Consider the following 69,482-nt stretch of genomic DNA (forward strand, 5'->3'; position numbering starts at 1 on the left):
CCCACCTCCTGCCCAAAGCTCCCTCCCGGCAGGGCCAGGCTGTGGCACGCTGATGGATCCCCCAGCCAGGCTGTGCCTCTGCCTCCAGGCTTGTGTGAAGCACAGGAAGGTCAATCAGTGACCACCAGCTGAATGAATGATGGGGCCAGGCCTGCCTCAGGGCTGTGCAGACCTCCTCAGGACCACATCAGGGAGTCCCAGGCCAAGGAGAACAATGTGATACCTTCTTTTTTAATCATTGTGGTAAAATATACACAACATAAAATTTGCCATTTTAAACATTTCCAAGTGTACCATTCACTGTCATTGAGGCCCTTCATACACACACACACACACACTCACTCACACACACACACACTCACACACATGGCTTGAATACAACTGGAGAAGGCCCCTCACACTTCCATCCTGAGTGATGCTCCCGAAAAAGTCCTCATTCCCAAGGCCTCTGCATGATGGGAACCCTATAAACTGTCAGTGCTGGAGGAGACCTTAAGATTGTCTAGACTAACCCTTCCACTGTCCAAGGAGGAAACTGAGGTTTGGAACGGGGAAGTGACTTGGCCAAGTCACAGTGAGTGGCATGAGGATTAGATTTGTTGCTGTTGTTAGGTCTCACGGAGTCAATTCCAATTCCTAGCGACCCTACAGGACAGAGCTGAACTGCCCCATAGGGTTTCCAGGGAGTGGCTGGTGGATTTGAACTGCTGACCTTTTGGTTAGCAGACAAGCTCTTAACCACTACGTGACCAGGGCTTCTAGGATTAGATAGAACCCAGGATTCCAGGGATCAAATCCTTTACAACATGCTGCTTCTCATAGGCCTGCTGGGTCCAAGACCCAGAGGACAGCGGCTTCTCCCCACCCCCTAGCATGCCCTCTAAGCCCCTCCTACTGATCACAAGACCCACAGAGCAATGCCTTGGCGGCAATACCATCTGCACATCTCAAGTCCTCTCAGGTGCCCAGATGAAGAGCACATGCCCGGCTCAGCCAGAGCCTGAAGAAGGGAAGGAAGCCAGGAGCCAAGGGAGCGCGGCTGTGCCAGAGAACTTCTGCCGATCCCTGGGGGTGCAGGGGCACCAAGAGTGACTTTCATTTCTGTTAGACATTTCTGGGAACTTTCTTCTCCCCATTGCCCTGCATTCTTTTTTTTTTTAATTGTGGTAAAATACACACGACTTGAAATCTGCCATTTTAACCATTTTCAAGTGTACCATCCAGTATCACTGAGGCACTGCCTGCAGGCCGTGAGCTCCTAGCCAAGCCACTTCACTGTCGCCCCTTCTCCACCCTGCTCCCTCCGTGAGCCCCCAAAGGATATGGAGGGGGACAGTGGAGACCAGCCTAGCACCCAGGGATGTGGCCTGACCAGCCCTCACCACTGCAGCTAGGCCCAGCTGAGGTCCTGGCTGGTTGCCATGACAAGATGGGCGTTGCTTCCCTGTCTTTTGGCTGAGATCATGAGCTGGGGAGAGTTCTGGGGAAAGGCAAATATCCAATAAATCCCAACCTCCTCCCCTGCTCCTAACCTCTGGCCCCACCAACTTCCCAGCAGGTCTCCTTTGTTCTCCCAAAGGGAGTAAAATAGGAACAGGGAGGCGGGGAAGGACTGCGCTAAGAGGGGAAAGTCCTTAGGATAAATGGGAGGGACTGGAAAACGGCTGGAGAGCCAGGGACTGGGAGTCCAGTAGTGACTTCATACACCCATTTGCTGCGGCCAAAGGTGGACCACCAGAGGGAGTTCTCAGGGCCTCCAGCATGTCCCCCTTCTCCTGTGGGGCCACATGGAAGCCTCTCCCTCCACCCTCTAGGCTTCCTGCAGGGTCCTTCTTCTCAGCTCTCCACCCTTACACTCCACCCCACCCTAGTCTGGGAGCGCCAGCTGGGTGGGTCCTCAAGTGTTGACTGAAAACATATCAGGTGCCGGGCACTGGTGACAGTACACAAAGGCTACCGGGCCTCCTGAGGTTGGGGAGCTCGCAGAGGAATTCATATTCCTGGTTCCGGGACTGATTCACTCCCATCAATCAGTATTTATTGAGGTTTAGTTTAGTGAAGGTGGAGATGGTTGGGGGAATGAATTGTGGGCAACCCCTTCTAAGCAGCAAGAGGGACATTCCAATAAGGATGCAGAGGCCGGGGCCTTCTTGCCACCCTGGGGCTCAATGAACAGACAGCCCATCACTGCCCACCCCACCTCCTCTCCTGCTGCCCTCCTTACTCTTGGGGATGGGTTGTGAAACGCCAAGGTAGCCTGAAAGCTGCAGGGGTGTTGAAAATGGAAGCACTCCCTGAGCTGCTGTTTTCTATCAGCCGATTCACTCTTCCCAATCGCCCCGTGAGGCAGGCATCATTAAGCCCATTTAACAGACAAGAAACAGAGGCTCAAAGACGATCAGACTCAAGCACTTCTCTGGTATTCCCTCTGCAGCTCCTGAGTCCCTTTCAGGCTCAGTGGCCTCCCTCCATCAAACCACAATTGGAGGCAGAAAAGAGGACGTGAGTTTAACACAATGAATCCTTTGCTTTCGGGGCACTATTCCCTTTAGAAAGAGAATGAAATCTTTCTATCCCATGTTGAAGGAGCTCCTGAGCTTGAAGGGGCAGTTTTGAGAGGAAGCAGCTGGCAAGTCCGGCCCTAGCTAAATAGGACTCAAAGACGAAAGCACATGTATGTGCATGTGTGAACGTGTGTGTGTGCACGTCATTGTGTGCGTGTGGTGTTTGAGGAGGGAGGGACAGATGGCTTCAGACCTCACCTTCCTTCGGAGATAACATGAGAGAATAATTGCCCAGTTTGTGATCCTGGGCAAATTGCTTGATTTCCCGTTTCCTTATGTATTTGGTTTCCTGTAAGGATTAACATAAATTTCTGGCAGTCAAAGAAATTATATTTGACTCAGCGAATGTGTCAACTTTGAAAATCCCAGATCCTTCCTTCTATGAAATGGGTCACCCAAGTCTGTTCCTCCCAACAGAGGCGGCAGTAGTCACAGGGACCACAGACAGAATTTATTATCTGAGGCAGTTTGAGAAATTCCAGACTGCCCCATAGAGTTTCTGGGGAGCGGCTGGTGGATTCAAACTGCCGACCTTTTGGTTAGCAGCTGTAGCTCTTAAAACTATGCCGCCAGGGTTTCCAAAGGTGAAGTGAGAGCATAAAGGCTGCAGACCAAGTTATGTCACTACCATATATATCCTCATTCCTGATTAACAATCTCAAAGTCACAGATGAGCGCAACGCGATTTAGATCCAAAGCTTGTACAGAAAACCCCGCAATTAAAATAAGATTTATTCAAATACTGGGCACAGGATTTAGAGATTTCATTCAGACAGACAGAAAGATACCAAGAGTCTTTACCAGTTATGAGAAAGAGAAAGGTCTTCTGTTTAAAGTAATCAGAATTAAGTGGAATTGTCCAATAACCACCAGTGAGTTTGAGAGTGGGCCCAGAAGCGAAGCGAATCCTGTGGGGTGGGAACGCCAGCAGCACTGACCAAGCCCTGCTGCGTTAGTCAGTGTCCTGATGTAGGTAAGGTCTCCCAGCCACTGCCCTCGGGGAGGACTCTACTGGTTGCCTAGCAACAAGGGAGCCTGGTGTGGCTGCCCTTGAGTCTGCCTAGGGGTGAGGGTAGGGAGTGGGGGGAAGGGGGTTCTCCATCGTGCAAATTAAATTACGCAGAATTCTCAGGAGCCGAAGAAGAGGTTCAAGCAGGGATGAGAAGGCTCCTGACAGTTTCTCCATTTGGGGGATGTAAGTTGGTCTGATTTCACGTGGAATTTGCTTTTATTTGATCAGTTTTAAAATTATTTTAGAGCCAGAAAGGCTAGTCCCTATTCTTATTCTCCTTTTATCATGAAATCAAATAGCCCTTATTTCCAGAAACACTGTGCTGGCCACCCCTATCCCAGACCCTGAGTTGCAGATTTTTATGAAAAGCAGCTTCTGGGACAGGCAAGTCTTGATGAAGCTATGCCCTCACCCCTCACCTGGCCACTGCCATGGTGGAACCAGAAACCTAGCGGGCAAATTTCCGTCCTTGCTCAACTAGGGCACTACAGGAAGCAGCAGGGTTCTGACACCTGCCCGCCAAACTCTGCTCCACTTGCTGAACTTTGCTCAGCATGAACAGGGTGCTAGGCTACACGTTCCCCAAAACTATTCCTACTTGTGTTTTTAAGGCACACCTCTTCCTCTGTGTAAGACTGTTTATAATAAAGTATTTCAATTATTCTTATCATTCAAAAGACACTTCTGTATCGAACCCCACCCCTGCCTAGCCATTCAGCTCCCACAAGGCTGAGAGGGCGGGGATAAGGGCAGAGCCCAGTTAACATCAGGGATTTTGGTCGTTGGGGTCACACTTGAGCATGACTTTCAACCCCAACCCCTTTCTGGATGTTTCAAAGGCTTCCAGAGCTTTCTCCAGAGGAAACCTATGGGTGACTAAGGGCTTAACATTCACAGACTTGGATGCAAGCATTGAAATCGCCATTGGCCACCTGTAAAAGATGATAAGGAATTATATTTAACCTTCAGAAGGGAAATAGCCAGGTCCCCAAAACTACCAAGCACAAGACCAGCTTGGCTATACTTACTAATAGCACTGTGGTTCTGCAAGGCCAATTTTACAGACCAACAATGGAAGAAATGACCTCATGACTTGTATTTGGAGGTGCAGACCCTGTTCCCAAATGCCCCAACTCTGCAATGTCTTCCGTGAAGCTTAGAATTCTTTCGGCATTAAGGCATAAGGCACATGGAGGCCAACGTGAAAAGGCAGATAAGCCTCAGAAAGGCAGCCCAGGACAATCCAGTCCCACACATTAGCAGCTTGGCTTGGCAGAGTTTACTGTGCTGAGGGAATGGAGTCACAGGCTACAGCTGGAAGTAAGGGACATTGCTGGGGAGGGATGTTCCAGGCAGAGGGTCCTAGCTGGGGGGAGGATGGGGCTGCAGAACATGGGGCAGGGTGAATGGAGACCCTTTCATGCCCCAAGATGGGCCCTGAGGCTCAAGAGTGGAAGGCAATGGACTTGAGTTCTTACTTTTGTCCCGCTTGTTCCCTTGAAGGGGGAAAATGGAGATCTGGCCAGTTAAGAAAATGAAAGAGAGAGGGTCTGGGTGGTGAGTGGTAGGCATCCAATGACAGCACGCTTCAATCACACTTCCCTCCCTCTGCCATCTTGGCCCTTCTACTCTCCAGCTGGGAGGGAATATTTTCTTTCTGGATTCCCACCATCTCTCATGGCTGTTACTGTAGTCAGGGAGTGCCCCTCATGAATAAACAGGCAGAGGCTCTTGATCCCAGAGGCTGTGTGGAGCCTGACCTGGTCTTGCTGGCAGCTCACCACCCCGACTCACCCACAACACACTCACGTGTTGCAGTATCGAAACACGCCCTTGATGTCCACTTCCCGGGTGGCTGCGTGCACCAAGGGCACAGTGGTCATCTCGGGGCCCATCCCCACGAGCACCAGGGTCCCACCAGAACGTGTTGCCTGAAGAGGGGGTAAAAACAAGAAAACTCAGAAGATCAGAGAATGCAGACTCTGCACTCCAAGTAACATGCTCTAGTCAACAAACACCTCCTGACTCCATCAGATGAGTATCCCAAAATTCAGTACCAAAAGTGGTTCTTTCTACACTGCTGAACTCTTCAACATTTTGAGCAAACTCAATAGCACAACAGAGTAAACATTATTTTCTTTAAAGATGCTGAAATGATACACCTTGCCAACGGAGAAACAGGTGCAGTGGGAGATCTTCCACTGGCCACAGCACCCCTGGGAAGAGCCAAAGGTCTTCAGGCCCCCATGAAAATCTTTGTTAAAACAAGATTCATCTTCAGCAGCCCCTAACACCTGTCAAAGCTTGACTAATTCAGTACCAGCTATTGGCTTCAGCCACTTCCACGTTTCAGAACTTGTTCCTCCTCCAGGGCGCCCTCCACAAGGGAACACTTTAGTCAGACCTCTAAGGGACCACCTCCTCAGCTCACCGATGGTGAGATACACAAGAAAACTCTACAGCTCTGTTCAAACAGGGAGGGCTATTAGAGCGCTGTGGTTTCAAAAGCTGTTTTAAATCTGCAGGCTGCTGTTAACCCAGAACTAAAACCATTCCCAAAGCCCACTCTTCAGACCAAGATTAGACTTTTATAAAACATAAAACAATACTCATGAAGAGTGTGCTTCTTAGTTCAAATAGATACACAAGATTAGATGGGTGGCTCCTGTCCAGAGGTGGGATAAGAAGGCAGAAAGGGATAGGAGCTGGTTGAATGGACACCGGAAATCCGGAGTGGCAAGTGAGAGTGTGCTGTCATGTTATAGGGATAGCAACTAGGGTCACGTAACAATATGTGTATAAGTTTTTGTATGAAAAATTAACTTGAGTTGTAAACTTTCACCTAAAGCACAGTAAATAAATAAATATGCAGGCTGGCATTTAGAAATATTTCTGTTTCGGAGGCTTTCATCCCAGTGGTATTAGCCATAATGGATTTTGTCTTCCTTGAACGTCCATCTGTTTTATCAATTTCCTCCTTGGAGAGGGTCGGGATAGCAGGGAAATTTCTCCTGACAATTCCCACATAATTCTACACGGGTGTTACGCCTGCTCTGGAGATTTTGGGGGATCACGGTGCTGGACGTTGTGAGAGACTGGAAAGTGAGCAGTCCATTCTCATTGCAGTCATCACGGTGGCAAGCGCTAACTGGGGTCCCTCTGAATGCTACCCAGTGGAGCTAGAAAAGGCAGCCGGCAGTCTCTCTCTTTGAGGTGAAGGATACACCATGGAGAGAGGCCTGTGATGCAGGGGCCAAGAGGCAGAACTCAAGGTCTGAGCAGTGTGGGGTGACCCCTGACTGCCGCTTCTGAGCTGTGGGGCCCTGGGCATTTCCCTGCAGCCAGGTTCCTCACTGGTAAGAAGAGGATGGTGCCTCCTGTAGGGTTGCTGGAGGACAACAATCAGAGCGCTCAGCACCAACACAGCATTTATGTTTTTATTGACGTGACTAACTACCTGTGAGCATACACTGTTGGTAAGGGAACACTATCTTACAACCGGAAAATGTTGCTGTCCCCACTGGAAAAATTGGGAGGGGGTTAAAGCTGGAGTGAGTCACAGAAAACTGTTGATTGAGAGTTTCTAAGAAAACCATTTTCTCATCAGCAGTCCTTCCCTGCCTGGTGATGAGGAGGAATAACGTGGAACTAGTTATCCCAACCTGCCAGGAGGCCAGCAGTTTGCTGACCAGAGGCAAGGGGAGGCCCAGGCTACCTGATCATTGCCCTGTGGGTATGACCCCTGCACCAAGGAGGTGACATCAATTCTGCCCCAAGGCACCTGTCACGGCTCCTCAGGAGCACTAGTTAGTCACAATCTGATAGGGAAGTGACTCTCAGATATGTGCTGATAGGGCGCCTCCGTCCAGCCCGCTCATTGGTAGAGAGTAGTCACCTGCCCTGCACGATGGCTCAACTCCCCACATCAGGAGGGGCACTGGCTTCAGGGCTGGTGAGCCCTGGGGTCACATTCATCTCCACGCCTACCTCCCATAACCTGGCAACTAGGCCCCCACCATCAACAGCTGGAGATGCCACCTGTTCCCAAATGGCCTCGGGGAAGGACAGGGGAGGAAGGAAAGCCTTGCATCGAAAGTCATGTCTTTCAGGTCCCTTGGCTCATACTACTGCTCTGTGGAGTAAGGGTTATTGACCTGTGAGCAGCTTGATGACAGTGGACACGCCTTACTCGTTGTCACAGCCCTCACAGTGCCCAGCAAGAGCCTGGCTCATGGCAGGTGCCGAAGACATGCCATAGGCAGATGGACCATATGCAGATCCATCGGCCCTCTGAGATTTGGTTTCTCTTCACTCCTTCCCACATGGTGACCACCACCTCTGGCAATGGAGCAGAGGGCTGGCTGACTGCAGCCGATGCTCAGGACGGGTGAAGGCGGCACCTCCTCCTCCCTCCCTCCCGTCCTCATTCCCTCCCATCACTTCCTCAGCCCTTGATGACCAGAGGGGTCAGCTTTCGCTAGTATGCCTTGCGTGATGCAGAGCGCCCTTGTGTAAACCAGCTGTGACTCAGAAAGAAGGAGGAAGCCTGTGTCACTGTGGGGAACAAGTACAGAGGACAGGGGTAGAGGTCCCAGTGGTGGCTGCTGTCAGCTGCTCTGCCTGGCCTGAACCCTCCCCCAGCACAGTTAACCATTGACTCCTTGTGCCCTCCTTCCCCTCCTCTCCTGGGCAGCAGGATGGAGCAGGGAAACCTCAGGCACCAGGGCCAGGCAGGCTGGGCTTGAGCCAGACTCAGCCACACACCAGTGATGCATCATACAATGTGGACAGTGGTAACTATTTTCAGCTGTTGTGCAGGATGAAGCATCATGCTTATAAAGCACCCCACAGATGACCTGGAACACAGTAGGGTTCGGAACCTGGGAGTTAACTCTTTCTCTTTTCCTCATGTCTGATCTGCCGATGCCACTTCCCCAACTCCCAGTCAACTTCTCAGAAATCACTGGTGGGTCACTAAGGGGTAAATCAGGTACTGGCAGCTTATCTGTTCCTAGCTCTGGAAGAGGACAGGAGTTGTCAACTATGACCCTAAAAAATGACCTCACTTTTGTGACTACTGAATTAACAGCTGTGACGTTGTACTAACAACTCAAAGACTGTAGTTTTCCTCAATAAAACCAGAAAGGGATTTTCCACACTCCACCAAGGCCTGGTTCCCTGTTCCTCCGGTTGGTTCTATTGCTAGAAGTACTACTTTTATGATCATAAATATGACCATAAAAGCTGTCCGATCCTAAAGACGTTTTTTTCAAGGCCCCTGCAATGTATCTGTTATCTCATAGTTATCCAATGAGGACACAAGGCAAGTATCACTATCTCTACAAGACAGAAAAGAAAAACAGAGATAGCAAGAGATTAATTTTGTTTGGGCTCACAGGGGAAGTCGGTGGGGAAGCTTGGTGTCAGGACTCCTTACTTCTACTCCGTTCACTACCCTACACGGATTCCCCAAAGCTGCCCATTAGCCCCAGGGCCCTTGTCCCACTCACATAGATGCCCGCCTGGATGGCGGCCTCCGCCCCTGTGCACTCGATGGTGACTTCAGGCTTGCACCCTAGCAGACTTTCCACTTTACTGGCAATTTCCCGAGGGCTCTCTTTGGAGACTTGGAGGGTGTGATCTGCCCCGACTTCCTTGGCTTTGGACAACCGAGAGGCAGACAGATCTAAAGTTGAATAAAAGTTTCTTTCAAACTGAGAAACTGGATGGGTGATCAGGGAAAAAATAAAATGAAGCTCTGAGGCAGTGGCTGGTGTTGCTGACCCCAACACAGATAACCTCCACATCCCCATGCTCCCATACACACCGCATACCTCCACATACACATATTGTCACAGATGTCCTCTACACACACACACTCCCTTTCTCACAGATACTGCTCCTCACACACACTCTTTCTCACAGATACCTGCTACACACACACACACTCCTTCTCACAGATACCTTTCCTCACACACATATTCTTTCTCACAGATACCTCTCCTCACACACACTCTTTCTCAGATACCTCTCCTCACACACACTCTCTCACAGATACCTGTCCTCACACACAGTCTTTCTCACAGATACTTCTCCCTACGCTTTTTCTTACAGATACCTCTCCTCACACACGCTTTTTCTCACAGATACCTCTCCTCACACACACAGGCACATATCCTTCTCACATCTCCCACATGTACCATATACCTGAATCTCCTCTTAAGGCCAAGGGGGCAGTATGGGCATCTCAGGTCCATATATAAAGAGCCAGGTCCCTTTCTCCATAGCATCTACCCTCTCTTAGCAACTTCAAATAAGACCCTCGTCATGAGGCCTGATTTAGTCACCCCCTGGGTGAGCTTTTGAATCCTGGAACCCACAAGAAAGGTGGAGGAGCCCTTTAAAAACCCCAAACCTCAGGAAGGAAATGGGTCTCATGCCCCTGCCCCAAACTGTAGTCCCAGCTATTCCCCCCTCAAGGAGATTTAAAAAGAAGAAAACTTTCTTACCAGTCACCACCACTTGAGCTGCTCCCATTGCCTTGGCTACAAGCAAAGTGACCAGTCCAATTGGCCCTAAGCAAAGCAGAAAACAGGAAACTTTCGTAAAATACTTAATATCAGCTCTTCCCCATGCCTAGACCATAAACAGGAACCACGTCTTTTGTGTATCCCTAGCAGTTATCCCAATGCCTGGCACACAGTAAGACTTTACCAAATACTTGTAGAATGCATGAGGAATTGATTCTCTATATGAAATATTTGAACCTTGTATGCCTTAGAACTAGAAATTTTCCACTTACTTTTAGACACACTTGGGGATAATCTCAAAGAACCAGAGAAGTCAAGGAAATATATATTTGTTCAGGGAACAAAAAGTCTCATAGGGTCTGGATATATTTTCCTGTTCTCTCTTTGGCCCCCCACCTTCTTGAGAACCCATTACACACACACCCCCACCTCCAGGATATTCTTTTTAGGTGCCCTCTGAGGATCATGCTGGAAGGTGTCCTTAGGTGAGCTGGCTCCCTGGGCTGACCCAACTTCTCCAGGATGCTCACGTGTCCAAGAATTAGCCTGGAAACTACCCTGCCTCCTCACAGTATCTGCATGCTAGATGACACTATGGTTTTACTGTAAACACTCGATCCATAAAATGAGATTATACAGAACACCTTTGGTGATTTGCTTTTTTGGATACTCCTCTTGAAAACAATTTTGTGGATTTCCCAAGAAATAAAGAATTAGAAAAAAAAAAAAAAAACCCTGAAAAACAGCTGAAATATCCAACAAAGGAGTGATTAGTTACATAAACTACAGTGGAATACTATGTAGCTATTAAAAACTACGTCAGAACTCTTTATAAATTGACGTGAAAAAAATGTTCACGATATATTGATTGAAAAAAAAGAGTAGGTAAAATGAAGCATATTCAGCAAGGTTTCATTAAGGAAAAGAAAAAAAAAAAAAAAAACCAGACTAAAAGATTCTACTCCAAGATGTTAACAATGGTTCTGTCAGGTTGGTGGGTGATGGGGCTATGGGTGAATTTCTGCGTGTGTGTGTGTGTGTGTGTGTGTGTGTGTGTGTGTGACTTACTTTCCTTGTCTATGGCAAGAGGTATTACTTATGCAGATTAAAAAAAAAAAAACATCTGTCAACTGAGCCCGCAGTCTGCTGGCTCACCGGGGCAAGCTTATTCTACACCCTCAGCCCTCTTAGGAAGCCCTGTGGTCACTTATTTGGGCCTGCCAAAGAAAACCAGTCACAAATGCCTATGAGCAACTCCAGATCAGACCTTATTCTTCTCTTTACTCACCCTCCTTATTCTTCTCCTCCCCTACCCGGCATTCTGCCTGGGTTACCAGCTGTTAGAAGCTTAGAACGATTTGGTCTGAGGCTGCTGGGGCTTGTTCTGGGTGGCTGGAAGCAAGGGAGGAGAGAAGGCAGCTAGCTGTAACCCATACGCAGGCAGAGAGCTGGTTTATGGCAGTCTGGACTCCACTCCTGTAGGCTGTGAGCATGGTCTGCCTCATTTGTGGATGGACTGGGTGGCCACTTCTCTGGCACGACTCGTAAGATCCCAAAGTTACCCTTTCCTTCACTACCAAAAATGTTTCTCTATCATTCCCAAAGCCAACTCTTCAGACAGGGTTTAGACCGGACTATAAAATAGATAATGATACTGGTGAGGAGTGAGCTTCTTGGCTCAGGTAGACTCACAAGACTATGTGGGCAACTTCTGTCTGGAGGCAAAGATGAAAAGGCAGAGGGGGACAGGAGCTGACTGGATGGACATGGGGAATACAGGGTAGAGAAGAGGAGTGTGCTGTCACATTAGGGGGAGAGCAGCTAGGGGTACATAGCGAGGAGTGTATAAGTTTTTGTATGAGAGACTGACTTGATTTATAAACTTTCACTCAAACAACAATAAATTAAAAAAAAAAGTTTCTCTAGTTTCCTGTCAACAGTTCAAAATAATCCCAAGATTCATTCTTTAAATAAACAAATAGGTTGTGTTGTTCAGGATATATGATCTTAGTTATCATCATGTCTGTAGATGTTATCTTATTTAGAAAAGTGCTGGTCACTGGCGGAATGGGATATTGTTATCTTTCCCTACCCAGAAAGATTCTACAACCAATCCCAGCCCCTGGGGGGAGAATGAGATAGCAGAGGGTTTCCCGCACTTCCAGCTGATGCACTCATAACCAGGGTGTCGTCTGTGTCTTACCAGCTCCACACACAAAGACCTTGTCGCCCAGGGTGACTCCAGCTCGCCGGCAGGCATGGATCCCCACAGATAGCGGCTCAATCAGGGCCCCTTCCTCAAAGGTGACATTGTCAGGAAGCCTGAGGAGTCATTTGACATACACCCTTAGCCCCTCTGGGTTAGCAGTAATAACAATAGCTAACTTATTAAGCCTTTATTTATGTGCCGGGCAGTGTGCTAGGCAACTTACATACATTGGCTAATGTAAATCCTATTTTACAGATGAGGAAACTGAGGCTCAGAGGGTTAAGTGACTTGCTCCAAAGGTTCAGAGCTAGTGAAGGGTTCAAACAGTTCAAATTAGAAGCCAGATATGTCTGATTCCAGAACTCAGACCAGAGTGCTCCCCTCTGGAAATGGTTTTCTTTGGAGAAATCACTTCAGTGGATGTGAACACATTTTTTTTTTTTTATCTTTAAAGAGCTACCGAAGACAAGGTGTGGTATCATTGTCATTAATAAACGAAAAGTTCCTTTAACAAGCAGTTAACGTAGTCATATTGCAGCAGCTCATCTGGTTCTCAAACTTACAGCCTTTCTGGCTATGAGCACCCCAACCTATGAGTACCCCAACTACCAGCAGCAAAACAGTGATCTAGAAGCAGGTATCTTCTCCCTAGAATCACTCTATTCACTATCTCTCATATTCCATGTTTCAGAAGAACCACGTGTGATGACAGCAGCTGCCTGGCTGTCCCAGGACTGGTTGGGATGGGAGAAGCATCTGCCCAGCACACGGCTAATGAAATGCTGTGTCACGCTCACCACTGAGTTCCTGGTTTTCACTTCCTAGTCCACTGACATCTCAACTCTAACATTTGCATAAGCTTTACAGATTAGAGGGCTTTTCCATCCATTATCTCATTTAATCCTCCCGATAACCCTGTTAGGCAGAAAGGGCAAGCTCTATTTTTACTTTTATTTCAGAGAAGAGGAAACTGAAGCTTGCTGACATTAAGAGACTTGCCCAAGGTTAAAAGGCTAGTGAGTGGAGAGGCAAGACTTGAACCCAGGTCTCCTGATTCCAGGTCTCCGTTGTCTGCCCCACACCAGCTGCCTTTCGGCACGAGTATTTCTGTAACTGACATCCAATTTCTGCACGTTCTTCACTGACCCATATTTACTCAGTGCCCCAAAGCCTCCACACGCAACAATATGAAAACCTTCAAGTTTCAAAAGGAAATGAAGATGGCAGCCAAACCACTCCCATGGTTCTCCTGTAGCTGTTCGTGATCCTCGAAAAAATGAATAACAAGGCCTGTGGCCAACCTGGCTGCGCCCACCCGGTTACCCTTCTTGTTCTCCTCTCCCTCCTTACTCTTCTCCTCCCCTGTCCTTCTACTTCTCTCATGTCACCCCCCCTCCACTCCGATCCACACTCCTGCTCACCCTCCAGGCATCGATTCTACCTGAGGGGAGAAGCTTTACCATGAGGTAACCAAGGCTCACACACTTTCTCAATGACCCCCTCAGCCACACTCTTGGACCCCCGGCCCCTTCACACTTGGGCCTTCCCTCTAAGCTGAGGGTGGCCTTTGGTCAGCAACCACATGCTCCTCTGACCGCCGTCCTGGCCTCTCCTTGGAATAAGAACATGAAGGGGAGATGGGGCTGGGGGTGGTGATGAGAGAGGACCGTTATCCAGGAAATAATTCTACTGATGAAGCAAATGCTGCCTTATTACTCCTGCACCAACACAGCCAGCTTCGCAGGGAAGCGGCCTGGCACAGGGGTGGAAGCACTGGACGAGAAGCCCTGGGTTCCAGCCCCCTCTGCCACTGACCGTGGGAGAGTCGCCGAGTCCTCCTTTCCCCACTCTTGTTCCATGCGGACTGAGGGGGAAGAAGGGTGAGAGGACTCCAAGTTTCTCCTCAGCCCTAACCTTTCATGACTTTATAAACACCAGAGAACAACAAGGCAACTTGGTGGCTTTCACAGGAGGGTTAACAGAGCAGGCAAAAGAGGATGAAGGATAACCAAGAGCCAAGGGGGAAGCAGGAAGACAGAAAATAAGGCAAGTAGGAAAATAAGGAAGCTGTGGCGGTGTAGCAATCCTCACAAAGAGAAACCAGAGAAGAGGGCTTGGGCCAGGGCTGGGCTGGGGACAAGGGCAGAAAGTGTCTAACACAGGCAGATGTTGCATGGCCCCCACAGCCCCTCCTAGGCCTCCCACTGCCGCTTCCAGTGCTGACCAGCACCCCCAGCACACCCCCCAGCACAAGGCCCCCTTTCTTGCCTAATGCTATACCTTTGTCCCCCAGACCATAAGACCATGGCTATGACCTAGTGTGGTGCCATTTATTGAGCACCTATTACATGCCAGGCTTCGTGTTGAGTGCTCCATATGCCTTATCTCATTGAATCCCGCCAACGATTCCATGAGGGAGGTGCTATTATCTCCATCTTATAGGGAGGATGTTGAAGTTCACAAAGTTTAAGTAACTTGCTCAAGGTCACTCTGTCGGTAAATGTCACAGACCAGTGGCTAGTCCTGAGTTTTACCAATATGCTCTTCCGCCTTTCATGAAAATGTTATTTGATGCCTTAACTTGGAAAGGGCCCAGAAACTATGGGGTGGCTCAGGAACCACTTTTGAGCTCCATGGTGTCTGCCCATCTAACCTGCTTTCTTCTAGAACAGGTTTGGGTGTTGATTTAAACTCATCATGAAGCCTCCAGCCTGAGACTTCTCTCAAGGCTTCCTGTGGGCACTAGAAAAACTCAGATCTGTCTGACTGCCCCTGTGACTGGCACCTGGGCTCCACTCAGACAAGCTCCACCCTGGCTGACAGAGCCACTGCTGGGGCCAGGCTGGGGCGGAAGGAGAATATGCCTACGCCCGGTCACATCCACACCAACAAGCTCCATGGGCTGGGGCCCATGCAGAAGCTGCAGAGCTTTGCTTCTGCCAGACACAAATTTTCACTTCAAAGCCATTTTAGATTAGAGTTGGGGTAGGGTAATGGGTACTGTGCCTTCCAACCTAGGAGGCTGGAAGTGCCTAGGTTGGAAGGCATTCAGAATGCACAGTGGCTGCAACAATGGACTCAAGCAAACCACCAACACAGAAGATGGTACAGGACCAGGCAATATGTGTTCTGTTGTACATAGAGTTACCATGCATTGGAGCAGACCTGTTGCCAACTAACAACAATGGCCAGAGGGTAGGAGCTTTCAGATCACAGGGACCCAGTTTTGACTCCTGGCTCTGCTCTGTGCCTGAACCAGTGAGCCTCCTTTTCCCTCAGTTAACACTTACAGAAAACTGGAATAATGGTGCCCACTTCACAGGTTAAGTAAGCTGAAATAAGATAAGGCATGCAAAGAACTCAGCACGAGGCCGGGCACGCAGTGACAATAATCATGCTTTTACACGCATTGCCGTATTCACTCTGAGGATTAAATGAAACTGAAGCAGGGGAAGGTTAACCACTTCCCCAAAGTCACTCGCTAGGAGAGGGGGATCCGGGATGCCAGCCCAGGCTGCCTGGCCTCTCCTCCGTGTCCTGGCACTACACATGCGTCCTCAGTAAACGTCTGTTGTTACTGTTGTCACTGGCAGCGTTGTCATAGGTTCCCCATTCTGGTGGCTGCACTGGAAGCCAATAAAAGAGCGTGAACCATACCAAGTTCTTCCAGAGATGGCTAGGGAGAGCTGAGCGATTTCAGCGATTTCAGCAACAACTTTCTCCTTGTTGCTGGCACTGCCACGCTCTAGATGAAGGAAAGTTAGATGGAAAGATGAATTTGCCCCAGTGAGGCCACCCTCCCCCAAGGACAGCAAGAAGGGCAGGCCTGCTGGGCAGAGGCCCCAGGAGGCAACCGAGGCCATGGTACTGACTTGTAGCAGAAGTTGGCATTGTGCTTGTAGAAGCGGCAGAGGTTTCCGTCATCGGGGGGCGTGGCACAGAAGAAGATGGATGGTGACAGGTTGTATCGGCCAATCTTGCAGAACTCATCAGTTTCTCGGGGAGCACCAGGCTCAATAGCAACACGGTCCCCTGGACAGGAAAACAAATATGGTGCCATGTGCAAAAGTGGAAGTGTCTGCTGGAAGGTGGACCCCCTCCTTTGCAGAGGTGCGGGGTGGGGGCAGAGAAGGGCACTTGCCCCCGGAGCAAGTCCAAGGGGGTACCAGAGGATGACATTTGTAGGCACCACAAATATGAAAGGTGTCTGACTGAGGCAGCTAGACAAGAGAGGGGAAGCCATTTCTGCTGAGGCTGTGCAGCTATCAATGTCTATTCATCTTGAAATTGGGAAGGGGAGTTGCAATTAGAGATTGCCCCGGGCGCTCCTTACTCTTGCCCCACCTCTGCTCCTTCACCTCATTCTTTGTTTTCCAACCTTAAAAACAAGAGCAGAGGCAGAGCTGCTGGGAAAGGAAGCATGCTCACAGGCAGATGGGAAATCTGGCCTCATGCATCACCCTCCTGTGAGGACCTGGGGTGTCCAGGCTATTAGTGTTTCCAAAGGAAACCAGGATACAGCACAGACACACTCTGGGGAAAATGACCAGCCCACTTCTCCACTAACCGGGTTGGCCTGCCTGCCCCTCTAGCTCCCTGGCCGCATCCCAGCTTGGGAGACACGGAACCCAGCCACAATCTCTAAGGCAGGCCAGGTGCAGTCCCCATCTCAAACTGCTGTCAAGAGGTGGCTAGTGTGTGGAGTTTGCAGACATTTTTTTCTTAGGAAACATGGGGTAAGTCTTTACAAAGACAAACACTGTAATTACGTCTTGTGTTCATCTGGTTGTGTTAGACAATGACTAGAAGTCAGCTGATTTCCAGTTAGCAGAACTGCTAAGTCCAACAATCTCTCAAACTCTGGTGCAGAGGACTCTGGTACAGGGGAAAGCGGCATTTAAAGCTTGTGATCAGCAGGCTCTATCAGACTTCTACTCTGTCCCACAATCCGAGCTTGGAAACCCAGAGTTAGAACTGCCCTCCTGTTGATTTTTTTCTATCCTTTCATTATGACAAATTTCAAACATACAGCAAAGGTGAAAGAACTGTACAGTGAACATCCAGATAACCTCCACCTGTGTGTCCCATCAGTCCATTCCTCAATCCAGCCCTCCTCCGTCAACCTGTCTTCTATGCATTTCAGCGTAGGCTGTAGACATGAGTACATGCCACACTTAAAGACTTCAGTATGCATACATTAACTGGAATTCAGTATCTGCTTAGAATTCTTTTCTTTTTGAGGGGTTAAATTTAGATACAAAGAAACATACAAATTTTAAGTGGATCACTAGGCGAATTTTGATAAATGTAGTCACTGTGTAATGCAAACCCCTATCTAGATACAGAACATGACCACTACCACAGAAATTTCCTCCTTCCCTGTCAATCCTCACCTCCACCCCCAGGGGTAACCAGTGTTCTGATTTTTTTCACCACAGATTAGTACTGACTGTTCTAGAATATCAGAAAAATGAGATCATACAGTATGTACTCTTCCATCCGGCTTTTTTCACTCAGCACAATGCTTTTCAGACTGATCCATGTTGTTGTATACGTCAATAATTTCTTTCTTTTTGTTGCTGAATAGCGTTCCATTGTATGAATATACCATAGTTAGTTCTGCCATTCTCCTGTTGATAGACTAAGGTTGTTTCATTTTCTAGTAGTTTTTCTGAGTGTTCTGCCTGCTTGTCTAGGATGAGAGTACATCGGAGTTAGCCTTCTCTTCCACTGTTATTTCTCCACAGTGCCTGGCATTGTGCTAGACATGTTTTTAAAAAAAAATTTTATTGTACTTCAGGAGACGTGTACAGCACAAACCAGTTTCTCATTCAAAAATTTATACACAAACTGTTCTGTGACATTGGCTGCCATCCCCATTCTGTCAGCACTCTTCCCCTGTCCTTTTCCACCCCAGGTTCCCTGCTCCATTCGTTCAGTTTTTCTGTCCCTTCCTGACTTCTCGCTTTTGCCTTGCCCATGTGATTTCCCGTACTTGATTGAACTCAGAAGCACGCACCTCACCTAGGTTATTGTTTTATAGGGCTATCTGATCTTTGGCTGAAACGTAGACTTTGGGAGTGGCTTCAGTTCTGAGTTAATAGGGTATCTGGCAGCCATAGTCTTTGGGGTTCCTGCAGTCTCTTCAGACCAGTAAGTCTGGTCTTTTTTTGGTGAATCTGAATTTTGTTCTACATTTTTCTCCTGCTGTGTTCAGGACCCTCTACTATGATCCCTGTCAATACTGGTTGGTGGTAGTAGCTGGGCACCATCTAGTTCTTCTGGCCTCAGGCTACGGTTCATGAGGTCTATTAGTCCTTTGGACTAATATTTTCCTTGCGTCTTTGGTTTTCTTCATTCTCCTATGCTCCAGACGGGATGGGACCAAGAGATGTATCTTAAATGGCTGCTCACAAGCTTTTAAGACTCCATACACTACTCACCAAAGCAGGATGTAGAACATTTTCTTTATGAACTGTGTTATGCCAATTGACCTAGATGTGCCCTGAGACAATTGTCCCCAGCCCTCAGTGCCAGTAATGCACCCTCTCAAGGTGTGTCTAGGAAGCTTCTGTGACTTTGTCTTGGTCAAGCTGTGCTGATTTCTACTGTATGTTGTATGTTGTCTTTCCTTTTACCAAAGGTAACATAGTTAGTGATTTCTCCTTCCTTGCCCCTCCCCTCCCTCATAACCATCAAAGATTGTTTTCTGCATGTAAACCTTTTCCTGAGTTTTTATAATAGCAGTCTCGTACAGTATTTGTCCTTTGGTGACTGACATATTTCACTCAGCATAATGCCCTCAAGTTGTGGAATATTTCATGATTCATCATTGTTCTTTATAATTGAGTAGGATTCTTCTGTGTGTATCATAATTTGTTTATCCATTCATCTGTTGATGGGCATTTAGGTTGTTTCCATCTTTTTGATATTGTGAATAATGCTTCAACGAACATGGATATACATATGTCTATTCGTGTGACAGCTCTTATCTCTCTAGGATATATTCCTAGAGGAGCCCTGGTGGCACAGTGGTTAACAGCTCCGCTGCTAACCAAAAGGTTGGCAGTTTGAATCCATCAGCTGCTTGCCAGAAACCTTGTGGGGCAGTTCCACTCTGTCCTATAGGGTCACTATGAGCAGAATCAACTTGACAGTAATTTTTTTTTTTTTTATTAATATTCCTAGGAGTGGGATTGCAGGATCATATGGTATTTCTATTTCTAGCTTTTCAAGGAGGTGCTATAACATTTTCCATAGTGGTTATACCATTTTGCATTCCCATCAGCAGTGCATGACACTTTCAATCTCCCCACAACTTCTCCAACACTTGTTATTTTCTCTTTTTTTTGATAAGTGCCAGTAATGTCAGGGTGAGATGGTATCTCACTGTAGTTTTGATTTGCATCTAGGGTTGCTATGAGTCGGAATTGACCGGACGGCACTGGGTTTGGTTTTCGGGTTTTAGTGGCTAATGATCCCAAGCACTTCCTCATGTGTCTGTTAGCCACGTGAATGTCTCCTTTGGCGAAATATCTGTTCATATACTTTGCGCATTTTTTAACTGGATTGCCTCTCTTTTTGATGTTGAGGTGTTGAAGTTTTCTACAGATTTTAGAGATTAGACCCTTGTCAGATATGTCATGGCCAATTTTTTTTTCCTAGTTCTGCAGGTTCTCTTTTTACTCTTTTGGAGAAGTTTCTTGATGACCATAGGTATTTAATTTTTAGGAGGTCACAGTTATCTGGTTTATCTTCTGCTGTTTGTGCATTTTTAGTTATGCTTGATAGTCTATTTATGCCATAAATTAGGGCCTCTAGCTTTGTCCCTATGTTTTCTTCCATGAACTTCATTGTTTTAGGTTTCACATTTAGGTCTTTGATACATTTTGAGTTAGTTTTTGTGTATGGTGTGAGGTATGGGTCCTGTTTTTTTTCTTTACAGATGGACATCCAGTTTTGCCAGCACCATTTGTTAAAAAGACTGTCTTTTCCCCATTTAATGGACTTTGGTCCTTTGTCAAAGATTTACAGGCAGATGGATTTACGTATGTCAGGGTTCTCGATTCTGTTCTATCGGTCTATGTGTCTGTCATTGTACCAGTACCAGGCTGTTTTGACTACTGTGGCTGTATATTAGGTTCTGAGATTAGGTAGTGTGAAGCTTCCTACTTTGTTCTTTTTTCTTTAATAATGCTTTGCTTATACAGGGCCTCTTTCCTTTCGATATAAAGTTGGTGATTAATTTTTCCATCTCGTTAAAGAATGCGGTTGATATTTGGAGTGGGATTGCATTATATCTGTAGATTGCTTCAGGTAGAATTGACATTTTCACAATGTCGAGCCTTCCTATCCATGAGAATGGTACATTTTTCCTACTTTATTGAGAGTTTTTTTTTTTATCAGGAATGGGTGTTGGACTCTATCAAGTGCATTTTCTGCATTGATTGTGATGATCATGCAATTCTTTTCTTTCGTTCTATTTCTGTGGTGGATTACATTGATTGATTTTCAATGTTGAACCAACCATCCTTGCACACCTAGCATGAATCCCACTTGGTCATGGTGTATTTTTTTTTTTTTTTTGATATGATGCTGAATACTAAACCCATTGAATATTATGGGCTAGAATTTTGTTGAGATATCATGAGATATATTGATTTGTAATTTTGCATGTGTGTGTGCATGGTGTCTTTGCCTGACTTTGGTATCAGGGTTATTGCCGTACAATGGATCACTTTTGTGTGGCCTTTCTAGCCATGGTCTTATAACTCCCACCCAAGTAATTGGGCGAGACTGTGTGATAGGGTAATTGTGGCCCACCAAAGCAATTGGTCAGTGTTGCCATCCCAGTGGGCTTGAAATGAGTCACCCCAGAGGTGGGAAAGAGAGGATCCCACCACCACCAAGGAAGAAAAGCCACCGTGTCCTTTGGACCAGGTATCCCTGTGCTGAGAAACTCCTGGACCCAGGAGATGGAGAGCTATAACACTGAGGACAATGAAAAGTGGTGGTAGAGAAACAGTGACAGGTGGGACAGGCAGGAGGGACTGGCAGGAGACCATGCAGTTGGCTTCCTGACCCACAAATGCTGGCGTCAAGGGCCAGGGAGAGATGTGGCTACGAGCATGGCTGAGAAGAGGCTGTCCTGATGGAAGAACTGTATCCTGAGTGTTCCTGAACCTGAATTGTAACCTGTTACTTCCCTAATAAACTCCGTAATTGTGAGTATTGTCTACATGGCAACAGCGATGAATTGTTGAACCCAGCAGAGCAGTAGAGAGCGCAACAGGAGGGACAGTTGGTGTCAGAATTGGTAAAGATGGTGGGGAGAGGAGGTACGTCTGACCTCAGCCTCATAGGAATCACATTGGGCTGTTGATCTTGATTCTCCTTCCCCCTTGTGAAGTTAAAGGAGGTCAGACACTGCTCCCATGCCATTTTCACAGGTATGCCGGCTTCATAGAATGAATTTGACAGTATGCCTTCCTTTTCTATCCTCTGATAGAGTAGTACTGGTGAGAGCTCTTCGGGTCAGGGTTTTCTTTTGAAGGGAGATTTTTTTTTTTTTTTTTCCTCTTCAATCTCATTTCTTGCTAAGGGTCTGTCCATATTTTCTATCTCAGCTCATGTTAGTTTAAGCAGGCAGTGTGTTTCTAGAAATTTGTTCAATTCCACTAGATTCTCAAATTCACTGAAGTACATTTTTTCATAATATTCTGTTATTACCCTTTTTGTTGCAGTTGAGTCTGTTGTAATGTCCCCCACTTTATTTCTTATTTAGGTTATTTGCTTCCTCTCCTGTTTTTCTTTTGTCAGTTTGGCCAATGGTTTGTAGATTTTCTTGATCTTTTCAAAGAACAAATTTTTGGTCTTATTGATTCTTTCTATTATTTTTCTGTTTTCTATTTCATTTATTTCTGCTCTAGTCTTTATTACTGGTATTGGTCATTTTGAACTGGACAAGCATATAGTCTACTATGCTGAGAATGACAAATTGAAGATGAATGGCATTGCATTCATCATCAAAAAGAACATTTTAAGATCTATCCTGAAGTACAATGCTGTCAGTGATAGGATAATATCCATACACCTACAAGAAAAACCAGTTAATACAGCTCTTATTCAAATCTGCATACCAACCACAAAGGCCAATGATGAAGAAATAGAAGATTTTTATCCGCTGTTGCAGTCTGAATTTGATCAAACATGCAATCAGGGTGCACTGATAATTACTGTTGATTGGAATGCGAAAGTTGGAAACAAAAAAGAATGATCAGTAGTTGGAAAATATGGCCTTGGTGATAGAAACAATGCTGGAGATCGCATGATAGAATTTTTCAAGATCAACAACTTCTTCATTGCAAATATCTTTTTCACCAACATAAACAGTGAATATATATGTGGACTTCACCAGATGGAATGCACAGGAATCAAATCAACTGTATCTTTGGAAAGAGACAATCGAAAAGCTCATTATCATCAGTCAGATCAAGGCCAAGGGCTGACTGTGGATCAGACCATCAGTTACTCATATGCAAGTTCAAGTCAAAACTGAAGAAAATTAGAACAAGTCCATAAGAGTCAAAGTATGACATTGAGTGTATCCCACCTGAATTTAGAGTCCATCTCAAGAATAGATTTGACGTGTTGAACATTAAAGACCGAAGACCAGATGAGCTGTGGAATGACATCAAGGACATCATATACGAAGAAAGCAAGAGATCATTAAAAAGACAGAAGAGAAAGAAAAGGCCTAAATGAATGACTGAAAAGACTCTGAAACTTGCTCTTGAACAGCGAGCAGCTAAAGCAAAAGGAAAAAATGATGAAGTAAAAGAGCTGAATGGAAGATTTCAAAGGGCAGCTTTAGAAGACAAAGAAAAGTATTATGATGACATGTGCAAAGACCTGGAGATAGAAAACCAAAAGCAAAGAACATGTTCAGCATTTCTCAAGCTGAAAGAACTGAAGAAAAAAATTCAAGTCTCAAGTTGCAATACTGAAGGATTCTATGGGGAAAATATTAAACAATGCAGGAAGCATCAAAAGAAGATGGAAGGAATACACAGAATCACTACACCAAAAAGAATTGGTCAACGTTCAACCATTTCAGGAGGTAACATATGATCACGAACTGATGGTACTGAAGGAGTAAGACCAAGCTGCACTCCAGGCACTGGTGAAAAACAAGGCTCCGGGAATTAACGAAATACCAATTGAGATGTTTCAACAAATAGATGCAGCACTGGAAGTGCTCACTCGTCTATCATTAATATCACATGCAAGCAAAATTTTGCTGAAGATCATTCAAAAGCAGCTGCAGCAGTATATCGACAGAGAAGCGCCAGAAATTCAAGCTGGATTTAGAAGAGGATGTGGAACCACGGATATCATCAGTGGTGTCAGATGGATCCTGGCTGAAAGCAGGGAACACCAGAAAGATGTTTACCTGTGTTTTATTGACTATGCTAAGGCATTCGACTATGTGGATCGTAACAAATTATGGATAACATTGTGGAGAATGGGAATTTCAGAACAATTAGTTGTGCTAATGAGGAATCTGTGCATGGATCAATAGGCAGTTGTTCAAAGAGAACAAGGAGATACTGAGTGGTTTAAAGTCAAGAAAGGTGTGCATCAGGGTTGCACCCTTTCACCATACCTATTCAATCTGTATGCTGAGCAAATAATCCAAGAAGCTGGACTATAAGAACAAGAACTGGGCATTAGGATTGGAGGAAGACTCGTTAACAACGTGTGTTATGCAGATGACATGACCTTGCTTGCTGAAAGTAAAGAGGACTTGAAGCACTTACTGATGAAGATTAAAGACCATAGCCTTCAGTACGGATTACACCTCGACATAAAGAAAACAAAAATCCTCACAACTGCACCAATAAGCAACATCACGATAAACAGAAAAAATTGAGGTTGTCGAGGATTTCATTTTACTTGGATCCACAATCAACACCCATTTCAGCAGCAGTCAAGAAATCAAAAGATGCACTGCATTGGGTAAGTCAGCTGCAAGAGATCTCTTTAAAGTGTTAAAAAGCAAAGATGTCACCTTGAGGACTAAGGTGCGCCTGACCCAAGCCATGGTGTTTTCAATCACCTCATATGCATACAAAAGCTGGACGATGAGTAAGAAAGACGGAAGGAGAATTGATGACTTTGAATTGTGGTGTTGGCGAAAAATATTGAATATTACTATGGACTGCCAAAAGAACAAACAAATGTGTCTTGACAGAAGTACACCCAGAATGAGTACAACCAGAATGAGTACAGCCAGAATGTTCCTTAGAAGCAAGGACGGTGAGACTCCATCTCACATACTTTGGACATGTTGTCAGGTGGGATCAGTCCCTGGAGAAGGATCCCATGCTTGGCAGAGTAAGAGGGTCAGAGAAAAAAAAAGAGAGAGATCAGCAATAAGATGGTTTGACATAGTGGCTGCGACAATGGGGTCAAGCATAGCAACGATTGTGAGGATGGCCCAGGACTGGGCAATGTTGCCTTCTGTTGTATACAGGGTCGCTATGAGTTGGTACCAACCTCACAGCAACTAATGACAATCTTTATTATTCCCTTTCTTCTGGAGTCTGTGGTCTTCTTTTGCTGTTCTCTTTCTATTTGTTCAAGCTGTAGGGCTCACATTTTGATTTCAGCCTGTTCTTATTTTTTGGTGTGTGTTTACTACTATAAATTGACCTCTGAGCACTGTCTTTGCTGTGTCCCAAAGGTTTTTGGTATGATGAGTTTTCATTCTCACTTGATTCTAGGAATTTTTTTATTTCCTCTATTACCCACCTGTTTTTAAGCAAGATGTTATTCAGTTTCCATGTATTTGACTTTTTTCCCCCTTGCTCTTCCTGTTACTGATTAATACTTTTATGGCACTGTGATTAGCAACAATGCTTTGTACTATTTTGATGAATTATCCCTTTAGTCATTTTATAACGTCCTTCTTTGTCTTTTATGGTGGACTTTGTCTTAAAGTCTATTTTATCTGAGATTAGTGTGGATTACTGCACTTTTTTGGTTACTGTTTGCTTGATATATTTTTTCCATCCATTGATTTTTAATGTACTTATGTCTTTGTGTCTCTTGTAGACAGCATATTGACTTCTTTTTTTTAATCCATTCTGCCACTCTCTCTGTCTGTACAGGTGCATTTAAGCCATTTACATTCGGTGTGATTATTGGTAGGTATGAGTTTATTGCTGTCACACTTCGTGCTGTGCTCTGTGTGTGTGTGTGTGTGTGTGGTGCTGGTGTTTTTTTTTTGTTGTTGTTCCTCTTACTTTCCTGTGCTGAGTTCCTTTTGTTTGTGGATTTTCTTTTCATTTCTTTTGTTATTGTAGATTTTGTGTTTACTGAGTCTTTATGTTTTTCTTCTTTTTTATTTTGATTGGTAGGTTTGTTAACTTTCTTTGTGGTTATCTTGAAGTTTACCCCTATCTTCCTAAGTTTGAATCGGTCTTTTATTACTTGGTATCACCTTGACATCCTCTTTATTTGAAAGTTTTATACATACACTGTTTACTCCCCCCTTTTATTGTTGAGACTTTGTCGTCATTTACAGATTGACATGTTTCCCTGTTTAAAAAAAAAAGTCTTATAGCTTTGTTTTGTTATTGAGAGTTCTTTACATAGGTTGGTATCTGGCTGATGGTGTCCTGTGTCCTAGACTCTGGTTGCTGTCTGATTTCCTTTGTTCTCTAACTGCAGAACTCCCTTTAAAATTTCTTTTAAGTTTGGTTTGGTTTTTATGAATTCCTTTAATTTCTGTCTATCTGAAAATGTCCCAACTTCACAAATGTATCTGAGAGAGAGTTTTGCAGGATATATTATTCTTGGTTGGCAGTTTTTTTCTTTCAAGGTTTTATATATGTCATCCCATTGCCTTCTCGCCTACATAGTTTCTGCCAAGTCTTATTGTAAGTGACTTTTTGTTTTTCTCGAGCTGCTCTCAGGATTCTTTCTTTGTCTCTAGTTTTAGCATGCAAGATTATGATATGTCTTGGTGACTTTCTTTTGAGGTCTATCCTGTACAGGATTCGTTGAGCTTCTTGGATGGTCAGCTTTTCATCTTTCATGATATTTGGCAAGTTTTCACCAGGAAATCTTGAACAATCGTGTCTGTATTTTCCATTTTCTTCCTCTTATCTGGAAATCTGATCACGTGCAAATTTTGCTCTTGATTCTGTCCCACATAATTCTTAGGTTTTCCTTATTCTTTTCTCTGATTTTTCCTCAAATAAAGTGATGTCTGTGGATTCATCTTCATTCTCACTGATTCTGCCTTCCATTGCTTCAAACTTGCTCCTAAAACCTTCCACTGAGTTGTCCATTTTTGAAATTTTACTGTATATCTTTAGAATTTCTAGTTGCTGTTTCTGTATGATTTCTAATTGTTTATTTATGCTGACATTTTGTTCTTGTATTATTTTCCTGAATTCCTATTGCTTTGCCTGTGTTTTCCTTGATTTTGGCTACGTTTTCATTGCTTTTGTCTGTGTTTTCCATGATTTTGTTTGTTTTTTCTTGGTTTTGTCTGTGTTCTCCTTGATCTCTTTCCTAATCTCTTGGAGGGCCTTAAATATTAGTCTTTTAAATTCCATATTGGGTAGTTCCACTGCCTTTTCTCCTAACAGAAGGTTGTCTGATTCTTTATTTTGGTAACTTGCTGGAGCCATGTTGTCCTACTTTTTAATGTTTTGATATTGTCTATTGTCTCTGAGACATTAAAGTATTATTTTCTTTATTTATTGATTGTATGTTCATTTGTTTTGTCCTGCCTGCTAGACACATTGTTATTGGTAAAAGTAAAATTTGTGAATTGAAGGAAAAGAAATCATGGGAAATGCTATGTACTAAATTATGTTGTCCCAAAACATGTTGTAAATCCTAACCTCTATGCTTGTGGTTATATTCCCATTTGGGAATGGGATGTCTTTGTTATGCTAATGAGATAAGGTTAACAAAAAACAAAACAAAACCTGTTGCCATCAAGTAAATTCCAACTCAAAGTGACACTATGAGACTGAGTAGAACTGCTCTATAGAGTTTCCAAGGAGGAACTGGTGGATTCGAACTGCCAACTTTTTGATTAGCGGCCGTAGCTTACCATAGCACTTAACCACTGTGCCACCAGGGCTCTGAGGCAGGATTAACATAGGGTATATCTTTTTTTTATATCTTGGGTCAATCTCTTTTGAGGTATAAAGACATTAAACAAGCAAGTGAGAGAAGCAGAGATAGGGTAAGACAGATGTGAAAACACACGGAGATCGCCAAGGAACCAGGAAGTAGAAACTGAAGAGACAAAGACCCTCCTCCAGAACCAACAAAGACTTCCCCTAGAGCCGGTGCTGTGTATTCAGACTTCTAGTCTCCTAAACTATGAGAAAAATAGATTTCTATTTGCTAAAGCCATCAGCTTGTGGTATTTCTGTTTCAGCAGCAATAGATAACTCAGATGGAATTTGGTATTGTAAGACTGGGGTGCTGCTCTAACAGATACCTAAAATGGAAGTGGTTTTGGAATTAGGTAATAGGTAGAGGCTGAAAGAGTTTTAAGGTGCCTCATAGTATGGATATTACCCTGTCAGTGATAGGATAATATCCATACACCTACAAAGAACACCAGCTAATATGACTACTATTCAAATTTACGCACTAACCATTAAGGCCAAAGACGAAGAAATTGAAGATTTTTACCAGCTTCTGCAGTCTGAAATTGATCAAACATGCAATCAGGATGCATTGATAATTACTGGTGATTGGAATGCAAAAGTTGGAAACAAAGATGAAGGATCGGTAGATGGAAAATACGGTCTTGGTGACAGAAACAATGCTAGAGATCACATGATAGAAGTTTGCAAGACCAACAACTTCTTCACCATGAATACCTTTTTTGACCAACATAAACAGCAACTATACATGTGGCTCTTGCCAGATGGAATACACAGGAATCAAATAGACTACATCTGTGGAAAGATATGATGGAAAAGCTCAATACCATCACTCAGAACAAGGCCAGGGCCGACTGTGGAACAGACCATCATTGTTCACATGCAAGTTCAAACTGAAGAAAATTAGAGCAAGTCCATGAGAGCCAAAGGACTACCTTGAGTGTATCCCACCTCAATTGAGAGACCATCTCAAGAATAGAACTGATGCATTGAACACTAATGACTGAAGACCAGATGAGTTGTGGGATGATATCACCCACGAAGAAAGCAAGAGGTCATTAAAAAGACTGGAAAAAAAAAAAAGGCCAAAATAGATGTGAAAAGGACTCTGAAACTTGCTCTTGAACATCAAGCACCAAAAGCAAAAGGAAGAAATGATGAAGTAAAAGAACTGAGCAGATGATTTCAAAAGGGGGCTCGAGAAGACAAAGTTGAAAGAACTGAAGAAAAAATTCAAGTCTCGAGTTGCAATACTGAAGGATTCTATGGGGAAAATACTGAACAATACAGGAAGCATCAAAAGAAGATGGAAGGAATACACAGAGTCATCACACTGAAAAGAATTGGTTGACGTTCATTTCAAGAGGTAGCAGATGATCAGGAACTGACGGTACTGAAGGAAAAAGTTCATGCTGCACTGAAGACATAGGCAAAAAACAGGCTCCAGGAACTGATGGAATACCAATTGAAACATTTCAACAAACAGATGCAGCACTGGAAGTGCTCACGCCAAGAAATTTGGAAGAGAGCTACATGGCCAACTGACTGGAAGAGATCTATACTTATGCCTGTTTCCAAGAAAGGTGATCCAACTGAATGTGGAAATTATCACATGCAAGCAAATTTTTGCTGAAGACCATTCAAAGGAGGCTGCAGCAGTATATCGATAGGGAACTGCCAGAAATTCGAGCCAGATTCAGAAGAAGACGTGGAACTAGGGATATCATTGCTGATGTCAGATGGATCCTGGCTGAAAGTAGAGAATACCAGAAGGATGTTTACTTGTGTTTTATTGACTTTGCAGAGGCATTCAACTGTGTGGATCATAACAAATTATGCATAACATTGTGAAGAATGGGAATTCCAGAACACTTAATTGTGCTCATGAGGAACCTTTACACGGATCAAGAGGCAGTGGTTCGGACAGAACAAGGGGATACTGATTGGTTTAAAGTCAGGAAAGGTGTGTGCCAGCATTGTATCTTTTCACCACACCTCTTCAATCTGTATGCTGAGCAAATAATCTGAGAAGCTGGACTATATGAAGAAGAACAGCATTAGGAGAGGAGGAAGAATGATTAACAACCTGTGTTATGCAGATGACACAACCTTCCTAGCTGAAAGTAAAGAGGACTTGAAGCACTTACTGATAAAGATCAAAGATCACAGCCTTCAGTATGGAAACAAAAAACTTCACAACTGGACCAATAAGCAACATCATGTTAAACAGAGACAAGATCGAGGTTGTCAAGGATTCCATTTTACTTGGATCCACAATCAACACCCACGGAAGCAGCAGTCAAGAAATCAAAAGATACATTGCATTGGGCAAAGAGGCTGCAAAGGACCTCTTTAAAGTGTTGAAAAGCAAAGATGTCGCACTGAATACTAAGGTGCACCTGACCCAAGCCACAGTATTTTCAATTGCATCATGTGCATGTGAAAGCTGGACAACGAATAAGGAAGATGGAAGAAGAATTGACACCTTTGCATTGTGGTATTGGTGAAGAATATTGAATATACCGTGGACTGCCAAAAGGATGAACAAATCTGTCTTGGAAGAAGTACAACCAGAATGTTCCTTAGAAGCAATGATGATGAGACTGCGTCTTACATACTTTGGACGTGTCGTCAGGAGGCATCGGTCTCTGGAGAAGGACATTGTGCTTAGTAAAATACAGGGTCAGTGGAAAAGAGGAAGACCTTCAATGAGATGGACTGACACAGTGGCTGCAATAACAAGCTCAAGCATAACAATTGTGAGCATGGCACAGGACTGGACGGTGTTTTGTTCTGTGGTACATAGGGTCACTATGAGTTGGAACCGACTTGACAGCACCTAAGAACAACAACAATAGTAAAAGCCTAGGTTGCTGTGAAGAGACTGTTGGTAGAATTGTGAACATCAAAGGCAGGGGTAGATTAACCAGTAAGTAAGGTATGCATGGGTTTGAGTTTACTTACTAATTTGTAGTACACAGCTTCACCTAGGTTTCATCAAATCTAAGCTGTGCACTACAGATTAGTAAGTAAGCACAATTAAGCCTGTGCATGTCTTGCTTATTGGGGAATCCATCCGTGGTCAAAGGCAATTCTGGTGAAGGCTCAGAAGGAAGGGAGGAGAACTGTAGAGAAAGTCTTAGAGAATACATACAGCGCCAGCAACAGAATGTTACTAGAAATGTGGGTGTTAAATGTGCTTCTGGTGAGGCTTTAAAAGAAAAAAACAAACATGTGATTGTATAATGGAGGAAGGGTGATGCTTTCTATGCAGTGGCAAAGAACCTGTCGGAATTATTTTCAAACCTTTGATGGAAGGTAGAATTTGTAAGTTATGAACTTGGATATCAGGCTGATGAGATTTCTAATCAAGATCTTAAAGGGGCCATGTGGTTTCTCCTTGTCTTTTATAGTAAAATGTGAGAAGAAAGAAATGGATTTAAAAATGAACCGTGAAAACAAAACAGAACTTAAAGACTTGGAAAATTCTGTTGTACAAACTAAGGACACTTGTCTAGAATGTTCACCAAGGGCGTGGCAACACAATCTTTTGTTAAAGAGATTAAGTCTGTGACTGATGGATCTAACCAACTACCACAGCAGAAAATCCATCAGCTTTGAATGAAGGGGACAGAGAAAGAATGAAAGGAAAGAATGCTGTCTGCCTTCTGGAATTCTACTGGGATGGAAACAGGCCAAAGGAGGTACACCTGTTGTCCACCAAGAAAAGAAAAGGACCATCCCTGGAGCAGCTCAGAGATAAGCAGAACTGTTGGAAGGAGCATGGGAACCAGGGTCTTCTTGGTTTCAAAGGGTGGGGCCATGGTCTCCTAGATCTCAAAGGGTGGGCCACAGCATTCTAGGTTTCAAATAGTCGGATCTTTGCCAATTTGGTTGTGGAATGTGGGGATGCCATTAACATGTGCCAGGGGAATGGGGCCACCACCCAAATCTGTGGTGGTGGGGCTGCCATGCCTAAGGGGCAGAAGAATGGGGCCTGTCAGGGCCAAGGAGGTAGTGTTCCCACTCAGATGGACTAGTAGGTTGGGGCCACCTAAAGCTGAGGGAGCAGAGTTGCCATCCCAGAGGGCCTGGAAGATGCAGCTAAAGCCTAGGGCTGAGGGGTCTCAACCCAGAGCCCAGAGGGCGTGGCCAACACCCAGAGTCTGGAGGGCAGGGCCATTGCCTAGAAGGTCTTAGAGAACAGAGGATTATTTTCAAGTCTTGAGAGCTAATGTAATTAGTTCTACTAGGATTTGGACTTGCTTGGTGCCTGTTATGCCTTCTTTCCCTCCAATTTCTTCCATTTGTAATGGAAATGTCTACCTGTGCCTCTTCCACCATTATACTGTGGAAACAGAAATTTGTATTCTAGATTTCATAGGTTCACAGAGGAAGACTAATTTTGTCCCAGGATGGAATACACCTAAAGCCTCATCAATATTTGATTTAGATGATTCAGAAGATGAGATTTTGGACTTGGAGTTGATTGAAGGCTTTTGGGATAATGTGATGGGGTGTACGTGTTTTATATGTGGCAAAGTCATAAATTTTTAGGGGCCTAAATTTTTTTTTTTAAGGGTGGACTGTTATGGGTTTAATTACATTCCCCCAAAATATGTGTTGTAAATTCTAACCTCTATGCCTGTGGATATAATTCCATCTGGGAATGGGTTGTCTTTGTTAGTTAATGAGGCAGAATTAGTGTAGGGTGTGTCTTGAGTCAATTTCTTTTGAGATATAAAAGAGATTAAACAAGCAAGTGAAAGAAGCAGAGATAGGGTAAGATAGATGCCAAGACACATGGAGATCTCCAAGGAGCCAGGAAGCAGGAGCTGTATTTCTGTTACAGCAGCACTAGATAACTAAGACAGAACACAAGTGTTGCTATTACCTAGAAGGGCAAGGGGTTATCCAGAGGCTCTTAGTCTTTGGCTTTGGGATGGTTCATCTTCAGGCCGGTACCCAGCCCTGCAGAAGAGAACTGTAGTCACATCTGTGGGAAAGCAGATGGCTTCCATGTTTGACGAACATAGACAGCAGACTTGGAAGAGGAGGCTTTAATATCACAGATGTTGCTGCGTGCTAAACAAAGTTATAACTGGAATTAAAACCATCTGAACTTGGGAGTGACTCATATCAACTGATCAGATACCAGCCTAGAAACGCTGGCAGGCCCTACTGCCTAAGCCAAAGCAGTCAACTCTGTAGCAAGGAGCAGAAACCTCCTCTTCTGACAGCCAGGAACAAAGGAGGAGACCCATAAAGGCTAAACTTTATCAAGGCAACAAGACCTGGTGAAGAAGCCTAGAGAAGGACCCTCAGATCTCTCAGCCACAGTAGCTAGCTGCTCAGGAAGAGCCTGATGTCTGGCCTCTCCAACCAGTTCTAAGCATCCAGGGATCACATCTTATTTTTTTTATATCACTCAATGCACCTGGTACAAAGCTAGACCCATTGTAGACATTGTTATAACTTAGTCTCACTCCTGGTTCAGGCCTCGTCCCACTGGTAGGACTAATCACCAGCGGCTTTTGGAAACTATGAACGTTCCACTTTGGATAATCCTGCGAAATTACAAGAACCTTCTGGATTTCCACTAATGATGAATGGAGGTCCCAAAGGATAAACATTCTTAAAGGATATACACATCTAGCATCTTCGGAACTGGTCAGTCCTTCAGAGCTGGGCTCAGGAAACCCTACAACAAACACAGGATGACACCTCATGCCAAGCCCCCACTGTCCTCTAAACAATCTAACATCATCTCCAGGCTGTGCTGTAGCCTCAGCAGCAAAGGAAATTTGATGCTAACAGCTAGGTATGCCGAGACAGCTTGGATTTAATTCACCGCGTCAGGGAACAAGAGAGAGTATGCTACAGCTGAGAATTTTTCCCCCCAGGAGAATGAATTAAGCAAACCTAGGGAAAATATTGGGGGTTTCCCAGCCATCCAATAAAAAATGAAAGACTGCATCCCAGGCCCCGGTACTTAGCATGTAGAGGCAGCTTGTGGAAATGTTCCTGTGCCTGGAATACTTTCCCCAGCCCTTTACCTAGCTTATTTCCTGTTTGACCTCAGGTGTTGATTAACTACTCCTTCCTCAGATGAGCCAGGTATCTGGGTCAAACACACCAATAGCACCCTGTGAACACACCTTCACTGCCCTTCAAGTAATTGTGCCTGAGTCATTGTCTAGATCTGTGTTACCCTGTGGAAGGTCCGATCCATGGTTGCAGGAACTAACGCTGTCTTGTTCACAGCTGTATCCCCAGTACTTAGCAGATGGCCTGGCTTAGAGAACGCGCACAAATACTTATGGTAAATGAATAAATAAGTTGTTTGGCAGAGGAAGTATGCTGACCTGGTTTCAGGTGCTTTACCAGCGGTCCGACTTTGATGACTGTTCCCGAAGCTTCGTGCCCCAGCACCATGGGCTTTTTCACAACGAAATCCCCAATTCGACCGTGCTGCCAGTAGTGGACATCTGAGCCACAGATACCAACTGAATGCATCTTCAGCAGCGCCTCTGATAAGAGAAAGGAGGAGGAGAAAACAAGTGAGGGAGGGAATGGCCCCCTCGGTACTCTGAGGTATCCCATCAATTTCTTTCCAGACAGAGGCAAGGGCTGGGCTTCCAAAGCCCAGTATGAAATTTAGATGAGAGGAAAACAAGCCAAACAGCAATTAAGTCTCACTAGGCAAAAAAGCTTTTGCAGAGCAAATTAACTACATTAACTGCATAAACAAGATATTATTAGTAGGAAGAAATATACCCACCACTGAAGAGAACAAACTGGTTTCCAGACAAGTCATATGTTAAGCACCTGATTCTTATCTATTCACTTCAGAGTCTGGCAGAATCTCCACTTGGTAACACTTTGTGAGTTGTCAGGCTGAGTTCTTCACGTCTGTTTTCTCCAAAGGTGAAGCTTTAATTTAAACCGGCCAGTGATTTCAACAGACATTTGCCCTTCACGGTGTGATAAAAGCTGAGATTTGGTGATATTGTTGTCAGTTTTCCAAGTTTACAACAATGATGGTCCTTAGTCCCTTCACTGAAGTAAGTGCTAACGGTTACAGGCTCAGGGTGACTGAGGTGGCCATGTTACTACTATCTCCCTGAGAAAAAGTGCTGCTTTTCTTAAAACCCCTGTCATGGTCAGACGCCTGGTCCACTGCCTTCACCACAAACCACCCGCCACCCACCAGCTATGGCCCTGTGGAGCTTTCTTCATCCTCAGTTTTGGTAAACAGAGTAAGAAATGATAGGGTGAATTCTAAGAGGAAAGGTAGGGAAAAGTTTTTTTTTTTTTTTTTAAATAATTGAAGATTTATTTTATGTACAAAGAGTTAGTATTTTTTCTTTTGTCTTGGATATGGGAAAAGCCTTTTGAATTAGGAAAATCACCTCAGGGTTTCTCTTCTGAAATGACCAATTTGTGGTAATAGAGTAGATCTGACTTGCTAGAACTGCTACTGAAATTTACCATCTTACCCCCTTCCAATTCATGGACAGCCCAAGAAAGTGAGAACAGAATGCTGCTTCAGAGAGAAGCCGTCCCGGGGTTCCTTTAAGTCCAAGTTAGCCCTCGTTTGGCCCCCTAACTTTTCAGAACCCAGGGAGGTGCCTCTCTCACTTCTCTGAACATGTTTTCTTGGTGAAAACACTTAAACCTTAAATATACATTACTTGCTAAGCACTGATAAAAACAACTATTGTCTGTGGTCTTATCACTATAAATCAATAACCCAACAACCCAAATGACCTTTGAGTAACAAAGCTCTACAGCCACCAGGGAGGCTGCCTTCATTTTGATGTCTCCCACCTGCAGTCTTGGGGTGAGGGCTGCATGGCTGGGTGTGCGAGTAGGAGGATGAGCTATCTACAGACAATCCACCCCCTGCCCTCAGCCTCCTTCCGGGGTCCTGCAGATTATGAAGACATGGGACTCCAGGGATGGGAGGGATTGGAAAACTATTTGTAGGGGTCTGCCTAGCAGCCCAGCCAACAGGGTGGTGTGACTTCCCAGGCCCAGACACCACTCCGGGAAATGCGCCTGTTGCCTTGGCCTGGAGCCCCACCCAGTTAAAAGCCCAGGAATGGAGCAAAGGTGTGAGAAGCCCTGCCCCAGTGCTCACTCATTTTCTGAGCTTGGTGAACTAGGGCGGTATGGCAGCCCCTCCCATCCCACTGGACAGAAAGCCCTCCCTTCCTTTACTGGTCTTCCTGGGGGTGGAGACAGGAGTGGCAGCATGTTCCCTTTCCTAATGAAAAGATTAGAATCTGTACACTTGCTCCTTTTCAAAGTTGGCAGAAAGGACATGGTTTGGCAACCCAAATAGCAGTTTATGGTGGAGAGATTAAGGTTGTTAGAGCAAAAGAGGAATAATTTTGCCTTTCGACCATAGATAGAAGAACTTCTTATGTCAAAAACTCCTTGGGACAAGTCAGCAGTCTGATACGGTAACTTTTTTGGTTCTCCTACTGCTTCTTTTATTTCATGCAGGAGCCAAGCTAAACCCACCCAATCATGCTGTGGATGACAGACCAGGCTGTCAGGCCAATGAAAGCACCGTTTTTATGGAGGTAAAGGTAATGAACAAGAGGAACAGGGATGAGGAAAACAGCGTACACGTGTCTCCAAGGTAAACAACAGGAAGTCAATAAAATATAAGTGAGGTTTCCCAAGGACCTACCATTTGGGCCTGGTTCAGGGATAGGGTAGTTTTCCTAAAGGAAACAAAACAGAAAAAAAGTATTTAGCATACGTAATACTTTACGTAATGAGCATTTTCAATTTTTTAAGATTGGTGTTTCATTCAAATATTTCTTCTTAGAGTTAACACAGGCTCAGACCATACTACTGCTGTGTGTATGCCTGAAGGGTACACTGAGTGGTGGGACAGTGAATGGTGTGCTGGGAAAGGCTAGCCAGCTCTTGAACACATCTGAATAACAGCAACTGACCCAGACAACATAATGCACAACACACTCACAATGTGCGGAGGACTGGGTCATGTCACTGAGTGACACGTCACTGGGTGGGATGAAGTTCTAAAGCTGGGTTTGCTCTCTGGAAAAATGCTAACTGCCTCACAAGCCAGAAGCCCCAATCCTTCAGGCCCAGGAAGAGCTGACAATAATTGCCGACCTTGTCCCAGCTGCTAGTGCAACCTGTCTGGGACTAACAAGAAGACACGCTACATGGAGCCTCAGGCCTCGCTCCCTCTCTTTGAACCTGTCCTGCCCGCGTTACTCAATGACCAAGCAGGAAGAATGTGTGGGCTGCTCCTGGGTCTCTAGGTCTGCCTCCCACATCAGATCCTTCCCTCCTGCCAAAACACGGTCTTAGACACAGATCTGTTTGGTCTGGCAAGCTCCTACAGGAAAAGGTTGAGGGTGTTCCCAGAAGGCACATGTGGGGCTTTTCTCTCTGGACAGGCTGGAGAAGCATCTGTGCTGGCGGGCCTTCTCCCTTTACATCAGCACACAAACTGGCACTGGTCGGCGTTTCCAAACCCCATGTGGAGATTTAGAGCCCCTTGGGAACACACAGGACCTGCATTTTGGCCAGTCTCACAGGTCAAAAAAGCAATCTAATGGAGATTACCAGGGGCTGGGAAGAGGGGAGAGGGGAGCTACTGCTTAATGGGTGCAGAGTTTCTGTTTGGGGTGATGAAAAAGTTTTGGAAAAAGATAGGGGTGATGATGGTACAATAGGGTGAATGTATTAATGACACTGAATTATACACTTGAAAATGATTAAAATGGCAAATTTCATGTTAGCTATATTTTACCACAATAAAAAAAAAGGAATCTGTGTTATTCTGGTTTTCACAGCTATTATTCATTTACTAGGCTTTTTTCCCATTGCCAAAAATTGGCAATTCCTGGTGCCAAGGAAAAGGGCACTGAGTGGCCAAGTCCAAGTGTTCAGTTTACTAACATTTTGAAGGTAGCCAGGAAGAGGCAGAAGAGATATAAAATGTTCACAGCGTCTACGGGGTGGGCCAGATGCTGGCTGGGGCTTCATACACACCATGGCGCGTGTTCCTCACCACCACCCAGCCTGCCAACGAGAAGCCTGAGGATGGGAAGTTAAATAACCTAGTCAAGGTCACACTGCCAAGGAGTGGATGAACCAGGGAGGGAACCAGTCCACCTAGAAACGACCACCTCAGGGTAGCCGGCTGTGACCAAAACCTTTCTCAAAGAAGAGTCAGTTGCTGGCCTCATATCTGACACTACACAACATCAGGGACTGCTATGTAAAGTTATGTTTCTGTTGGGTGAGATTTCAAAGTCCAGGTTAATTTGAGGCCAAGGACTAGGCCTTTAGTTCAAACATGGAATAGCATCCTGCCTTCCCTGCTAAAGATATTAGTAGGCAACTGCCCAGGCACAGGGAGACAACACCACACACAGCACCCAGGCCAGGCTGGAGCACTCCATTTGGGGGTGGAGATGAGGCAAAATTCAAAGCAACAGTTGGTCACAACAAGTAGGCCATGTGTCACTACAGATTACTACTGTAAATATTTGCTCAAGTTAACAGATTTGCCCTTACCACACAAAGCTGCAGCGACTCTCCCAAACACTAGAGGGTACTGTGCCAACAATTCAGCTTTTCCTAAGAGCAGAAAATGACTTACAGAGAGTAAATCAAATAACTCTCCAGGGACACCAAGGTTCCTTTTCCATTCTCTTCCTTGCTGACTTGAATCACTTTACAACTCAGGCCCAAGCCCTACAGCCAACTCTCTGCAGTAGACATGCCTCCTGAGGACACGCTAAGATCGGTCCCTAAATTAGTAAATATTGTCCTAAGCACAGCTGTGGAGCCCACAATGTGTTAGAAAGTTATCATGATTGGCTAAGAAACCTCATTTTCACTTGTGGTTCCTCGGTATGACATTGGCTACAATCCTGTTTACTTAATCTCCTTTTGTGTCTCAGATTTCCTGTGGTGATAATCTTTCATTTATTCCATTTCTCATCTACTAAATTTTCTCAGTTTCTTGGAGATCCTGAACTTCCACTTTTGTCCCCACATTCCCTTTCTTCATTCTCAAAGGTTTTGTAATTTCAGACATATCCAAGATTTTCTGAAGAGGAGTTCTTGTCTTTCTGGGAACGATAATAACAAGGGAATAAAGGGGAGTCGAGTAACTGTTCCTTATTGCAGCCATGTCGGTTTTCCAGCACTTCTCACTCGAAGTCAGAAATTCAGCACCCACGTATTCTCCCCTTTAAGCCATGGGACTACCTAGGAAGAACTCTCTGTGGGACTTGGAATCATCTCAGGTGCTTCTCTCATCCTAAACATTATCTTGCCTTTCCTGAATGTATTGTCTCAAACTAGCCTAAATATGTATTTCCTAAATAGATCCCAACTGGCCCCCTTTCCTCTACTTCCATCTCAACTGAGTTCATTCCCTCATTACTTCTTTCCTCGGTTGCAGCAACAGCCTCAACACGAGAACTCAGGGGAGGGTGCCTTTCCCCTTCTTGAGCCAGCCTGAGGGTACAGTGGTACAAAACTCAGACCTTGGAATCACCCACGTGCAAACCCAGGCTCCCCGCACCAGCTGTGTGACCTCATGCTAATAGTTACATAACCCCTTTGTGCCCTAAAATCCTCCTCTGTATAATAAAGACAGTCATAAAAGAGTGCTCGACTCATAGTAAATAACTTAGCTCTTATAAAAGGAATAAAATCAAAGTGATTTTTTTTTCTTTCTGTAATTAGCTCTAGAAAACCTTGCAAATCTTGTCCTTTTGAAAAGGGCAAAATGTTTAAGTTATTTTGGGGGAAAGTAGTATCTTCATTTCTGCTTCTTAAAAGGCTGGAACGTGGAAGAAAGTCAAGTAGAACTGTAGCAGTGCTTCCGGGCTTGGTCCTGCCAGTTCTGGGAGAGTATAAAAGCAGCCCCTGCCTCACAGCAGGGACAGCAGGCAGGGTACGAAGTGGCTGGGCCTCGCCCGAGCTCCTCACAGCCCACCTTCCCCACCTGCCAGGTCTCAGTAAGCCTGCTGGCCAGCTGTGAGGCAGGGGCTGCTTTTATACTCTCCCAGAACTGGCAGGACCAAGCCCAGAAGCACTGCTACAGTTGAAAGCAGGATGGAAGGAAAGTCCAAAGATTTCCCAGCTGGCAGTTCTGTCATGAGGCCTTATCCCAGCTGCATTGGTACTGGTAAACTCAGGGTCAAAGTAGGAGGGTCAGACCCTCTCCCCAAGTCCATGGAACCGGTCTCCCAGCCCAGGCTCTCCTGCCTCCATCTAGCCTCTGCTCTGCTAACAACAATCTTTCTAAAATGTGAATCTGCTTCAAGTCCCCAGTGGCTCTGGAAAAACCCTAAACGCCTTACACGGCCACAATACCTCCATCTTACCTCCAGCCATATCTCTTCACAAGCCTCCTGCAATTTGCAAACTCACCATGCGCCTGCTTACCTCATGGAGGCCATGTGCCTGGCATTCCCCTTCTCGGCTGACTAGTCCCTCTCCTTCATCAAGATCCCACATGAAGCAGGAAGGGGGCTGGTGGCAGGAGGCATCTGGGATGACATCCTAATTCCTGGCCCTGGCTCTGGCCCTGGCCCTGGGCAGAAAGTGCTAGCACTCCTGTGAGAACTCAGGGAGGCTTAGGTTTGGATGTGCTGGGATGGAGGTGTCTGGGGACATCCAGGTAGGGATGTTATATTCCTGGGACGGGAGCCCAGGTGTGGATCAGGGATAGAGACTTGGGAATCACGAGCAGGAAGGGAAGGTGATCATCTCCTGCAAGAAGCCTTTCCAGTCCTCCCCAGGCTGAGAGGGTGACCCTTTCCTCTCCTTTGAGCTTCCCTGGCCACAAGCATTGAATCCATATAGGATGGCTAAACCAAAACAAACCGAACCAAACCAAACTTGTTGCTGTTGAGCGATACCAGCTCCTGGCGACCCTACAGGTCAGAGTAGAACTGCCCTATAGGGTCTCCAAGGCTGTAGCCTTTAAGGAAGCAGACTGCCACATCTTTCTCCCAGAGTGGCTGGTAGGTTTGAACCGCTGACCTTCCATTTAGCAGCCAAGCACTTAACCAGGGCTCCATCATACACCACCAGAACTCGGTGTGTGTGTGTGTGTGTGTATATACATATACGTATACATATAGTAGCAATTTCCTCCTAACTCAAAATTACTAACATTACCACCCTCCAACTTACTAGACGGCTCTTAATTTTAAACACAAACATTTCATTTCTGAGCTTTGTTGGATGCTGTAGTCTATTGGTAATATTGCTCACTGTGTTCAGGGTCACTATGAGTTAGAATTGACTCGACGGCAATGGGTTTTTGGTTTTGGTGTTCACATCTGTGTAACAATACTTATTTACGAGTTGTTGTTGTTTGATTCTTGGGATGAATATCACTGTGTGAGATTTTAGCATATTTTTCCCGGTACTGAACGTTCTTTGTATGAATCTGGTTTTGGGAAAATGGCCAGCTCCAACAGCCACTCTAAAAGACCTGTGAATTGGGTATCAATACTGTGCCCACCCATACATTTTCCTCCTCCTCCTTAAGTTGCATCTGCGATTTTAAAAGAGAAATATCCCCCATGCCCATAATTCTAGTTTCTCCCATCTCTTCGTACTTCGAGAATTTCTTACAGAAAAAGTTAAAATCCTATCTGTGGTACTGTTTACTTGCCCCTGCTGCTTTCAGGAGAAAAGTGTTAGCTTTGTGCCTCTTGGCCTTTTGCAGACAAAAGTACTGCCTTTCCCCAAGAGCTGGCAGAGTGCCTATATTTTCTTCCCTGCTATGAAACCAAAGTGGCTTATCTGGTTTGGGCTTTGTTTTGTTGCTGAGACATAATTAAGAGCTGGGAGGTTTTCTCTGTGCCGTTGGCTATTACCTGGTCTTCCCTTTTGCTGAAGGAGTTTTAGGTCTGTTTTCAGTCTCAGGTGCCTCTGACTGCTAAGTCTAGCCCAGGTATTAGGGGGCTAAGCAGCCTGCGCTTCCTCCTTGGGGTAATCCCCGGTTTAACCCAGCTGTTCACTCACGACTGCCAAGCCCTTTAAACAGCTCAGGCGGAAGCAGCTGGCTCGGCAGCTGGCTCTGCCATCAAAGCCGACCGGGAAGGAGACACGATGCCCAGGACCACTTGATCTGTCCGTGTTCATGCCACTTCATTACACAAACTTCTCATCCAAAAATCTTAACAGTAAAGTGGACAGGGGGTGGCACGGAGGGGCATTTGGCTGTGTTGGGTTACAGACACAGAATTACCCTAATTTAAAAAAGAAGCAGATTCTTAGCTTAACCAGTAAACAATGTCTGCCTTGAGCACTGTTCTCTTTTAAGACCTATCTGTATGGGATCAAACTGACATGGCCAACTGGAAAAGATCAGATAGGAAGCTTAGGGGGCAGTGAGTTCATGGTAATGAGGGAGGGTGAGAAGGAGGGTGAGAATGGCTGCACAACTAGAAGAATGTAATCGGTGTCACTGAACTGTACATGAAGAAACTGTTGAATTGGTGTATGCTCTACTGTGTATGTTCTCAACAATAAAATAAATTATAAAAAAAGGTAAACAGATTCAAAGCAATTCTTTGGACCTAGGGTATAGCACATTCCCTCAAAGAGCAGAAATAGCTTCGGGGTACCCTAATTAGTGTTTATCCTTGATGTTGAAACATCCATTTTCTCTGCCCTTCCTAATTCATCAGCGTCAACCCATCGTTCTAAAATGACTGTTTTTCCTTTAACTTGCTGTGTCCTTTCACGGTGTTGTTCAGTTCCCTGGGAGTGAAGGCTGTTTTATTCCTGTTCTTCTCCCTGTCCAGATGCTGGTGCCTAAAATCGGGTGCAGCTGGCTGTCAGGAATAAGGCACACCAAGTGTGCTCAGACTGCAGTCAATGAACTGTTCCCATCTGTGATGCAACACATATAGGAATTGAGAGGAGTCCTTAGAAACGTTTATAGTGTTTTGACCTCGCTACAAATCCAAACGCAGCGACAAAAACATTGGTCCAAGGCGGACTAGGAATAAAAATAGACAGTTTGTGAGGCACTGTATTAACGCAGCCAGCATGTGCCTGGCACATATCAGGCTCCCAACATGTTCATTCCCTTCAGCTTCCGTACGGTTCGAGTGAAACCTAGAGTATTAAAAGAACAAGCAAGTCCACCTACCTGCCATCATCAAAAACAGATCCTGTGGAGGGCAACTAAATCGGCTATACTATATTCCAACTTCATGAACCAGTAATTCATTTCCCAACTTAAAGGAACGTCTTGATTTCTCAAGACTGACCTAAGAGGCATAAAGTAATTAAACCGGTAAACACAGTTGAAGACAAGATCATTGCCTGGGCCCACACGGTAATAGTTTGGTTAAGAACTGCCCGTGCATTTGAAGGTCCCGGTCTTTAGCCGTGTTTTTCCAGGCTGACTCGGTTTAAGTGCCTGATTCTCCCTGGGCTCTGGCCTCCGGCTTGACTCCACAGTTAGTGTGTTGGATGCCATGGTGGGCCTCTGACATGCATGATCTCAGCGAGTCCTCACAACCAAAAGGTGAATATTGTTATTATCCCCATTTCACAGATGGGGAACCTGAAACGTAAAGAGACTAACTAAGTAGTTCAGTGAGTCATACAGCTAGTAAGCAGTAGAACTGGCACTAAAGCCCACCCTGGCTTGTGCCCTTATTGCTATTTCAATTTAAAGACGACCTGAGCGAGCTGACACAGCTGAAAGGGTTGTTTCCTTCTTCATGCATCACCTCAGTCACTTCTCCCCCTGGCTCCCCCCAAGTCCTAAACTTTCTCTGTTTAAAATAACCTGTTGCCGTAACTTGTAGCGACCCTTGGAACAGAGTAGAACTGTCCCAATACAGTTTCCAAGGAGGGCCTGGTGGGTTTGAACTGCTGCCCTTTTGGTTAGCAACCATAGCCCTTAACCACTGTGCCACCAGGGCTCCTATTTAAAATAAATGGGGGGGGGGGGGTGAAAGTCTTCAAGTCTGACCATTTTTTGTTTTGTTTTTCATTATAAAAGAAAACCGCCACTCTTTCTCTCTATATATTCTCTTACTCTGACTTACCACCCAACTGGCCATTCCCAGGAGCCCCCAGGCCAGGGAGCACTGAGCAGCCAGGGCTCCGCCCTTGCTCTGGCCTCTGCTATCAACAACTTCCCAGTGGGGAATAAGTTTAATTTTCCTTCCCTGCAGCCACGGCATCAAGACAGAAAACGGAATCCTGCCTTCTCCACGGGTGCAGGAGGGAGGCCAGGTGTTACGTTTCTTTCCTGCCAGGTGAGGGACAAGTTCCAATCTACCTAGGTCTCTTCCTGGCTGGTTCCCAGCCTTGCCGGCAGCAGCAAGGCAGAGTCTATGCTCTGTCCTCTGCCTCCAGGCCTCTGACTTCGGGAATGGGCCTTTCTGCAAACAACTCCCTTCGCATGAGTTCGTGGGCATGAACCATCTTAGCCGTGGACCTTGCCTTTAGTCCACCCAAATGGGCTGGTGCACTGGGCATCAGTTCCCCACCCAGTCAAGACTGGAACAGTTTCTAATCTGAGCTTTGGTGGGTCTAGAGTCCCTGGGTGATATAGTAAATATGCTCGGCTGTTAAACGAAAAGTTGGACATTCAAGTCCACCCAGAGATGCCTCGAAGAAAAATCAGTCATTGGAAGCCCTATGGAGCGCAGTTCTACACAGGGTTGCCATGAATCCAACCGTAGGAGTCAACTCAAAGGGTACTAGTTGGTGGGTCTGGAACCCAACAATGGCTTTGATTTCTCAAAAGGGGAAAACATTCCAATTCTTTCCCCTCCAGCGTATCTCTTTTGTAATTTATATCCAGTCTAGCCTTACTTTTTTTCAAAGGCAACTACTGACTTAATTTATTAGGCCCAAGAAACTCTGGGTTTCATTTTGGTTCTCCCACAGACAGGATGTCATCCCCCCAAGCTCCCCCAGGACTGTTCACTTTTGCTATCTCTGGTTCACCCTGGTACCACTGACCCCACCCAAACCACTTGGCCTACTTGCCCTAAGGAAGGTGTGGAGGTGTAGAGATACTCACTGGGAGCATGCTCCATGGGGATGCTGGGGGGGTGACTGTGCTCAGAGGGAGGGTTGAGGGGCCAGGAGGGTTTGTATTAGGTTGGAGGTGCCTCTGAGGCAGCCCAGGCCTTCGTAGCTCTCTCTCCTCCACTGACAGTTCTTTCTGCCTCTTCCCCTCCAGTGTTGGGACTCTCTCCAGGGCAATGCTCTCACATCTTTTCTCCTCACTGTACATGTTTCCCTCAGCCTAGGCAAGATTGTCCAGCAATTTCCCATAGGGCACTATTTTGGACAGGACAATCTTTGTTGTTCAGGAAGAGCGCACTGAGTGAAGTTCGCCAACTATGCCCTTAATCACTGTGACAACCAACCCCTTTACATGAGGCAGGGGGTGAGGGGTATACAGTACTGCTCAGCAGCAGAGAAGCAAATGGCTCTGGAATCTACATGTCCAGCCCAGGTATCATGCCTGCACTCCAGAGCTCTGAACCCAAGGTCATTTCTCCAAAGCACGTTGGTGTCTTTTTCCAAAGATACCTTAAACTCAAGTATTCAAGTCTGATCTCATCGTTTAAATGGACTCTCCTGTCTAGTGAATGACTCCACCACCTCCCATTCTCTCAAACAGAGCCTGGGAGTCCTCCTGGATCCACCCTGAGCCCTTTTACCCAGTTGGTATACCAACCCCACAGCCTAAATTCTCTAGCCCATCATATTTTCCAGAGTACATAACTCTCTGCCTTTAGGACACACCCCCCCCACCCCCACCCCCATGGTCCTTAATCTAGTCACTTGGGTTCCAATGCAAAGCTGATGAGGCCAATTTTAAGGTGTGCCCCCGCAGTCTTCATGGCTTTGCATACACAGCCTCGCTAAAGAGAGGTAGTCTGGCGAGGAGCGGGAAAACATGAGTTTGGCAGTTAAGGCAGAGCACGGGCTGGGATTGTAATCCTAGTTTTGCTACTTATTAGGTGCAGGACCTGAACAGGTGGAGCGACGGGTCTCATCCACCTCTCCAGCTTTACCATCTGTCTCTTCAGTCTGTCATACTCTGCAGGGCCAGTAAACAGGACCTGCACTCTTGTGTGTCACATGTCTGCACCTGCTCCTCCCTCTGCCTTGAATCGCTCCTACGTATCCTTCCAGAATCAGCTTAAGTGGCATCCATCTCCTGTAGGCTGCTTCTCTGATCCCCCACCTCACCCCAGGCTGAGCCAAGTGCCCCTCCCTGTGAAGCCTTTACTCTCTGCGGCCTCATCAAAGCCCTTGCTCTGTCGTAATTCTTCTCTCCCCCTTGAGCAGCTTGGGGGCAAAGGCCATGTCCTTGTCTCTCTGGGCCCCTGGTCCCTAGCCCAGTATCTGGCATATGGCAGGCACCTCTCATTTAGTAAATGTTTGTAGAGTGAAGGACTGAGTTTAAAATCACTCTGTAAGCTGTAAAGAGCCATCCTCCATTCCCCTCCTCTCAGAAACGCCTGGTGTTTGTAGCAATAAACATTAACAGTGTCATTTTAACTCAGAGCCTTGGGTGGAGGCTCGGAGCTAAGTGGAAGAACACTGAAGCAGAAGTCTGAACCTCTGAGTTCTCGCTTTGGCCCTGATAACTAATCAAACCCCTCACCTTGGGCACTTTCCTCAACTGAGAAACGGAGAGTTGGCTCAGTCAAGGATTCTTAGTCTACACCTCTAGAGGGTCTATGGAGGGGCTTATAGGGAATGAATTCTCTGAAATGGTTACCAAACTCAGTCTGAGCACTCTGTGGGGACAAAGTCCATAGATTCCCAAAGGAGTCTAAGGCCCCTGAATAGTCAAGAACTGTGACCTGGATGATTTTCCAAGTCCCTCCAATCTCAAACCTGGTGCATGTTCTCTTTGAGGGGGAAGGTGGTGTTGGGAGCATCAGAAAAATGGATCCCTCTGTGATGACTGGCACTCACCCCACATATCACTGCAATCCCAGCCCATGTGAGCTGGACTTTGTCAAGGGGCAGGAGCCCTGGCAGGAGCCCAGGGCTGACTCTGCAGCTCCCTGAACCTTGGCCCCACAAGCCAGGGAGAAGTTTGGGGTGCAGGAGGTAAATAACATTCCTAGGGGGTCAGAGGAGCACGATCAGAAAGGAAAACAGCTAGAGTGACCCCCATGTGGGCTAAGGGAGACAGGGAGGAAAGGAGCTTTGGAGACCTGTAGGCTGTGAAGATGCGGAAGTCTGGTGCAGGCAAGGACACCAGGAATGCAGGAGATGGGGGCCTGAACTGGACGGAAGGAGGGAAGGACTGGCACTTTTTGAGCACCTACTAAGTGCTGGGTGCTTGAGTGATCACAATAATCCTGCAGGGTAGGTTTTATAGGTCCCGAGCAAGTCACCCCGTTTTTAAGTGTCCCTCTGAACCACCCCGCCCCCTCCCCCAGCGCAGATCCTAATGCAGGCAGCCTCCCGGCCTCTCTTCTGGAAGGTGCAAAGACAAAAGCTGGTCTAAGCTCTGCAGCTGGCGAAGGAGGGAGAAGGCTTCAATCACTGTGCAGCAGGTCCTGGGCGCCTGCCACGTGCTGGACACGGGGCTAGGTTCTGGAGGCACGCGACCAGGTCCCTGCCATTAGCAGCCACAGCCTGCCCTCTCGGGTAACCAGCTCCAATCTAGGAGGCCAGGGCGCGCAAGGTGCGGGGCTGGCCCGGGGCCGGGACTGGGGAGCTGGGACAGGGGGTGGGCTAGGAAGGGAGTGTGTCAGGGCCGGACTAGGTTCCTCATCCCTCTTCCCGTTTTACCAGGCGCAGGTCCCCGGCTCCGTGCACCACCAGGGACAGGTTCTCGGGTGTGGCCGCCGCCGCCATGTCGTTGGTTCCCTCTGAGGTCGAAGCTGGAGTCCGCAGAGCGCGTGGTCGCTGTGGTGGCGGCGGGGTGGCGGATCCAGAATAAGGAGAGCGAGGAGGGGCCTGCGCTTGGCCGCACGCGCCGGGCCGGGAGGGGCTTCCTGGCCACTGACAGCCGGGGCGGGGCGATCGGGGGCGGGGCGAGCGGAGCCGGGGCGGGAGGGGGCGGGGCGAGGGGCGGGGTGAGCGGAGCGGGGCGAGCGGGGGGCGGGAGAGAGTGCGGGGCGTGGGCGGGGCTGCCTGCTCCCTGGGAACCCGAGCCGGAGGGGCTGCGGACCCGGGCGCAGAGGGGCGAGGCCGGGCCCTGGCCCCCATCACCATTGTTCTGTTTCTCTGCTTCACATTCAAGCGGACACGGCTGTCCTGAAATTAGCCTGCAGAGAATAGCCACCGGACCAGCGTTCTCACGCTTGAGCAGCAGAGGAATGGGGATGGGGGGCTGGTGAGAACAGGGAGGTTCCGGGGAGAGCTGCCTCCTCCATAGGCCTTAGGTTACAAAGGCGCCTCCTTTGAGGGCTGCGCTCAGGGGCTCACTTCCTACCGCCGTCTCTATCTGCGCCCGCAGGCTCTCCCGCCAGCCCCAGCTGTACCGTCTGGCGCGTACCGTCTGCCCCACACGCTAGATACAGCCTGTGCGTTTACTGGTAATCACCCCTTCCCCAAGCGCGCTGCCGGGCCGCCGCATTTCTTAACCAGAACTTGGTGACGTGTTGTGTACAGTGTAGAAGCTCAAAAAAAGTATTTGATGATGCAGGTGGATCAAGCTCTGGAGCTCCAGTGGTGACGAAGAGGAAAGCGTGTTGGGGGGGGAGGTGGTGGTGCAGGGGACTTAGGAGTAATCAGGTTCTGTGCTTTGAGAAACCTCCCACAAAGCTTAGCTGGGCTTGGCTGATTCCTCAGCAGTTTCTGTACCGGGTGCCCAGCAGCGCAGTTTGGATAGGTGACTAGTAGTCCCCTGCCTTCATTCCTGTGCCTGAATTTAAAACTCAGCTTCCTTTCCTTGCCTTGTGGGTTTTCCTCAGTCTCCCAGTCATGATTTTCCAATGGGTGAAGCTGAAAATGGAAACGGCCCCAGGAAAGGCTTAGGAGCTGAGGGCCACTTGAAATGAACCTACTTGACTCTTAAGAACACAGAACGACCAGAGCTACAGCAAAGGTCACTGAAGTAATGACATACAGTGGCCACACTTAGAATGGTATTTGTTTTTCTCCTAGCAGTAAAACCTGGATACTGTCTTGAAGGTTGGTGGCTGAGGGCAAAGAGATTTCAAGGGGTGGGGGATGAATATAGAATTATATTCTATGAGTAGGGCTCTTGATTTAGAAAATAATATTGGAGTCATTATTCCCTGTCCTTGAGCATAGGGAATGTGACCCAACTGGTGCCGGGCTCACAAAACCAAAACCCAGTGCCGTTGACCAAGGACACATCAACTGGGCCCTGAGATAAAGACAATAGCTAGGATAATCTTGGAAAATATCTCTTAGGGAACGTTTCACATAAGCCAGAACACAAAAGACTTTCCACTCTTATCATTTTCTATTAGCATTTAGTGAATAGGAATTTGTTGGACCAATGAAGACCCTCCTGACTGTCACTGAAACCTCCACCAATGATTGTTGACAGGGATAATTCAAAATGTAGGATCACAGGTTTTAGCGATCTGTGAAAAGATGAGGCTTTCAATGTTTTTGCCCATTTGTAATGTTAATACATACTGATGATTCTGTAATATTCTCTGGACTCAGTCAGACATGGCTGTGGTAGCATGCTTGTCCGTTTTCCCATTCTTGTTTATTCTGTAACGTTCGTTGGACTTGAGCGGACACGACTCTGGCAGCATGCTCGTCCCCTTCCTGCTTTTGTTATTTTGAATATATGCTGAATAAAACTTTCTTTTTGCTTTACTAAACTTTGTGATGTTTTTACCCTACAACATTGCCAAAGCCATGCCTGCCCAAGTTCAAGGATTACAGAATAGGCAAGAATGGGAAATGTACAAACATGCTGCTAGAGCTATGACTGCTCTAGTCAAAGGCACATTACAGAATCATCAGTATATATTAACTGTAATGCAAATGGGCAAAACTGCTGAAAGCTTCACCATTTCATGGATTGGCAAGAAACTGTGACCCTACGTTTTGAATTGTCTTTCTTAACAGTCCTTGGTACAGGTTTCAGTAACAACAATCAGGAGGGTCTACACTGGTCCAATAAATCTTTCTATTCACTAAACGCTAATGGAAAAAGGTGACAGTGGAAAGCATGTGGATCATTTGTGCTGTTTTATGGTTTGTTTATGTGAAAGATTTCCTAAAAGATGTTTTCCAAGATTGTCCTAGCCTTTATACCTCAGGGCCCAGTCGATGTGTCTGTGAATCCTTGTGAGTCCAGCTCCAGCTGGGTCACATCCTAGGGCAAGGAATAATGGCTCCAATATTATCTCCTAAATAAGTGTTAACAATAAAAATCAGTGGGCCTTGTGTGTTCCAAAGGTCAGGACAACTTTCTCCATTTGGTCACCAACTTCTTACTCAAATCTCAGTATACAAAAGAACGGCAACCATTAGGTTTCTCACAGAACTTGGTAGTGTGCACTGCCTATGGGAATGGTCCTGGAGCAATGATTTCAATTTCTTGGAGAGGATCAGAGGGAGAGCCCGGATTAGTTATCTGCCCCTGGTAACTTGAAGGAAACCCTGGTGTCATAGTGGTTAAGTTCTATGTCTGCTAACCAAAAGGTCGGCAGTTCAAATCCTTGGAAACTCTATGGGACAGTTCTACTCTGTCCTATAGAGTCGCTATGAGTTGGAATCAACTTGATGGCAACAGGTTTTTTTTGGGTTTAATAACCCGAATATTGGGAAGGTTTTTGGGTGATGAAAGTTCAGGCTTGTTCTAGTGTAAAAACATCACAAAGTTTAGTAAAGCACAAAGAAAGTTTTATTCGGCATATATTCAAAAGGGCAAATGTGGGAAGTGGAAAAGCGTGCTGCCAGAGCTTATGTGTGCCCGAATCCGAGGAACATTACAGAATCATCAGTATATAGTAACATCACAAATGGGTACAATCATTGAAAGCTTCACCTTTTCATCGATTGGCTAAAAACTGCTAAATCAACATTCTACATTTTGGATCATCTTTCTTAATAATAATTGGTACAAATTTCAGTAGCAACAGTTAGGAGGGTCTTTATTAGTCCAACAAATTTTCTATTCACTAAATGCTAATAGAAAAAGAAAAGAGTGGAAAGTCTTCTGTATTCCGTTTGACTGGTTTATATGAAAGTTTCCCTAAAAGATATTTTCCAAGATTGTCCTAGCTATTGTCCTTAAATCTCAGGGCCCAGGTGATGTGCCCTTGTGAGTCCAGCTTCAGCTGGGTCATGTTCTCTATTGTTAGGACAGGGAATAATGACTCCAATATTATTTCCTAAGTCAGGCTTAAGTGGGTCCCATACCAGATGGGATTGTCCATGGGACAATCTATGATTAATAGGTCCCAGGAGCATATGCACCTTCTATCTGGCCTCCAGCCTTTATGGAATTGGTGCAGGATGGAAAATCTGTAAAGATAGGGGTACGCTTATCTTTGTTAGTAGCAGCATCCTAGAGATTAAGTAAAATTTGCAAGTGAGGAATATATTACCTCCAGAACCTAAAAAGTACTAAAAGATGTTGGGCTTGTATGTCCTTATTGAACACGTCAAATGAATCTCCTTGAAGGATGGTGTCATCAGTGTAATATCATACCTGTGCTCCTGGAGAAAGGTGAGTGCAGTTAAGATCTTGCCTGCAAAGATTGTGTGTATTAGTGTTATGGATTGAATTGTGCCCCCCAAAAAACGTGTGTCCCAGTGACGTTTTTTAATGAGATGGAGAAATAAATCACTGACTTCATATGGAAGCGAACGAGGCCCTGGATAAGTAAAGAATTACTGAAAAAGAAGAACAAAGTGGGAGGCCTCATACTACCTGATCTTAGAACATATTGTACCACCACACAACAGCCTGGTACTGGTACAACAACAGGTACATAGACAAATGGAACAGAATTGAGAATCCAGACATAAATCCATCCACATATGAGCAGCTGGTATTTGACAAAGGCCCAAAGTCTGTGAAATGGGGAAAAGACAGTTTCTTTAACAAATGGTGCTGGCATAACTGGATATCCATCTGCAAAAAAAATGAAACAAGACCCATACCTCACACCATGAACAAAAACCAACTGAAAATGGATCAAAGACCTAAATATAAAATCTAAAACAATACAGATCATGGAAGAAAAAATAGGGACAACACTAGGAGTCCTAATACATGGCATAAACAGTATACAAAACATTAATAGACAGGTACAGGCACCAGAAGAGAACTTAGATACCTGGGAGCTCCTAAAAATCAAACACCTATGCTCATCCAAAGACTACACCAAAAGAGTAAAAAGATTACCTACAGACTGGGAAAAAGTTTTTAGCTATGACATTTCCAATCAGCAGCTGATCTCTAAAATCCACATGATACTGCAAAAACTCAACAACAAAAAGACAAATAACCCAATTTAAAAAATGGGCAAAGGATACGAACAGGCACTTCACTAAAGAAGACATTCAGGTACCTAACAGATACATGAGGAAAAGCTCACAATCCTTAGCCATTAGAGAAATGCAAATCAAAACTACAATGAGAGTCCATCTCACTCCAACAAGGCTGGCATTAATCCAAAAAACACAAAATAATAAATGTTGAAGAGGTTGTGGAGAGACTGGAACACTTACACACTGCTGGTGGGAATGTCAAATGGTACAACCACTTTGGAAATTGATTTGACACTTCCTTAAAAAGCTAGAAATAGAAATACCATATGATCCAGCAATCCCACTCCTTGGAATATATCCTAGAGAAGTAAGAGCCTTTACATGAACGGATATATGCACACCCATGTTTATTGCAGCACTGTTTACAATAGCAAAAAGATGGAAGCAACCAAGGTGCCCATCAACGGATGAATGGATAAATAAATTATGGTATATTCACACGATGGAATACTATGCATCGATAAAGAACACCGATAAACCTGTGAAACATTTCATAACATGGAGGAATCTGGAAGGCATTATGCTGAGTGAAATCAGTCAGTTGCAAAAGGACAAATGTTGTACGAGACCACTATTGTAAGAATTCAAGAAATAGTTTAAACAGAGAAGAAAATACTCTTTGATGGTTATGAGGGGGGGAGGAAGGGAGAGGGGGGTTTACTAATTAGGTAGTAGACAAGAACTAATTTAGGTAAGGGGAAAGACAACATGCAATACAGGAGAGGTGAGCACAACTGGACTAAACCAAAAGCAAAGAAGTTTCCTGAATAAATCGAACACTTAGAAGGCCAGTGTAGCAGAGGCAGGGATTTGGGGACCATGCTTTCAAAGGACATCTAGGGAAACTGGTATAATAAAATCTATTAGGAAAATATTCTGCATCCCATTTTGGAGAGTGGCATCTGGGGTCTTAAATGCTAGCAAGCGGCCATCTAAGATGCATCAATTGGTCTCAACCCACATATAGCAAAGGAGAATGAAGAACACCAAAAACACAAGGTAATTATGAGCCCAAGAGACAGAAAGGGCCACATAAACCAGAGACTACATCAACCTGAGACCAGAAGAACTAGATGGTACCCAGCTACAACTAATGACTGCCATGACAGGGAACACAACAGAGAATCCCTAAAGGAGCAGAACAGTGGAATGCAGACTTCAAATTCTCGTAAAAACACCAAACCTAATGATGTGACTGAGACTAGAAGGACTCCGGAGGTCTTGGTACCCAGACCTTCTGCTAGCCCAAGACAGGAGCCATTCCCAAAGCCAACTCTTCAGACAGGGATTGGACTGGACTATAAGATAGAAAATGATAATGGTGAGGGGTGAGCCTCTTGGATCAAGTAGACACATGAGACTATGAGGGCAGCTCCTGTCTGGAAGGGAGATGTGAAGGCTGAGGGGGACAGAAGCTGGCTGAACAGACATGGAAATACAAGGTGGAGAGAAGGAGTGTGCTGTCTCATTAGAGGGAGAGCAACTAGGAGTACATAGCAAGATGTATATAAGTTTCTGTGTGAGAGACTGACTTGATTCGTAAACTTTCACTTAAAGTACAATTAAAAAAAAAGTATCAACTTGGCTAGGCCATAATTCTCAATATTTTGTGTTTGTCCACCATTTTGTCATCTGCTGTGATTTCCCTATGTGTTGTAAATCCTAAATCTATGATGTTAATGAGGTAGGATTAGCGGCAGTTAGGTTAATGAGGCATGACTCAATCTACAAGACTAGATTGTGTTTTAAGTCAGTCTCTTTGGATATATAAAAGAAAGAAGCAAGCAAAGAGACAGGGGACCTCATACCACCAAGAAACAAGAGCCAGGAGAATAGCGAGTCTTCTGGACCTGGGGTCCTTGCACTGAGAAACATGTTGGCCAGGGGAAGATTGATGACAAGGACCTTCCCCTAGAGCCTACAGAGAAAGAAAGCCTTTCCCTGGAGCTGGAGCCCTGAATTAGGACTTCTAGTGTCCTAAACTGTGACAGAATAAATTTCTGTTTGTTAAAGCCATCTACTTGTGGTATTTCTGTTATAGCAGCACTAGATAACTAAGGCAGATTGTAAGGCTGCTACGTACCCCATTGGTAACCTGGTAAAGTTTGTACTGTGTCCCTTTGGAGGCAAAGACAAACTGCAGCTGAGAGAATGTTGAAGTAGGTACTGAATAAAACATATTAGCCAAATCTATAATAGCAAAAGAAGAGCCTTTGGTGGCTCAGGGGTTAAGCACTCAGCTGTTAACTGAAAGGTCGGTGGTTCAAACCCACCAGCTGCTCCATAGGAGAAAGATGTGGCAGTCTGCTTCCGTAAGGATTACAGGCTCCGAAACCCCAGTGGGGCAGTTCTACTCTGTCTTACGGGTCCACTATGAGTCGGAATCAACCCTACAGCAACAGGTTAAAAGGATAATAGCAAAAATATTTACTAGTTGCTGATTGGATGGAATTAGCAATTTCAATAATATTGGGTATGGGGGCCTTAATGAATGGGACCACAGCATTAAGGTTGCAGTAATCCACCATGAGGCACCATTCATTTTTTCCAGATTTAAAAACCAGCAAAAGTGGGCTGTCAAATGAAAAAGCAGTGGAGATAATCACCCCTTCATTCATTAGGTCTTAAATGATAAATTTTAATCTGTAAAGGCCTCGTTTTAACTTAGGCCACATTAGCTATTTTAACTGGGGACCTGTGGGGTCCAATTTCTCAAGCCAATGTGTAAGTGCCAAAGACATAATTTAATTTTAATTTATTATTCATTGTGTCAAAGTATCCATGCCCACTACAGGATATTTTAGGGTATGGGTACTATAACTATGGGAAATTTAGGCAAGGCAATAGTTAAGGCAAGACATAACTTTTTGTCCTCAATTTTATTTTTAGTTACTCCCCTAAGATTATAGGGGGCTCCTTTTAAAAAAAAATTTAGTGGGATCCCCAGGTATAACTGTAGTTCAAACCCCAGTGTTGATTAAGTCCACAAAGCTTTGCTAATTGGTACATTTCAGCAAATGTTGAGGTTAATTCAGAACCCATGCTATAGAGGCACAAAAGCTGACCAGCACTCTTTACCTTTTTTTCATATAAATTTTTGGTAAACCTTGCATTTCCAATTGAGTCAAATTATGAACCTTTCTTTCAATTATATCTATGTCTACATAGCAATGGCACTGGGTTTTATATCTATAGCTATATAGATATATCCAGGTTTCTTTCTTTCATTGTTTGTTGTTTGTCACTGAATATTCTTTAGGAGGGTTCTCTTTACTCTGATCGTGTTTATAAATTTCTTCCTCTAGAGAGCCTCAAATCAGTATTGCTAGGGCTCGGGACTTCCCCATGGCATGATTGTATGGTAAGGACTCTGGACTTAAGTCGAGTTTGAATTAACGGCTTCACTGTGCCAGAGGAGTACCTTGGGTGTTTTCTGCTCTAACCCTGAGGACTAGGCTTTGTATTGCAATAAAGCCCCACGTAGCAGAATGGTGCAGCAGAAGAGTGTTGGGCCCACAACTCAGAGACTTGTGGATTGAAACTACCCTCTGCTATGGCTCTGCCTTTTCACGCCATACAGGCCTCCCAACCAATCCCCCACAACCCCCTGCTCTGGGTTTTTAGCTGGCTAAAGGACGGCTTTCAGTTTCTGGCTCCGTCTCATAAGCAATACAGCAGACCTTGCAGGTAGTTACAGGGGAAGGAGGGAGCCAGGTGCACTGCCTCCTGGGCAACCATCTCTTGTTCCAAGGCTTCCCAATCCACCTCTGAGAGATCAAGGCTTGCACTTAAGAGAGCTGTTGCTCCCCCCTCCCCTTGAAACTATGCAGTCGACTCCCCTGTCCAAGAATCAGGCCCTTCACGTGTTGATATGCGGTGAGATTTAATAAGCCCCAAGCACTCTGGCTAGGATCTTCTGTTGTTAAGCAACTGGGCAACTTTAGCGGATGTTTTCTGGGGGGAATGTAGGCATGATATATTTGTTCCCTCGCACCCTTTGAATTAAGCATTGGATTACTGATCTCCAAGAGTGTAACCCACAATACCCCTGAAGGTCTAGGGATCGTGAAGATCATTGATGACAGCAATGAGGTACGCAGCAGCAGAGAAGATGGGTGAGGCCTCTACCCCCATCTGAACAATACTGACAACGAGACCAAGACCCGGGTGCCATTTCTCTACTGGGGGGAACCTAGCCAACACTTCCAATTACAAGGGACACCTGAAACACACAGAAAAACCAGGGTTCTGCCCCATGTTATAATAAACACTAACACTAAAGAAGTGATGGGTGCCTAGAATAGGCCTTTGCCAAACATAGGCTATTGCTGGAAACACATCAGAGCACCCAACGCCACAAAAGTGCAGCTCAAGCCACTTAAGATTTAGGCATTTATTGTATGTAAGTTTTACTTAATTTAACTAAAGAAGGTAGAAAAGGAACAACAGAAATAAAGCAAAGAAGAAAGGAATTAGCAAAGGTAAAATAATTTCTGCTGCCCTGAAATGGTCCCCCACCTGAGCTAGTATTTAGCCTTATGGAGTTTAGCCCATTAGCACTGTTCCTATGGACTATTCCAATGGCAAGGAAATCTGGGCGCGGAGAGGTGTGCAACCACCAGCAGACACAGCAGTGAGTAACACTGGGTAAAGCGCAACTTGTCAGGAGACAACGGTTCCATCTCCAACTGCTCTCACACTGGATTAGAATCAATTAGTAAATCAAGAGTAGTCCCTACCAGGGACAGTTTACCCAATAAGCAAGGTACGAGCATGGGCTAACTTGTGTTTATTTACTAATTTGGAATGCACAATGTCACATGGGTTTCACCACAGATGTGAAAAAAAAACCCAGCAGGTGAAATTGTGCAATCCAGATTAGTAAGTAAATACAAATAGGCCCACAAATACCTTCCTTACTGGTTAATCCTCCCCTGTTCCTACCCTGAAATTATCCAAAGTCCATGGTCATGACCATGTCAATCTGCTCATAACACTAATTGTTTTACAATTATCTCACAGTATTTATGAGTATAGTTCCTTTGGATAGTAGGACAAAACACAATGAAGCTCAAATACATGAAAGGCAGAATGCTTTGTTACTTATAGCTCCAAACAAGAGAAGGCTGCTGAACAGGGCCACACAGAGGGTTGCATCTGGGGACAAGGTAACAGCAAGCTGGAACTGTCGGAGCTAGCTTCTGTATGGCAAGCAGAGTGGTGTTAGCTAGATTTTGAAGATTTCCTAGGGGTTAGGTATTTTGAATAATTCTGTGGGCCCAAGGAAGAAGGGGCCATCCCTGGTATTAGGCATCTAGGGGCCTCTGAAGTTGGGCATGTATGTTGTTGGCCAGGAGCGTTAGAGACTAAGAAGTAGTTGGGGTATAGAAAACTACCTGCAAAAAGGAATTGAGAGTTTTTAGCCACGCTCTCAAAACTGAGTCAAGACAGACTTATGAAATACTATATTACAAAATGGGATTTCAAAACCAAAAATTGTACGATTATATGAACAATAAGAATGATGACAATCCTACGTATCAGAATTCATGGGGCAGAATGAAGGCTTAGATATTGATGTTAATAAACAACAAAGAATGACAATAAATGAATTAGAAACAACCCAAATGGTCATCAAAAAGAGGATTGATAAACAAATTACAGTATAATAAAATAATGGAATACTGCACAGCAATAAAAAGAACAAATCTCTAACACACGTGGACGAATCTCATGAGTGAAAGAAACCAACTACAAAGGAATACGTGCTGAATGACTTCATTTATATGAGCTTCGAAAGCAAACAAAACTAATCTGTGGTGACAGAAGTCATAACGGTGATTTCTTCTGAGAGTAGCTGTTGACTGGGAAGGGGTGCCAGGGAATTCTGGGGTGGCAAAAATGTTCTGTATCTGATCTGGATGAAAGATAAATGGGTATAATCAGTTGCCACTGAGTTGACTCCAATTCGTGGAGACCCTATGTGCGTCAGAGTAGAACTGTGCTCGATAGGATTTTCTATGGCTGAGTTTTCAGAAGTATATTGCTAGGGCTTTCTTCTAAGGCACTGCTGGGTGGACTCGACCCTCCAACCTTTCTGTTAGCAGTTGAGTGTGTTAATTGTTTGTACCACCTGAGAACCCCATATATAAATATAATAGTTATTGAGTTGTGCGCTTAAGATTTAGGCATTTATTGTATGTAAGTTTTACTTAATTTAACTAAAGAAGGTAGAAAAGGAACAACAGAAATAAAGCAAAGAAGAAAGGAATTAGCAAAGGTAAAATAATTTAATAGATTTTAAAATGAACAAATAAACAAAAAACCCCATTAGCGCTAATCAAGAAACGCAAATGCTGGTGAATTAACAAACCCTAAAGCTGCTTTTGGAAGTTTGGACTTTCTGTTATGTGACATAATGAATTTCCTCATTTTTTAAGCTGTTTTTGAGTTGTTTGAACTTCAGGTGGAAGCATTCTAACTTTTACATGTCATGATCTCTCTTATTACTCTTAATAGTTTATATATTTTCTTGGATTCTTAAATATAATCATACCATCTCTGAGTAATGAAAATAATTTTTTTATCCTTTCTTACCTTTATGTCTTTTATTTTTTAATTAGGACATCCTGTATAATGTTAAATAATGGCTGAATTTCATAACAAAGCAGTACTGTATTTATTCATGGATAGATGTATGTATGTAGTTAAAACAGAAATATACTAGCCTCAGGATATAGTCATTTCCAAGGGAAGGGGAGCAAGAGACATGGAGATGAGGCATTGTGTTAGGCTGAGTTCTCTAGAGAAACAAAAACAGTGAATCATAGAGAGAGAGAGAGAGAGAGAGATTTATCTTAAGGAAATGGCTCACATGGGTGCAGAGGCTGGAAAGTCCAAGTCTGTGGGTCAGGTGTCAGGCTGGAGGCTTCTGCTGACTCACATAACTGCAGGGGCTGACCCAAAATTGGCAGATCTGATGGCAGGCCACTGGCTCATGGGCTGTGGAGGCTGATGAATCCAAGATTGGCAGGTTAAATGGCAGGCTGTTGGCTCATAGGCTGCAGAGGCCGATGAACCCTAAGATCGCAGGCCACATGGTAGGCTGCTGGCTCAAGTTCCAAGAACTGGAGATCAGATGGTGACAAGCTAGATGCAGAATTCAGAGCAAACAAGTGAGCTTTGCTAGAATGTGTATATCTATCTATATAGATAGATATACATATAGAGATATAGGTATAGCTATAGATATACATCCTCTTCTGAATCTGGTAGGAATTTCTGGCAGTTCCCTGTTGTTATACTGCTGTAGCCGCTTTTGAATGATTTTCAGCAAAATTTTACTTACATGTGATATTAATGATATTGTTCAATAACTTCCACATTCAGGTGGATTACCTTTCTTGGGAATAGGCATAAATATGGATCTCTTCTAGTCAGTTGGCCAGGTAGCTCTCTTCCAAATTTCTTGGCATAGACAAGTGAGCACTTCCAGCACCGCATCTGTTTGTTGAAAGATCTCAACTGATACTCTGTCAGTTCATGGAGCTGTGTTTTTTGCCAATGACTTCAGTGCAGCTTGGATGTCTTCCTTCAGGACCAGCGGTTCCTGATATGATTGAATACCGAACAATTCTTTTTGGCATAATGGCTCTGTGTATTCCTTCCACCTCCTTTTGCTGCTTCCTGCGTTGTTTAATATCTTCCTGGTAGAATACTTCACTATTGCAACTCAGGGCTTGAATTTTTTCTTCAATTCTTTCAGCTTGAGAAATGCCCTTTTGGTTTTCTAGCTCCAGCTCTTTGTACATGTCATTATAATACTTTGTCTTCTCCAGCTGCCCTTTTTTCTGTTCAGCTCTTTTACTCCATCATTTCTTCCTTTTGCTTTAGCTAATCTACATTCAAGGGCATGTTTCAGAGTCTCTTCTGACATCTATTTTGATCTTTTCCTTCTTTTCTGTCTTTTTAATGATTTCTTACTTTGTGTATGATGCCCTGATGTCATTCCACAACTCATCTGGCCTTCAGTCATTAGTGTTCAATGCATCAAATCTGTTCTTGAGATGGTCTCTAAATTCAGGTGGATATCCTCAAGGTCATACTTTGGCTCTCATGGACTTGTTCTAATTTTCTTTATTTTTAACTTGAACTTGCATATGAGCAGTTGCATGTTCTGCAGTCAGCCACTGGCCTGATCTGCTTGATGATATTGAGCTTTTCCATTATCTCTTCCCACAGATGTAGTTGATTTGATTCCTGTGTATTCCATCTGTCAAGGTCCACATGTACAGTTGTTTATGTTGGCGAAAAAAGGTATTTGCAATGAAAAAGTCATTGCTGTTGTTGTTGTTAGGTGCTGTCAAGTTGGTTCCAACTCGTGATGACCCTATGCACAACAGAATGAAACACTGCCCGGTCCTGCACCATGCCCACAATCATTGTCATACTTAAGCCGATTGATGCAGCCACTGTGTCAATCCATCTTGTTGAGGGTCTTCCTCTTTTTTTTTTTTTTTTTAATAATTTTTATTGAGCTTTAAGTGAACTTTTACAAATCAAGTCACTCTGTCACATATAAGCTTATATACACCTTACTCCATACTCCCACTTACTCTCCCCCAATGAGTCAGCCCTTCCAGTCTCTCCTTTTGTGACGATTTTGCCAGTTTCTAACCCTCTCTACCTTCCTATCTCCCCTCCAGACAGGAGATGCCAACACAGTCTCAAGTGTCCATCTGATACAAGTAGCTCACTCTTCATCAGCATCTCTCTCCAACCCATTGTCCAGTCCCTTCCATGTCTGATGAGTTGTCTTCAGGAATGGTTCCTGTCCCGAGCCAACAGAAGGTTTGGGGACCATGACCGCTGGGATTCCTCTAGTCTCAGTCAGACCATTAAGTCTGGTCTTTTTATGAGAATTTGGGGTCTGCATCCCACTGATCTCCTGCTCCCTCAGGGGTTCTCTGTTGTGCTCCCTGTCAGGACAGTCTTCGGTTGTGGCTGGGCACCATCTAGTTCTTCTGGTCTCATGATGATGTAAGTCTCTGGTTCAAGTGGCCCTTTCTGTCTCTTGGGCTGGTAGTTATTGTGTGACCTTGGTGTTCTTCATTCTCATTTGATCCTGGTGGGTTGAGACCAATTGATGCATCTTAGATGGCCGCTTGTTAGCATTTAAGGGGTCTTCCTCTTTTCTGATGACTCTTTACTTTACCAAGCATGATGTCCTTCTCCAGGGACTGATCCCTCCTGGAAACATGCCCAAAATATGTAAGATGCAGTCTCACCCTCCTTGCTTCTAAGGAGCACTCTGGTTGTACTTCTTCCAAGACAGATTTGTTTGTTCTTTTGGCAGTCCGTGGTATATTCAATATTCTTTGTCAACACCACAGTTCAAAGGTGTCAATTCTCCTATCTTTCTTATTCATTGTCCAGCTTTTTAATGCATATGAGGTGATTGAAAATACCATGGCTTGGGTCAGGTGCACCTTAGTCTTCAAGGTGATGTCTTTGCTTTTCAACACTTCAAAGAGGTCTTTTGTGCAGATTTGCCCAGTGCAACGCATCTTTTGATTTCTTGACTGCTGCTTCCATGGGTGTTGTTTGTGGATCCATCCAAGTAAAATGAAATCCTTGACAACTTCAATCTTTTCTCCATTTATCATGGTGTTGCTTACTGGTCCAACTGTGAGGATTTTTGTTTTCTTTATGTTGAGGTGCAATCCATACTGAAGGCAGTGGTCTTTGATCTTCATTAGTAAGTGCTTCAAGTCCCCTTCACGTTCAGCAAGAAGGTTGTGCCATCTGCATGACGCAGGTTGTTAATGAGTCTTCCTCCAATCCTGATGCCCCGTTCTTCTTAATATAGTCCAGCTTCTCTGATTATTTGCTCAGCATACAGATTGAACAGGTGTGGTGAAAGGATACAACACTGATGTCTTTCCTGACTTTAAACCACTCAGTATCCCCTTGTTCTGTCCAAACAAGAAGTCACTGGTCTAGCAAAATTCTATCACGCAATCTCTGGCATTGTTTCTATCACCAATGTCGTATTTTCCAACTACTGGTCCTTCTGTGTTTCCATCTATCACATTCCAATCACCAGTAATTATCAATGCATCCTGATTGCATGTTTGATCAATTTCAGACTGCAGAAGTTGGTAAAAATCTTCAGTTTCTTTGCCTTTGGCCTTAGTGGTTGGTGTGTAAAGTTAAATAGTAGTTGTATTAACTGGTGTATGGATATTATCCTATCACTGACAGCACTGCGCTTCAGGACAAATCTTGAAATGTTCTTTTTGACGATGAATGCTATGTCATTCATCTCACCTCCCTCTGCCACCTACTTGCTTCCTGCTCATCTTGCCAAGGTTTTTGGCTTGTTCTGGATCCGGCAGCTGCCTCTTGTTCATCTGACCTCCAGTTCTTGGGACTTGAGCTAGCAATTTGTCTCCTGATCTTGGGATTCATCAGTCTTCACAGCCTGTGAGCAAGAGTCCTGCTCTCTGACCTGCCAATCTTGGGTTTGCCAGCCCCTGTGGCCACGTGCATAAGTAGAAGCTTGACCCATGGACTTGGGATGTTCCAGCCTCTACAACCATGTGAGCCACTTCCTTGATATAAATCTCTCTCCATATATATATTTATATGCTCTACTGGTTTTGCTTCTCTAGAGAACCCAGGCTAAGACACTTCCCCTAGAGCAGACAGAAAGAGAAAGCTTTCTCCTAGAGCTGGTACCCTGAATTTGGACTTCTAACCTCCTAGACTGTGAGAGAATAAATTTCTCTTTGTTAAAGCCACCTACCTGTGGTATTTCTGTCATAGCAGCACTAGATAACTAACACACCCTATAGCAGTTATTGAAGTCTAAAATGCTGGGAAACAAGTGAACTAATTTTGAATAAGTAGTTTCTTCTATTAATCAGTAAACAATTTTTACTATGTGTCTATCATGTGCAGATAATCCTTATAAAGAAGTTTATATTCCTGACAGTACATTATTAATTTATTCAATAAATATTTGTTTGATGCCTATGTTGTACCAGCCACTGTTTTAGGTGCTCAGGATACAATAGTGAATAGAAAAAGAAAATTCTCAACTTTTTTTTTTTAATTTATTGTGCTTTAAGTCAAAGTTTACAAATCAAATCAATCTCTCATACAAAAACTTATACACACCTTGCTATGTACTCCTAGCTGGTCTCCCCCTAATGAGACAGGTCACTCCTCCTCTCCACCCTGTAGTCCCTGTGTCCATTTAACCAGCTTCTGCCCCCTCTGCCTTCTCATCTCACCTCCAGACAGAAGTTGCGTGCATAGTCTTATGCGTCTACTTGAGCCAAGAAGCTCACTCCTCACAATTATCATTTTCTGTCTTACCGTCCAGTCCAATCCCTGTCTGAAGAGTTGGTTTTGGGAAAGGTTTCAGTCTTGGGCTAACAGAAGGTCTGGGACCTGACCTCCAGGGTCCCTCTAGTCTCAGTCAGACCATTAAGTCTGGTCTTTTTATGAGAATTTGAGGCCTGCAACCCACTGGTCTCATGCTCCATCAGGGATTCTCTGTTATGTTGCCTCTTAGGGCAGTCATCGGTTGTAGCCGGGCACCATCTAGTTCTTCTGGTCTCAGGCTGATGTAGTCTCCTGTTTATGTGGCCCTTTCTGAAAAATTCTCTTCTTGATAGAACTTATGTTTCTTGGGATCACCTTTGGCACTCCATCCCAGACCAGAATCAAATTCCCTGAGGATGTGGCCCAAAGCAGATGACATCTGTAAAGTCTTCACCAGATGACTCTGAATTCAGTCAGGTTTGAATCACTATTGTACATAATATGGATCTCTGGTGGCTCAGTGGTTAAGGCCTCAGCTGCTAACCAAAAGGTTGGCAGTTTGAATCTACTAGCTGCTCCTTGGAAAGCCTACAGCACAGTTCTACACTGTCGTATAGGGTTGCTATGAGTTGGAATCGACTTGACAGCAAAGGATTTTTACATAATATAGGATGCAGTGCTACAGAAGAGAATAACTATCTCAGTTGAAAAGTGCAGTTAAAAAGTTTGATTTTCATGGTCTCTTCAGCATGGTCTAGGCAAAAAATATGACCTTTGAGATCAAATGCCTATATTAGAAAAGAAGAAAGACTAAAAATCAATAATGTAATTTTAAAGTCTTAAATGCATATATTAGACAAGAAGAAAGACTAAATACTCTTTTCAAGACGATTAAAAAAAGAAGAAATAAAACCAAAGAAAGTAGAAGGAAGGACATAATAAAAAAAAGAAAAAATCAATAAAATAAAAAACAAACACACAATTAAAGGATCAACAAACCTAAAGGCTGATTGTTTGAAAAGACCAACAAACTGATAAACTTCTAGTAAGATTTATCAAGAAAAAGAAAAGAGGAGGCACAAATAACCAATTTGGAAGTGAAAAGGGAGACAACACTGCATTTTGTACAGCTATTACAAAGATCAAAAGAGGATATTATGAACAACTTCTTATCAATCAATAAAAATGGATAAATTCCTAGCAAAATACATTTTACCAAAATCCAAACAGTCCTACACTATTAAATAAATTGAATTCATGATTTAAAATCTTCCTGAGAAGAAAACTCCAGGCCAAAATGGCTTCACCAGTGAATTCTTCTAACATCAATTTTATACAAATTGTATCAGAAAATAGGAAAAGAGGGAACACTTCCTAACTTTTCTATGAGGTGAGCATAACTTTGACACCCAGACCAGAAAAGGACATTTTAAGAACGGAAAAATTACAGGTCAACCTCCCTCAACAGTATAGATGCAAAAAAACTAAACAAAATTTTAGTAAATTTAGTTATACCTGTTGTCATCAAGTCAAATTCTGACTCATAGTGATCCTGTAGGACAAAGCAGAACTGCCCCCATAGGGTTCCAAGGCTGTAAATCTTTGTGGAAGCAGGCTGCCACATCTTTCTCTCTGCAGAGGGGCTGATGAGTTCAAACCTCCAACCTTTTGGTTAGCAGCTGAGCACTTAACCACTGCACCACAAGGGCTCCTCAAATCTAATTATAATAACACATAAAAAGCATGTGTAGTTTTTAAAAGCCTGACAACATGATCTGATATGCAGTCAGCTTTGGACCACTGTTGTACATGGTATGAGATGCCATCGCCTAGAACATAATACTAAATTGCCAATTGAAATGCTAACGTGGAAGTCTGATTTTTCTGTAGTTACCTCACATACATAGGAAGAGTCTGAACTTTGAAATCAGATTGGCCTGCGGTAGAATTACATTTCCATAATTTACCAGCTATGTGATTTTGGACAAGTTACCATGCCTCTTAGTGTCAATTTCTTCACTTTAAAAATAAGAGTAGCACACCATTTACAATAGCATAAAAGAGGATAAAATATCTAGGAATAAATCTAACCAGGGACATGAAGGACTTATACAGTGGAAACTATAAAACACTGCTGAAAAAGATTAAAGAAGACTTAAGTAAACGGAAAAACGTCCCATGTTCATGGACTGGAAGACTTAATATTGTTAAGATGTCAATACTACCCAAACTGATCTATAGATTCAATGCAGTCCCAATCAAAATTCCAATAGCCTTCTTTACAGAAATAAAAAAATCAATCCTCAACTTTGTATGGAATGGCAAGGGGCCCGAATAGCTAAAGCAATGTTGAAAGAGAAGAACAAAGTAGGAAGACTCACACTTGCTGATTTTAAAACATACTATACAGCTACAGTAATCAAAAGAGCCTGGTTCTGGTATATCTGTAGACACATAGACCAATGGAATAGCATTGAGAGTCCAGAAATAAACCCACACATCTATGGTCAACTGATTTTTGACAAGGGTGCAAAGTCTATTTGATGGAGAGAGAAGAGCCTCTTCAATAAATGGTGCTGAGAAAATCGGATTTCCACATGCAGAAAAAATGAAACAGGATCAGTGCCTCACACCATACACAAAAACAAATTGAAAATGGATTGAGGATCTAAACATGCAAACTAAAATCATAAAATTCTTAGAAGAAAAAGCAGGGGCAACACTGTCAGGCCCAGCTTTTACAATGGGTTATCTAATATAATAACAAAAGCACAAACAGCAGAACACAAAATAAATAAATGGGCTCATAAAAATTAAAAACTTTTGTTCATCAAAAGACTTGACCAGAAAAGTGAAAAGACAAGCTACCAACTGGGAAACTACCAATTGGAAACCATATATCCAATAAGAATCTAATAACCAAAACATATATAAAACTTTGGCAACTTAACAACAAAAAGACAAATAACCTAACTATGGCAAAGGACTTGAATAAACATTTCACCAACAAGGACATTCAAATGGCCACCAAACACATGGAAAGATGCTCAGTGTTATCGGCCATCAGAGAGTTGCAAAGCAAAACCACAATCGCACGCCATTTCACTCACACTAGGATAGCTAAGGAAACCCCGGTGGCATAGTGGTTAAGTGCTATGGCTGCTAATCAAAAGGTTGGCAGTTTGAATCCACCAGGTGCTGAATGGAAACTCTATGAGGCAGTCCCACTCTGTCCTATAGGGTCGATATGAGTCAGAATTGACTCAACAGCAACGGGTAGGGTGGCTAAGATTGGAAAGAAAAAAGAAAAAACCAAAAAATAACAAATGTTGGTGAGGATGTGGGGAAATTGGAACCAGTACCCATGGCTGGTGGGAACGCAAAATGGTACAGCTGTTGTGGAAAACAGTGTGGCGGTTCCTCAAAAAATTAAAAATAGAACTACCTTATGACCCAGCAATTTCACTTCTAGGTATATAATCAAAAGATGTGAAAGCAGGGACTCAGTACACCGATGTTTACTGTGGCGCTACTCATAATAGCCAAATGGTGGAAACAGCCTAAAAGTCCATCGACAGATGAATGGATAAACAAACTGTGGTAGATACATACAAAGGAATACTACTCAGCCAGTAGGAGAAATGAAGCCTTGATACATGTTACAATATGGATGGAGCTGGAAGACATTATGCTGAGTGAAATAAGCCAACCACAAAAGGACAAATATTGTATGACCTCACTTATATAAAAAGATAAGAAAAGGCAAATGCATACAGAACAAAATTTATTAGTGGTTACCTGGGTGGAAGAGGGAGTAGGAGGAAGGGGTAACAGTGATGGGTTGCACAGCTGATTATTGTAATTGCTGTCAATAAGTTGTGTATCTGTAAAGAGCTGAATTGGCAAAAGTCGTGTGATAGATAATTTTACAACAACGACCAAAAAAAAAAACCAAAAGAATAGCTGCTGAGGCTGCTATGTACAACCAAAAACCTCACGGTTTTTGGTTTCTTGGTTTGGTGGTTTGGGGTCATGGTTTCATGGGACATCCCAGTTAAATGGCCTAATAACATGTTTGGTGCTTCCGTTCTACCTCCTAGTTTGATGCGTACTGCCTGGAATCTTAAAAACTTGCAAGCGGCCATCTAAGGCACAACAATTGGATTATATTTGCCTGGAACAACAGAGAAGAAAGAAAGGCAGGAACAGGAGGCAGCTATGGAATGTGTGGTGAACTGCCTCCATAAACAACTGCCTCTTTTGCCATGAAACCAGAAGAACTGGATGATGCCTGGCTACCATTACTGAACATTTTGACCAAAGATTCCACAGAAGAAGCCTGATCAAGGAGGGGGAAATGTAGAACAGAATTTCAAATTCTCATGGGCTCCGGACATCTTGGAAGGTTGGAGGAACCCCTAAAACTATTGTCCTAAGATAATCTTTAAACCAAAAACTTCCCCTGAAGTCTTCTTAAAACCAATAGTTGTTTAGCTTAGCTAGTAAAAGATGTCTTCCTTGAGTATTATGCTCTTTTAAGAACTATTTACATGGGATCAAATTGACAACAGCAACTCGAAAGATTAGACAGGAAACTTAGGGGGCAATGAATTGATGTCAAGGGGGGAGGAACAACTCAGAAAAAAGGAGGGTGAGAATGGTTACATAGCTCAAAGAATGCAATCAATGTCTCTGAATTGTACACATAGAAACTGTCGAATTGGTATACATTCTGCTGTGTATATTCTCAACAACAACAAATGAGAGTAACACTAACTATTCCATAATATTGGTTTGTAAAATCAATGAGATAGTATTTATATGGGCAATATGTTGGGCTGACACCCTGAAGCATCCCCAAAACTTAGAATAAAATCGGTAAGACCCAGATAAAAGAGAGGAGGTCAAACATCGGTGGAAACGACACAACCTTGAGAATTATCTGTGAATGTGTAATAGACAAGTTTTGGAAACATTGCAGATCAAATTAAAGTGTCCTGAGTGTACCGTGGTGCAGTGGTTAAAGAGCTTGGCCGCTAACCAAAAGGTCAGCAGTTCAAATCCACCAGCCGCTCTTTGGAAACCCTGTGGGGCAGATCTACTCTATCCTATAGGGTTGCTATGAGTCAGAATCTACTACACAGCAATGGGTTTGTTTTTTGGAGTGTATTGCAATGACTGACTGGGATTATAGCAATAGCACGTGAAGAAAAAAGTTTGTTAGCAGAAGGGATAGTTGGTCTCCAAAACCATCCTGGAAAGATGGCTCCCTGACTCCAGGGCACGGGAAGCCAGCCCAGTAACAGACGTGAAGGTGCCAGGCTACCGAAGCAGGGTGGTGGCAGCCATTGAAACAATCCAGCACCCCCAGTCCCAACCTGCTCTGCTTCATGCTCACCAAGTAACTTCGTGATAATTTGGCCTTCACACAGGTTTCTGCACCGAGTTGTGTCAGTGGAAATATAAAAGCCCTAGGACGAGGATCTGGGCCCGCTTACTTCCCCCAGTGCCTTGGAGATGCTGGTAAGGATTCTCAGTTTTTGTAGTGTTCTCTTTTTTTCTCCCATCCAATCTTAGGCAGGTTATGTGGCAACGAGGGGAAAAAGGAGGCTTTGACAATTGAGCCCTCTGGGGTGGCTGCTACATGATTTATCAGTGTGATGATGGGTGGCTGTGATGATGATTTCTCAGACTTACCAAGTACTAGTGCTTACCTCTTCTGAAGAACAACAGGTCCATTACGAGACGCTTTAATTTTATGGCCACTTATGGCTCTTTCTCTCAAGTTTTAGAGAAAATCTGTATCAAACTCCTTTTCCTTCTCCTTTTCTAGTTCTAAACCTCTCTTTTCCTTCTCTCTCAGTGTCTCCCAGGAACGAAGTCCCAATGTCAAATACTTCCATCACCTTCCTTTCTGTCACACCATGCCTTTTCCCACCATCACTCAGAACACTTGTCGCTTTGACGCTGTGCACATCTCTTTCTTCATAGTTTACTTCCCCATTTCACAGTCTTCTGATGGAATAATGTCCACTTCGTGCTCATCCCCATGACATGCTGAGTTTAACGACAGTCCCATCGTGCCAGAAAGACTAGAACATG

The 69,482-nt window shown here is 44.4% G+C and overlaps 1 protein-coding gene across 1 annotated transcript; it reads right to left on the reverse strand.

The window, feature by feature from the left end:
* Positions 1-2,397: 2,397 nt before the first annotated feature.
* Positions 2,398-47,549, reverse strand: SORD (sorbitol dehydrogenase). The gene is made up of 9 exons (XM_010599684.3): positions 47,346-47,549; positions 36,217-36,250; positions 33,881-34,045; positions 16,188-16,347; positions 12,310-12,428; positions 10,086-10,151; positions 9,087-9,262; positions 5,386-5,507; positions 2,398-4,508 (listed from the first exon to the last, which is right to left on the reverse strand). Exons 1-9 carry the CDS (start codon positions 47,409-47,411, stop codon positions 4,343-4,345), a joined length of 1,074 nt encoding a protein of 357 aa, XP_010597986.1. The 5' UTR covers positions 47,412-47,549; the 3' UTR covers positions 2,398-4,342.
* Positions 47,550-69,482: the final 21,933 nt, after the last annotated feature.

Source organism: Loxodonta africana, chromosome 10 (assembly GCF_030014295.1).
Source record: "Loxodonta africana isolate mLoxAfr1 chromosome 10, mLoxAfr1.hap2, whole genome shotgun sequence".
NCBI classification, from domain to species: domain Eukaryota; kingdom Metazoa; phylum Chordata; class Mammalia; order Proboscidea; family Elephantidae; genus Loxodonta; species Loxodonta africana.

Bases quoted from the DNA above. Each gene is read 5' to 3' on its own strand.
- SORD (XM_010599684.3), bottom strand. From the start codon at position 47,411: ATGGCGGCGGCGGCCACACCCGAGAACCTGTCCCTGGTGGTGCACGGA. The intron at 16,348-33,880 runs GTCAGCATACTT...TTTCCTGTCCAG, and splicing joins GGTAAAGCACCTGAAACCAG to GGGACCGTGTTGCTATTGAG. The intron at 12,429-16,187 runs GTCAGTACCATG...ATGACTCCTCAG, and splicing joins AATGCCAACTTCTGCTACAA to GCTTCCTGACAATGTCACCT.